The sequence below is a fragment of the Uloborus diversus genome, chromosome 2, assembly GCF_026930045.1.
Source record: "Uloborus diversus isolate 005 chromosome 2, Udiv.v.3.1, whole genome shotgun sequence".
NCBI lineage: Eukaryota > Metazoa > Arthropoda > Arachnida > Araneae > Uloboridae > Uloborus > Uloborus diversus.
Window position 1 is genome coordinate 46,078,481 of NC_072732.1, and position 72,089 is coordinate 46,150,569.

Sequence of the window (72,089 nt, forward strand, 5' to 3'; positions counted from 1 at the left end):
GGAGCATGATTCTGGATGCATAAATCTTTTCCCCTCGCACCCCAGTTATCGAAATATAAAATCTTTTTTAAAAAATCGCCAAATTTAGCGAGTTTTATTGAGTAATGGGAGACATCTTTGCAAATGTCTTCGAAGATGCAGAAGGTGGAATCGTCGCCGAGAAATTGGTATTCTACTATCTTCCAATTCCCGCCGTCTAAATAAGGCATTTTTCTTAAAAATTCGGCAGACTTTAAGCAATATCTCTGTAACGAGTACTCGAGGGCAAACATTTTTTTGTCAAAAGAAAAATGTCTCAATATGTTCTTTCAATTAAGGCAGTGAAAAGGAAAGCGATGTAAAAGGACATTTTCAAGTTTTGAGTAAAACGCGTTTGAAGATAAGATCCTTGGTAGGCTTTCATTGAATTTTCTTTTCTAAATCATGCTGTATAACAGAATCTACCAGGGCTGCTAGTACCGTCTCTTGCCCCAAGACAGATGAGAGGTCACCTACTATTCTTCATTCTTCACCTACTATTTGTACTGGTTATCTCCAAATTTTCAATTTTGCCACTTACATCCCTTTGCTTTTCACTTACTCAATTGTTACCTACTTCAACTTTTTTCATTTCTTCACTATGTGTGTTTACCAGGTGAGAAGATGATTTCCGATGGACGACGGATGTAAGGATTTCATTTATTGAATAGGTGTGAGGAATGCCTGTTTGCTTTAATAATAACAGGTACTAGCGTTGTGCTTATAAAACCTAAATTTAAAAGAACTCGTCCATCGTCAATCGTCTTGTTGTCAGTATCTTATAACGTTTCGGTTTTCAAGGTTAATTTAACATGTATTTCCTTTTATGTAGGAAGTATTGTCAAACATTCGGAGAAAGGGTTACTGTACATGTTTTGTAAATCATGAAGCTAATATATTTATTTGCGGTACCCGCACGGCTTTGCCCGTAGTCGAAAGTTAAAAGATCATTTGGTTCGCCTGTATATTTACAAATTATGGATGATGAATTTCTTGCCAATTTGCTATGTTGATTTGCATGCGCGTGTTATGACAATTTGACCTTCTACGTTATGGTAATTTGCTCGTCCATGTTATGGTAATTTGCTCGTCCACGTTATGGTAGTTTACTCGTTCATGTTATGATAATTTTCTCGGTAAAATATTCTCAAAACTGGAACAGAAAAATAACAAAATCGAATTTTTGAAAAATCGCTTCGAGTTGCACACCCTCATGCTACAAACTAGTTTCATGAAAATCGGCCGAACGATTTAGGCGCTCTGCTCGTCACAGAGATCCAGACAGAGATCCAGACAGAGATCCAGACAAACTTTGAGCTTTATTTTTAGTAAAGATAAAGATTAAGCAGATCTCTGAAGATAAAGCAACAACACGATTTAACAGCTAAAAGTATCGAATTCTGAATAAATAAACTATCTTGAAAAAATAACTGACGCTGTGATAGATTGCTGAAATCACACAAATTAATTCTCCTAATTATGTGGCCACTACTTTTCAACATAGTTTTTGCAATAGTGCAAAAAAATTATAAGAAGTGACATATAGTTATAAATTAATTACAAAAATTTTCATGGATCCAAAGTTTACAGCAATTTATTGCTCAGTTAAATAACATTATGTCATTATTTTCTCTTTCTTTTTGTGTGCTTAAAAATGATTTTTATATTACGATTTTAGAAATTTTATGTTAGAACTATTCGCATGTACTATAGCATTTATTCAAAAATTTATTTATATCATTAAAATATATTTTAGTAAAGTATGTAAATCTTAGATAGGAAGGAAATGTGTTGCATTACTTACATACTCCAGGGTGATGCTTCAGACTTTTTGACGCGTACAGTTTGATGACCCATTTTATATTTCCAATAAGAAAAACCGGCTTATCTCCAGGAAACTTAGTGAGCGGAGCAAGCCGAGTTCTCCGCTTGAAATACCACTGTAAATATGCAACTAAAATAAAGACAGCAGTTGTCCAAACTATGTATTCCATCAACATCTTTCCTCAAAATGCATTCACTTGAGAATGTGGTATCTATATTAACTTATTACAACGTGCACTTATTTTGGAGAATTTTAGTTAACTAACCAACATTTTCAATTGAAAATAAAAAAAAAACAGTGACATTATCCAGTCTTCAAATATAAAAATAAGACAAAACGAGACTTTCTCAAACAAAAATTTAGCCTTTATCCGGAATAACGTGTCATATGTCGTGAGATAACGTAGTTCTTTTAGAATTTCTTAAAAAAACTTGGAAGTTGTTGAACTATTATCTTATTTCTTTACGATAAGTAAAGATAACTGAGCGCAGAGCGAGAAATTAGAACTGACAGGGCATTCAAGGTCATATTTTATTCTTCCTAATGAATCGGAGCGGCTAAATTGAGTGGATATAATTTAACCTTCACTAGAGCAGGGTCATACATAATGTAGCTTTTGAAATTACAATAGTGAACAATCGTGAAGATCAAAGCAATTCCTTTCGCATAACGGAGGTAAGTATAAGAAAATAAATAGAGAATAAACGAGCTATATCAACTAGTCAGGGACGCCCCGTACTTAAAGTTTCGCAGGATGATGATAATTTTGCAGAATGGAATTTCAAATTCTGGCGCATGATAATAATTTTGCCGAATCGTCAGACAAAGTCTGACGAATAAAGACATTTTTTGGGAGGTCACAGTGACCTCCCATCAGTGTGCCCTTGCAACGAGTACTAATGATCGCTATTCTGGTTTATATTTGAAATTTTATTGTATGTTGATTTTGGAACTCATTATATTTCGGAATCAGAAGAGTTTTTTTTTTTTTTTTTTTTTTGCAATATTAAACTTTAGCAACAGAGTAGTAATTGAAAAAAAAAAGTGTTCATGAATTCAATTAAATAATTAAATTACAGTATTCTTTTAAAGTAAATGAAGGGGAAGAAAATCATAAAACTTCTTTAATTTTCTGTTTAAAACTGGTGTTGAAAATCAGTTATAAAAGAAACGGGTTCGCATTTTCGGAAAAGTTAGGACTGCTTCACACATGCTAAAAAATTGGGGGGGGGGGGGGGAGATTATATGTGGAAAAGAAGTCTTCAAAAAAAAGAGTCATTTTTTTTTAAAGCTGGACAAAGTGAATGGGGGCTTGATAGTTGACACCTTCAATTTTCCTGAAACTTTCAAGATATTTTACTAGTATTGTGATAAGAAAAAGTGAAGCTTTTTTCCTCTCTAATTTGACTTGTTGGCCCTCAAATGGAGGTCAAAGTTTAGGGTCGCGAGAAAAGGAGCTAAATATATGATTGCTTTGCTTCAAAAGCAATGAGTGAACCGAGCCAATTCTTTTAAATAAGGATACCAGTTGATACTAGGTACATTCTAGTATAAATATTTTGGTGCCTCACTCATGACTTTGAGGGCAAAGGTCAATTAAAAATGCAATAAAAAAAATTTTTTTTTGCCTTATTTGGGCGCGGATATATGCTAAAGTCGTGAGTAACCCTCGGAAATAAGTATATGATTAACTACTCAATTAAACGGTCTTAAAAATGATGATTTCAGTATAAAAGAGCATTTTTCCACGAGTTTATATGCGTACAACTCAAAATCTTATGAGCTCAAACTCTCATAAATACTAGAATGAATCAACAACCAAATGTACTTTAAACTTCCAAAATTTCATGCTTCCAGTGTAATAAAGTTTTCTGTAACCTTGACCACACAACATGGCAATTCTTCTCACAAAGCTGATCTGCCATTTTGGAGCATTATATTTTGGAGACCCTAGCTCCTCAGGATTCGGATCTCGGAAGCTAAAAATTTGCATAGGATAGTTTCAAAGACATCTCTATACCTCTATAAAATTTCATCACATTCGGGGATGATCGAGCAGGGACAATTTTAAAAAATTAGTCAGTTGACGAGAAATCACTCTGCTATAATATTGTGACAATTCACATGCATCTTTGGTTATTATCGACTTTATAATGATCATAATTCAGTAATTCAGTGTATATTTTGGGAAGAGTATTGCAATTGGGTAGGAGATTGAGTTCATAATTACAGTAGAATTTGCATATACACTACTTAGTTATAAACTTTTATAAATAAACAAATTTATTAAATTTGGCTCAAAAGTAAAAACATAAATACAAAGTCAAAAAAAAAAAAAAAAAAAAAAAAAAAAAACACACACACACACACTCACACACAGGTTTGTTAGACAAAAACAAAAAATGAGGGTGAAAAGTGCATAATGTTTATACAGTGCTGGTAAAAAAAAATTGCGTCACCCTCACATTTTCACAGCAATGGGATTATGCGAGAAGTTTTGGTTTTATCGATTAACGATGAATGTATGTGAAATTCTGCAAAAGTTATGAAATAAACATTTAACAGCAGGAATCCGATTATTGTTTACGTAGATCGGGGCTGTTTCCTGGTCAAGGCAAACTGTTGACCCCATGCTCATTTTTCCATTTCTGAACCTGCGTGTGAGCTTAGAGAGAAAAAAATTACTTAACCCCATGTCAATTTAAGTCTAATGGCAGGATAAAGGTTTTTAAATTGTTACTTACCAGTTTTGCCCTATGGCACAGAGCAGAATCATCCTGGGAAATGACGTTTGGAACTGAAGTAAAGTGATCCCGGATAGTAGGAAGCAATTTCTCCTCCAAAATGCCAATATACACTTGAGCGTTTACTGTTCCTTGCACAAAGTGAAGGCCACCAACTCCTTGAACAGAAATACATCCCCAAATCATCTGGGATACGGGATGCTTGACTGTGTGTTGAATGCAGTCGGGATGATATTCCTCTCCTTTGCGGCGCGGGTGATGCAGTTTTTTTTTAACACCACTGTATCAGAGTGATTCCACGTCAACTGACCTGATTTTTCAAACTGTCCCGGCTCGATCATCCCCGAATGGGATATAATTTTATAGAGACTTAGAGATGTCTTTGAAACTAACCTGATGCTAATTTTTAGCTTCCGAGATTTGAATCCTGAGGATCTAGGATCTCCAACACATAGTGCTCCAAAATGGAGGATCAACTTTGTGAGAAAAATTCCCATGTTGCGGACAAGGTTACAGAAATTCATATTACAGTGGAAGCATGTAATTTTGGGAGCTTAAAGTACATTTGGCTGTTGATTCGTTCTAGCATTTATGTGAGTTGTAGCTCATAAGATTTTGAGTAGTACGCATATAAACTCGCAAAAAAAACGCTCTTTTATACTGAAATTATCATTTTTGAGACCGTTTAATTAAGTAATATGATTAGATCTCATGGTTTTCTGACATGAAACTAAAACTACACCACGTAGAGCATAATTACAGCTCTTGCTCAAAGTTACTGACTCAGACGTTATAGAGTAATTGACCTAAAACTTTGATTCTTGTTGTTTCAAATTAACAACTTTGAGACCGCGTAATTAAAAAAGATGATTAATTGCCATGGGGTTCTAACCTGGACCTTAAACTGCAACACTCGGACTATAACTACAGCTGTGTCCCAAAGTTGTTAACATGCCGTGATCAAAGTTATTGACCTCTAAACTTGGCCCTTTTTAAAAAAAATCATCGACTTTGAGGCCGTTTAACTACTAAAGCTAAGTGAAACGAAAGCTATTTTACATTTTTTTGTACTATACTGTAGTGAGTAGTTAATCATATACTTACTTCCGAGGGTTACTAACGGCTTTAGCAGATATCCTGGCCCAAACAAGGCAAAAAAGTTTTAAAAAATGCATTTTCAACTGACCTTTGCCTCAAAACCATGAAGAAATCACCAAAATATTCATACTAGAATGTACCTAGTATCAAGTAGTATCCTTATTTAAAAGAATTGGCTTGGTTCACTCATTGCTTTTGAAGCAAAGCAAGCATATATTTAGCTCTTTTTTTTTCATGACCTTAAACTTTGACCCCTACTCAAGGACAAACAAATCAGTTTTTTAAAAAAAGAAACTTCACTTTTTCTTACCATAGTGCCACTAAGACATCCTGAAATTTTTACGAAAACAGAAGACATCAACTGTCAAAAGTATCCAGTTAAAAAAAAAAAAAGACTCTTAATACTAGCTCTCCATTCTGAAATAAATATTTTAGAAAGATAGATAATCCTTCATTTCCTGGAGATAATATTGATTTAAAAATGGGGTGGAACAATTTAAAATCAGTCACCGTCTTTTGCTTTTTAACTTCATTGAATTATTTCAACAAACGTAATCACTCAAACTTAGTTTTTCTATTAAGTTTCGTTTTTGATAGCAAAAATTTAAAGAACTTTCTGGATTTTTAAAAGCTAACCATCTTTGAATCTTTGATATAGGAAATTAGGCCATATCTACTTCACTATTATAAAAAAGATAAACTTTCACCCATAATATTTTTTCTTTTGTTAAGCATCAAAAATAAAAACCAGCGCGGAACATTTTTAAGGTTTTGATCTTGATCTATCATGACATCCATATTTGATGAACATATCTCCATTTATTCAGGAACTAGTGGTACCCACACGGCTTTGCCCGTAATAGAAAAATTAAAAGGTCTTTTGGTTCGCCTGTATACTTACAAATAATGTGTGGTGAATTTTCACGCCAATTGGCTTGTACCCATGTTATGGTTCCACGTTATGATGATTTCTTATCTCGCCAATTGGCTTGTGCCCATGTTACGGTTCCACGTTATGATAATTCCGTAATTTACTCGTTCATCTTATGATAGTTTTGTTCTTAAAATTGGAATAGAAAAAGAACCATATCGAATTTTCGAAAAATCGCTTCGAGGTGCACACCCCCATGCTACAAACTAACTTTGTGCCAAATTTCATTAAAATCGGCCATTAGGTCTAGGCGCTATGCGCGTCACAGAGATCCGGACAGAGAGAAATCCTGACAGACAGAGATCCTGACCGAGAGACTTTCTGCTTTATTATTAGTAACTAGTGGTACCCGCACGGCTTTGCCCGTAGTAGAAAAATTAAAAGGTCTTTTGGTTCGCCTGTATGTTTACAAATAATGTATGGTGGATTTTTCTCGCCAATTGGATTGTACCCATGTTACGGTTCCACGTTATGATAATATCGTATCTCGCCAATCGGCTTGTGCCCATGTTAAGGTTCCACGTTACGATAATTTCGTAATTTACTCGTCCATCTTATGATAGTTTTGTTCTTAAAATTTGAACAGAAAAAGAACATCAAATTTTCGAAAAATCGCTCCGAGGTGCACACCCCCATGCTACAAACTAACTTTGTGCCAAATTTCATGAAAATCGGCCGAACGGTCTAGGCGCTATGTGCGTCACAGAGATCCAGACATCCTACAGACATCCTCCGGACAGAGAGACTTTCAGCTTTATTATTAGTAATAAAGATAAAGATTACATAAAAAAATTTTGATTTTCACTAGTACGCCATTTTTACCTGCTGTTGACAAAAATTATATATTTTTCTTTGGCACGCTGGAAGAAAAAAAGACAAGTGGAAATTTAAACTTTTTCCGCTTTAACTTTCCTCTAGACCTAATTCAAGTTGTTGGATAGGTTTGAAAAAAATATTTTCATTTGTTCTGAACTTAAGATGTAGTTTCAACTGTTTCAAGGATTTTTGAATTTTTTCTCAATCACGTCTTTTTGAAGAAAAAACCAAACATAAGAGTCGTGTCTTTTTTGAACTTGAATAAGTATTCGGGAGTTGTAAAAATATTAACTAAAGTTTTGTAACACCTTAAAAAAAAAAACACTTATGTATTTTTCTCTTGGGGTAGAGGAGAAATTAGTTTGTGCGTCATGGGGATATTTCGTATAAACTGTAGTTTTTAAAGACAGTTATTAAACTGTGATGCATCATCTTTACAGTTTTCTTATTTCAGAAATACCCGCCTGCTTTAAAACAGATAAAGTATTTTCATCGGCGAAGTTTTCATCGACGTAGGTGATGGCGTGTAACGCTTCGCGCTTCCACATCGCAGGCGTAGGTTCGATTCCCGGGTCATGGTCTACACCTTCAGTGGGTCGATAAAATGAGTAGCAAGCGTCCTTTTGAAGTAAACCCTGGAGATTCCGCATTCGATTGACGGACTAATCGGAACATCTGCCTTGCACCCCACTGCTCTTGGTCAGGAAAACTGGGATGCGCACGGTAGGCCTTGGCCCTTATGGGCTGTTGCGCTACTAGGTTTGGTTTCTGTTTAGGTAATGGCATAATCTGCTAGTAATTAACATTAAATATAACGTCAAATCTTTAAAAAAAAAAAAAACTAGTTTTATACAAAATATTTTGTTTGCTAAATTTACGTTTCATTGCTTCATTTGACAGTTTAGAGCACCAAACTGTTTAGAAGAAGAAAAAAAACTGCTGTAAAACTTGTAATACTAGAAAATTGCAAGTAAACTGAACTTCTATAAAGGTTTCTACACTTAAAAATAACTGCAGTACTACTAGAAAATCTCCAGGAAACTGGAGCTCCATAAAGTTTTCTAGTAACGGTATCACTTCTTAAAATACGCTATCAATTTTACTTTAAAAAAAGCTGTATCATTACTGGAAAATTTTATGCAATCCCAATTTTCTAGAGATTTTCTAGTATTACTGGATTTTTTTACTGTAGAAACGATAGCTTTTTCTTAAGTAAAGTTTTAACGATGCAGCTTCTTCTTAAGTAATAATACTTAAAATTAGCTGTATCGCTACGAAAAAAGGCGATAGAATCGCAGTTTCCTGGAGACACTGTGTTTACATGTGAACACTGGAAACATTTTTGAAAGAGTGGATGAACTTGCAGATGAACTGAGGGTTTTTCATCTGGAGCAAAAGGCAACAATATCTTTAGCAGTTTTCAATGTTTTGCATGATGTCGGTTGATATAATCAGCCTATCTGTTGCCTATACATTTTTGGTAAACTGAACTAAGTCTCTATTTTCATTGAAGGAGAAATTTACCTCTTTTTATAAGACGACAAAAGCACTTGATGCACCTCCCTTCCTTGAGCAATCAGTTGATACCAAAGTCAACTCAAAACTAATCCACAAACGTTTCAGTTGAGATTCCCTCTTACCTCAGTTTTTGTTTGAATTTTCACACTATTTTTCGAGAAATATAAATATTTTTGTTCTGACACCCATTGGAATGAATGAAGGCAAAACCTTATCAGTTTCTCTCCCATTATGGTGCATATGAGCACCAATTTTTATGATAAATCTTTAATTACTGTTTCAAATAAAGCAGTCAGACTAATAGCGGAAATCACTCATATGTGCCACCTTCTGAAGAGATTGGTGCCGAAACTAATAATTACCACTTCACATGGCATATGTTAACCAAGTTTTGTTCTATTCCATGCATTACGTTTTGAATTAGAACGCTCACAATTAATCAGTCAAATACATGCAAACACAATCAGATAGACAGACAGTTTCCAAAAATGGTCAAAACATGTTCAGGGTTCAGTATACTTTAAAAGGCGTTAATCTTAAAATACGAAAATTTTCACATGATTAATTGTTCCTTCTATATAGAAGAAAGAATTCGAATGATATTTCATTATTGTGATTTAACTCTCAGATCGTTAACATTTTGTCTTTAAGTCATAAACAATGATGGGGTTCCTCAAGTGCCCTATCGTTTACTTTACAGCTAACTCGCAAAAATAAAGAATTTTTAATTTAATAAAAAAATTTAAACATTGTCCTAAATTTACTTATTATTTACCTAAATTTACAATGCTTCGTAATACTTAGATTTAGATTAGCAGTTAGTTTTTAAAATGTTATCACGTGAAGAAAACAGTGATAAAAATTTTTTCAACACCTGCTAAAACAAAGGAGTTGCCACCACAGAAACATATAATGGCGCATTGCTTTAAATGTTTGTCCAAGAATTACAACTAGTACTGTCCTTATTTGAGAATTTTTCCAGGTTTTTTGCCTGACGTGATCTTACGACCAAACGGCACGACCTTGAGGGTCACGGATTTGGACAAAATTCTAGATGTAGGTTCATTCCCACTAGATATGAGCCCAGGTACAGCGATTTGACTGCATAGGCTGCAACGAGGGTGTAAAGTTGCTAGCTTGGTCCCAGAAATGCAATGGCGTTTCCATTGGAATTTCAGACTTCGACACAATGTTCGTTCTCCCAACACATTTGGCTTTGTTTTTTTATGTGTCATATGCAATAAATCTGAGTTTTTTCTCCACTTTCATTTTTTGCTTATCATTGTGGAATATCTTTGACAGCAGACGATAAATATCCAGTGAAATTAAATTCATTTATTAGAAAAACGATAAATACTTTTTACTAGCAGACGATTAATATTCAACGAAAACAATTATAGTTTCATTTGCAAACGATAAATATCTTGTAACTATGTTATTTTGGCAATCACGTTTTTAAAATTAAAAGTAGTATCCAATTTAAATTTGAGAACTACTTATTAAAAATTAGTATGCAAAGTAATTATTTCAAAAATAAGTGCATGCAAATGATTCGTACTGCAGTACAATTGCGAAAAAAAGGGGTAAAAAGGGTCAATTCTAAAGGAAACTCCGTTGAAATTTTGGTCCAAATCATCAACTTTAAACCCCCGATGGCGCCGAACTAGGGCCTATGCAGTCAAATCGCTTTACCTAGGTTCATACCTAGCGGGAATTGACCTATATTTAAAATTTTGTCCAAATCCGTGACCCTCAAGTTCGTGCCGTTTGGTAGTTAGTAAAACATACCGTGTTTTCACATGTGCCCCCGTGCTGACATGAGCCTCATTTTCCCCTACGTACATTGAAGAAAAAAAAAAGCATTTTACAGTAGTAATAGTTATGAAATTTATGTTCAAAATTATTTTTATCCTAAGAATAGAATGTTAAAAAATTCTTAAGGCATCAGTTAGGCTTAAAGAAGAAAAAAAAAGTTTGATTGTACTGCAAAATTTGGAATGATTGGCGGTAAAATTCAATTTCTGGTACCAAGCGTACTATTTGTGTGCTAATTTTTGAAGGAATCATCGTACTGACATACAAGTGCAGCTTAACGAGAAAATTTATTGTCATTGGAAAAAAAAAACCAGCACCAAATCAGCATCCAATTAAAAAGTTCGAAATACAAATCAACAAACAAAAAACTACAACAATTATGTTTTATTACATTTTTATCATTCTGTATCAAATACAATTAATCAATTAGTTATTCAACAAATCCTTGATTGGTAGATTCGTACTTTTTCACATCATATTTTACGATATCAATGTTTGCGGATTCTTTCTTCTTGAACTTTTTGCATAAATCCCAAAAGGAAACTTCTTGAAATACCTAAGAGAAATTGTTTTAAGTTTTAAGTAAGTTATATACCGTGGTTGAGTTTTAGAATCTCTGAAAGTATTTCCATTGTTGGATTATTTTAGAAATAGGGTAACGACTCCAGTAATTGACACTTTAAGAGTTTGTCCTTAAACTTACCTCTGTTTTCATTACTTGGAAAAAAATATTCACTTGCAAATATTTTTGTATTAAAGAATGCACATATGTGCATCTATTTAGTTCACTAAAATCAAAAATTAATATTTTTATAAATAAATAAATAAATAAATAAATAAATAAATATATATATATATATATATATATATATATATATATATATATATATATATATATATATAAAAGTTACCAAAATCACTTTATTTTTCACTTTTAGATTACATAAGTTTTATCATCATAAGAAACATAATTAATGTTAATTTAAAGTAGGTAATTTACATAATGCTAAATCACACATCTTGACGTTAAAAATGTATTTTAGAGAAATAAAAATAAATTTGGAGTGTTGCATTCAAAAAAATATTGAAATTATTGCTATTTCATTAGTCGGTATGCAGTTTCGATATTACGAACTATAGCTATTTCCACAGAAAAAAGAACATTGACCCGATGATTCTAAGGGACCAAGAAAAATGAACCTTCTCTACAGTCGCAATATCTGACTGATTGCCAAACATATATTTGTTTTTTTTCTTTGTTTCTTTTAAAAATTTAACAGTGTATTCTAAAGGATTCAAATCAGTAGTAGAACCCACATAATATAGTTGCTGCAAAAGTATCAAAAAACAAACTAGTGACATATTGCACAACACATTGGTGTTTATAGGCACATGTTCCAATTACTGGAGACTAGCAAAACTTAAGCACCACTAAATGGCATCCATCATTATTTCAAAAATCTAAAAAGGGGCAAAAACATATTTCTACTCACTCAAAGTAACACCTCTTAACGAAACAAAACTTTTGACAACGAAAACTTAAAATATGGTTTAAGTCAGATTTTAATGGATTGATGCGCATGCTTTCCTTAAGCCATAGAAGAAGCTTTTGCAACAAAAATGGCTGATTTGACACAAGCCACAATTATTTCTCTTTCCTATGCACTGCTACCATTTAGTAACATTAATTGAAGTTATAATCTTTAAAGTAAATGTACATTCAGTTGGTATATAGCCTTCTACTTTCAAAAGATTGGATACGAATCTTATTTTATACATTTTTGTTGGAAGTGAGAATCACTGGTGACCTGCCAATTACTCGGGGTGTTACTACCAGAAATATTTTACTTATTTTTTATAGATGCAGGATGATATTGCTTTTGGCATTGTTATAATTATGTAACTCACTCTAACTGTTTGCAATGCAAACTCTTTGAAGCACAGTTAAAATAACAGAGTATCAAGCATCTTTTTTTGATAGTGAAAATTAATTAATAAAAACTACGTTCTATTACTCTCATTTTTCATTCATTTAGACATTGAAAATACTTAGTTTAAGATAGAAATTTCTTAGATTTAAATGAGAGAAATATTACTAACTAAGCAATAAAACCGATTTCAGTTTTAAACGTTGTGTCAGTTTCATCCGTCCTTAAATCTTATACTGATACTGCAGCTTTAAATAAATTAGTTGCATTGCTATAAAAAAATTGACTAGTTTTCAAGTACTTCAAATTTACTTATTTAACCTTTTCATTTGTTTAGAAACTGCGTCAAAAGCTAAACGAATTTCAATTATGACATTTAATCGAATTTTGTACACTCGTATTTAAATTTAATACTTACTGAAGACAAAGATACTGCTGATTCTTATACATGTTTATGGATCTTAGAATGAAAAAAATAAAGAAAACAAATGCATTTTTTAACATCACCCCCCCCTCCCTTGATGTATTTTGCACTACACGCATTTTATTGTTTTTTAATAAAAACGCTAATTATCATAAAGTAAGAAAAAATCATTAAAATAGCGATAATTCCCTCAATGATTAGCCAAACAGTGTAAAATTTTAATAGGTTGCCAAGCAAAAGTTGCTAAGTAACATCAATTTGTTCATTTTATACAAGGGCTAATTTCTATATTACTATAATTGACTGGTAGTTTATTTTAATGTTTTTTTTTCTTTATTATGGGGTGTTGTATATTGTGGGTAAGTTTTATAAAATTCCATATGGGTAAAGTTTTGAGTGATCGTCAGTTGTGTGATTTTTCCTTCATTTATGATAACCAGTGCATAAAAAGTTTTCTTATCTTCTAACAAATTCAAATTTATTTGATGTTGCTGAATAGAAAATTCATACTTACAAAAAACAGTGTAACGTAGTAAGATGTTAGAACTATACAAACAGCAAACAGAACTCGAAGGTCTTGAGATTGTTTCTGCAAAGCGAAGAAGCCAAATATCCAAGAGGCAACTACAAATCAGAAATACATTTCCTTTATTATACATACCTAATTGTTTCAAGTATTTTAATATTTAACATGAACCAAAATCATAATTTACTCTATAAGCATCAGTCAGAGTCGTTGACATGAGTTTTTCGTCATCGTTCTTCTTTTATTCATATGTACCTTCAAGGTAACGTTTGACCATTTCTGCTTTATTGAAATTATAGTCAATATTTCCACTTATATTCACTTTTTCCTTCTGTTGTGTAATAATTTCATTTTAATTACGATAACGTTTTCATTTACTCTATCGAATTGAAATTACAAAAGTCTATTTACAAAGCTTTTAAACCTTTTAAAGCTTTATTAACTAAGTGTACTGCATTGTATTGTCGATTTATCAGTTGAGAAAAATATTTTAAGATGCTAAATAAGTGAAGCAAGTGCGTTGACTCTCAATTTATTTTTAGCAGTTCAATTACAAAGTAAAAGTTATAATAGTTCACACAGATTTCCTTTAAAAAATCTGGTCTAGCTTTCTGAATTTAGTATTTACAGGTTCTTTTTTACTCAGCTTGAAAGAATGTTTTTATTGTGTTACTGTAATTTACTAATTTGTTGCATCATAAAAGTGACACATGAACTAATGTCTTAATATTGCTAATTTTCCTATTTAAACAAAAGTGTCAGTTTCTCAATCGTTATCTCCGTATTTGAATGATTTTTTTTTTTTTCAAAAGTCTTCATTTTTGACCGTTTTATTAGCTTTCCCTTGCGCAGATACGCATTTAAAACTAAGTAAAATAAACAACTTTACAGTCAAAGAAAGAGATTCCATCTACAACGGAGGACAGAAATTCCTCCTCCATTTGAAACCCGTTTCACCCCTGGTCGATGCACAAATAGGGGGGGGAGTCAAGTTGAATCTTGCTGCATTTAGGACCTATAGGGCTCTCGCATTTCTTTTATTAGAAATTTGGCCCTGCTGGAATAGGTTTTGTTTTTTCTGTTTGCAGAACATCCGTCGCTGGAGACGAGTAGTAACTTTTTTCTTTGCAGTTTGTGGATACTGGTTCGCTAATTTTTTCGGTACATTTGTTCGAACTAGCTCAAAACAGATAAAATACAATCGACAAAACCTTTTCATTTATATTTTGACATTATTCTTCAAGTGTTCTGATCGATTAAATTTTAACTCACAACGCCTGAGTCTAACACACAACTATACTCACCTACAATGGCAGGAATTACAATACTGCTTTGCTTTTGGATGTTCCGTCCGAAGGAGTAATGAAAAAAGGAAATTTTAATTTTCTGATTTTATCAATGCTTTTTATATAGTTCAAACACAGTATAAAACATTAGCATTGAATGAAAGTTGACGGAATATTGCTTTGAAAATTTGCATCTTTCAATGACTTAGGATCAATTTACATGATATGCTTGTGATGCGATTGCGTTGCGTTAAAAATGATCAATGGATAGAACTACCCGAGTTAATTAAATTTCAAGTTTCCTAGCATTAACGTATTGATGAACGTTGTTTTAACAGCAGCAACACAACTTCAATGCCGCAGTTTGGAATACCACTTACTAACGTGGCACAATAGCATCGTAAACGCATCATGAGAACATCCCTTTGCTTCAGCATGCGAAATTTCGTAGATCACTTTGTATTTATCTAACGCGTCTTAGTTCTAACCATTGATGGTTCTAACGTAGCGCAAAAGCATCGGAAACGCATTATTTGTATGATAGCTTAACTCGATGAAGGTGAGCATGAAACGCAGTCTAGAACGCTTCTATTTTTATTCTTTCACATATAGTCTGTTTTATTTTCAACAAACATCATAATAATACCAAAACTACAAAAATTGTATGATATTGCATAGCGCCATCTTCCATGGAAAATAAGATGGTGAACTAAGTCTACTCAGACCTATTCTAATTCTTATCAAAGCCTATTTTTGGTTCCATCATAAGAAATCGCTTCAAAGACTTTAAACGCTACATTTCATTGAAATTCGATACTATTGGGATATATATTTCATGATTTAAATCCGGTGTTTCTGCGCAATAATTATTCAGCATATACGCATAGGACAGGCTTTGTTAAGTTCGGATAAGTGTTTTTCTGCCGTTTTTTATAAATATTTTTCTCCATTTTTGTCATCCATTGAGATTTAACTTTATTGTACAAGCTTGCTTGTTTCTTTTCCGCTGAAAATAAAGTGCGAAAAGAACGTCAAATTCTGTTATTGCCTTATTGTTAGTATGAAATCCAAAACACGTTTCTTCAAACATCTCAAAAACTCATTTCGACAGATACTTTCTGTTACATCCCCACGGCAGTTTTCTATGAATGAATAACGAAAGATATTTGGAATTTTAAAACTTACTGAAACATAGATAAATAGTGAACGTGACTCGAAATTTGATGACCAATTCATTGCACTGTGTTTCTGCCATCAGAAAGTCTTTTCTGTGCTTGCAAGTCAACGCGTATGCTGCGCATGAATGCACGCATAATGTCACCAACATCAGACTGACGACGGGAATGACTGAAACGCGTGCTACATCTGAGACAATGAATAGACAGCTAAAATGAAAGAAAACAAACTGCATTAAAATAACGATTATAAAACTTACGTTAAAACAGTAAACAGCATCCCCCCCCCCAAACCATCAACCATAACCTCAACGGACTGCTTTAAAAATTTGCCTATTTTAAAGATCCAAGGTCAATACTTAATATTTTAAGACGTATAATATTTTATTTTTATCAAGAAGATGTTGAAATAGTTACTTTACAAAATTCTTTCTTTTAACTGTTCTATATTTTTGTGTGCATTTTACATTATATTTAGAAATTATGTATCCTTTAAAATTGTATTAAAAATGAACTTATATGTATTTAATGCTATGCAAATTCGGTATGGGTTCGGTTCGGTTTTTATAGAGCGTGAAAAAATTAAATATGGGATCCTTCTAGACATCATACGACAGAACTAGACATAAAGGTCAAAATAAAAAAACAATGAGCGCAAGCGTCTGTAACTATGCACAATTCTTGAATTTTTCAAAGGCTATCCTCTCTCAATTCGCTTCTATTTGCTTCTATTCAAGAGACAAAGGCTATTCTTTCGCTAATCAAAGACAAAATTAATTTTATCACAATGAATATGCTGTAGAAAGTCAAGCTTTAAACTTTGGAAACATTTTTCAGGTGAATACTGAATACGATTGAGTTATGTAGCGGACAGGACATCGAGTTTAAACATACAGCTAAGCCTAGATGTATTTAGGTGTTGCAAGAAAAAAAGAAAAATAATAACTTAAACTTTTTAAATTTAGAATTCCAGAAATAATAAATTTAACAAAAACAGGAATACGAGATTGTGAGTTTAAAAGGTGTTGAATATTTCGGCGATTTATTATTGTAAATAAATGTTTATATTCATGTTTTTAATTCTCCGGTTTAATATTTTTATCTATACAACCTTCTGATTAATTGCTTGATGTTCGATAATAATAATATTCCACGTCACCAACAAGTTACAGTGAATGCCAAGATTCCTTATTTTAACTAATGAATTGAATACAAAGAAAAGCCTACCTATCTTTCTGAGTGCCATAATCCTTAATAACCCATATTATAAACACTATAACAACAGGTGTGCCTGAAAAAAAAGCAATAATAATAATAATAATAATTTTAAAAAAGGTCAAAATAAAGGTCAAAATATACAAGTAAAGCCTTAGAGTAAGCCCGAAAACATTAATATGCCTACGTCTATCTTCATTACAAAACGTTTTAAAACATTCGTAATTGTTACATACTTGGAACATCAATCTATTACATTGAACGTCTATTTTATTGCTCTCTGGTGATGCACAAGTCCTCTTAGCCCACAAGATAAACGCAACATAATCATCTCTATGCAGTTTTTCTTCAATATTTTTTGAGTCTTATTCTCATCCGAAGAACTTCATGTCAATACCAATCACCCCTTTTCATGAGATAATTTTTCTTCTTTATTTTTAGACATAATTATCAGCTTGGTTCATTACTTATCTTTATTTCCTTCCTCTTTTACGAATTATTGTTGTTGTTGTTAATCTCAGACTAGTAGAGAAAATCTTCATGAACCTAAATACAGCTAAACGATTATCGGCGACCTTTTTTTAACGGTTATTAAATGTTTTTTTAACTTATGATTGTGTAATGGGGTCGTTTCCAAAATTTTAAAAGTTTTTTTTCTGAAAGAGCATGCTTAAAAACATAGGATACCATTTTTTAAATAATTTGTTTAAGTTTAATATTTTAAAAATAATACTTAAATCGGCGCGCTTTCAATGTTTATGCTTCTGTCCGATGACATCACAAATGACGAAATACCATTCTGTGTTGCCATTCACGCAACAAAATATTTAATTCGCATGTATGTGTAACACTCACGTGTATTGGCAACGATATGGCTGATAGCAAGCGTAGAGCGCAATTTTATTTCGCTTCTTGATTATCATAACGTGGAAATGTAGTAGAAAGATGCGGCAAAGTGCATCATTTGTGATGTCATCAAGGCCACGCCTTGTTTGAAAAATCGGACATTAAAAAAATAATAATAATGAAAAAAGAACTGTTGGGAAAATGAAAGTATTCTCTGGGTCCATGGGTTTTTTTTTTTTTTTTTGCTTGTTCTATCAATTTCAGTGACTAAAAGTAGTAATTTTGACTGAAGGAAACAACCCCATTGTTCGTTTCAGCTTTTACCTACGTATATTTTTTACATTCAATGTTAGGGATTGCAATGTAGCAATGCTTTTAGCTATAATTTTAATCTATGTATGAATGTTATTCATATTTTTTAGCTTTTGCATACAATAGCATCGTTTTTATCTATATTCGGACTATCCGCGTTTTTGCTTATTCGCAGTTACGAGCCACCCTATTCCGTGGATAATCGGGAGTTTACAGTATCTGAAGAAAGTTCAGGAACAGCATTGGCAAAGATATTTATTGGATCCTGGAGGACCTCGCCTTTTATGAAACACAAATAAGCTAAGATATAGACCGGAGAGGCTAAGGTCCGTTTCTTAAGTTATTAACCTGCGACAATGTGTCTCATTTTCAGACAGCATGACTTCTTGCATTATCACTCCAATGCATTCTCTATAATTAATCGCTTAAATATATCCATCGTTTTTAATAGCATTTAAAAATTACAAACTGACGACATCCTTTCCAAAATGAAGGAATTTTTCGACGAAATGCTCTTTTTGAAGAACCTGTAAGGGCAAGATGAACCAGACTACGTAGTAGGTTGACGGTTCCCAACCATCTAGAGCACATGCCCTCCCCCCCTTTAGGAGGTTGACTGACACCAATCGCCTCCCTTTTTTCCTTGAAAATTCATAAGTTGGCGCGAGTCAACATCTATATCATTGAAAATATAAATGTCTAATTTTAATTTGAAGCAAAATGTACCTAATCAAAAAAAGTTATCTAATCACTCATAAACTAAAAAAAAAAAATAATTACTTAAATTACTAAAAGTGCCTCTTTTTAACCTACTTTCCTAGTAAAATTCAGAGAAAGAAGAAAAACGCATAAAAGAAGGCTTAATGCATCTTAAAAATAATGTGAAAAAAAAAAGATCAAAAATGAATAAAATATTCAAATAAGTATCGAAACATTAAAAATTGGAAAGTACGGTATTAAGATGGGGGAAAATGTCTGTCGGTCTGTCTGTCTGTCTGCCCCCCCCCCCCCCAATAACTGTTGAGTGAATAATCCGATTCGAACAATATTTTTTTTTGTTCAAAAGATCTCGGCGAGAACACATCATTCTCATATTTCACCTTTTGATTTGAACAATTTTTCGTTCAATTTTGAACAGTTCAAAAAAACTTAACATTAGCGCTTGCGGAGAAAATCAAGGCAATCCCAAACTTAGAGACGAATTTGCTTCAAACAAACTTTGCAGGAAAAAGTTTTTGAAAAAAAGCATGTACAGAACATATCTTTTTGATTTGAACGGTGCAAACCCTTTAATATTAGTGCCTACGGCAAAACTCAAAGTCAATGTAGATCCCGAACTTTTACTTCAAACAAATTTTGTTGGAAATTGCTCTTGATGGCAAACTTCCGACTCGAACTCCTAGAATTTTAAAACTGTCGACTCCGAATCCGACACCTGTACCCGAAAATTAGTCGGACTCTGACTCTGACTCCGTAGCTTTGACAAAAATGTAGACCCAGAGAGAAATGACTCCGATTCTCGGAAATTTAAAGTCTTTGACTCCGACTCCTTTATCGCAAAATAAGTCTGACTCCGACTCCGCAAACATTGGCAGAGAGTTTATTTTCACTCTAAAGTTTTAATTTATGTATTCAGTTTTTGACGGAGAAATTCGGAGTCCTTTATGTTTTAACATAAAGATAAGTGCAGACGATTTTTTTTTTTTTAATTTTGAAAATTATTTGCTTTGTTGACATTTTATTGTTTATTTGTTTTTGAAAGTCATTTCTTCTTTTTTAAAAATTATTTTTTGGCTACAGAGGAAACACAAACATTTTTTTTCTTTTTTTTTTTTTGATATGCTGTATTTAATTTAATATTTTTAATGGAATTGTTTTCTTCAGTCAAAAGTAATACTTTTAGTTGGTAAAATAGATAGAAGAAGCAAAAAAATAAGATGGATCCAGAAAATACTTTTATTTTCTCAACAGTTATTTTTTAATTAACTTTTTAAACTGTCCGATTTTTCAAACAAGGCTTGATCTTGATGACGTCACAAATAATGCTCTTTGGCGCATCTTTCCACCGCATTTCCACGTTATGATAATCAAGATGCGAATTAAATTGCGCTCTACGCTTGCTATCAACCATATCTTTGCCAATACACACGAGTAAAGATGCGAATTAAATATTTTGCTCTGTGAATGGCAACACGAAATAGCATTTCATCATTTGTGATGTCATCGGCAGATGCTTAAACAATGAAAGCGCACCGAATTAAGTATTTTTTTTTTAATATTAAACTTAAACAAATTATTCTAAAAATGGTCAGATCCTATGTTTTAAGCATGCTCTTTCAGAAGGATATACTTTTAAAGTTTTGGAAACGACCCCATTCTGTTTGAAAGAGATTTAAGTTTTTTTTAAAATGGAAAATTATATATTAGTTGCTTTTTTTAAATGGTGCTGGAACTTCATTTATGAGTTTTTTTATTTTAAAGCACCTATTTCTTTAGCTGGGCGAGACATACCTTATTTCTAGAAATGCAGCTTTAAATGGTAGGAAGTTATGTTCCAAATAATTTGCCATTTTAGCTAATTTTGAGAATTTTGATCAGATACTAGACAGTCGATATTGGTATACGGGAAAGTAGGCTCGTTTAGTTCTGGTCAGAAATTCTTGTTACGTGTTGTATTTCTTTCTCCTACGAAATGAATCCGAGATCTTTGAAGCGAAATTCTTAGCTAAGATCATTGACGTACTTTTCAAAACCCGAGGTACATTCATTACGAAATTATCTTCTTTTCAAATTGGAATCTGGAATAATTGAAAACGATATGACAATTTAAATGAGAAAACAATTCAAAATTGAAAAACTCATAAACGAATAAATGAACTAATGCATCGATTATAAAATGCTCTTATGAATGTCTGTTGGTGAAACAATTAATTTTTAGGATGAATTTGTGAATCTAAAACATGGTACAAATGCTGCCCAGAGAATATTTGTGAGGGTTTAATGGAACTGTATTTCGAACTAATGATAATTTTTTGAGCCTACACACGTAGTTTTTTACCAAAATTTTTTGTAGCTTTTTTACCAAACTGTGTATATTCAACTTACCCCAGACAGCAAGGCTTGCTTTTAGAGCAAAGTAAGGAATTTCTGATACATCTGATTTCTTTGCGAATCTAAGCTTGTAGATGACAGCATGAACCAAAAGCCAACCAATGATGGCAAATATTGTGTAATGGAGTGCCATTGCTAAAATCATGCATCGGGTATGCCATATGTCACTAAATATTATTAGTACCAAGCAGCACAGGAAGCTGACAGCCAAGCAGAAAAGAACAATGTGATCGATGGTCATCCGCCAATGTCTGAAAGAAGAAAGAAAGTTTTGAAATGTGGATCCCAGGGCCTGATTACCGCACAAGCCAACTAGGCCTGGGCCTGGCGCCCCATCTTCCTAGGGGGCCCAAATTAATTAAAAGAATTATGCATAGCATTACAACTATACGAAAAATACATTAAAAAATAAATAATAATAATGTAATGACTTGTTAATAGGAAAAAAACCCGTCCTTAATGAAGAACTTTTATGCATTCTGCCGGTAGTGAACTTACCATTTCAAAATTATGAGGCACACCGGAATTCATAAATGCACATGATAGACAAAGAGGTCCCCAAAAAATGCATTCCGACGAGCCTCAAACTTGTAAATCAGCCACTGCATTACACTATAAAGTCCTCAGGGGGCCTCCAAATTATTGTGGGTCTAGGACCTCAATTTTAGTCAGTTAGGCTGAAGGAGGATAGAAGAAAGGGGAGACGCCCAAAGCCGTAAACTTACTACGCGCACTTGAAGCCGTGGACAGAGCGGGTAAGGGAGAGGGGAAGGGGAAAACTCTACCCAAGAAAGCAATGGTATTCAATGTAGAGTAATAGGGAAAACGTTCAGAAAGAGAAATAAATGTGCGGCACTTTTATAATTTTTATTGTCGGAGCAAAAAAAAAATGCTTCATTTATCACATACAACAATGAAAAAATCTATTTCCTTCGAAATTTTTTTTTCTTATTTTTATTCATTTTTGTTGTTAGTGAATGCATTTTTGGAATGTAGAGTAGTTATTTATTTCCCACCGATTACCACACAATTTCAGAAGCTTAAACGCACTTAATTAATGAAACTGTGTGTGTAAAATCTAAAACTGTGCTTAGTTAGAATTCGAGTATACACACATAAGAAATTAATTATCTAAAAAATGTGGATGCCTTTAATCTTAAATTTTGAACATTGTTTGAAAGAACTACAGAATGTACCAAGTACAGAAAATATCTTTATTATACACAACAAATATTGACACATTAAAAGTAAAACACAAGTGTATAACAAAATTTTAAATTTCTTAAAAAATACCCTTAAAAAGGCCAAAAATTTAAATATTTTTTCTATTATATTTTCTTCTGTCAAGAGCTCTCTTTAATAAGTTTAGTTTAAAAAAAAATCTGCCTTGTAGTTCAAACTGTATGTATTGCTTAAGCCATTTTCACATATGAGACATTTTCACTAACTGTATTTCTGGAATATTAAACTTGTTTTTAATTGTGGCAATTAAAATATGGTGAATCATTATATATCATAATATGATGTAGCAAATTTATAGTTTTCTTGCATTAAAAAAAATATGTGCCCTATCCTCTTTTTTCTATGGTTCTAGTAGAGATATTTCGAACAAGAAATGAGTTATTCAAGTTGTGCTGCCAGGATTGGCAAGTATTTTGCCACGGGTGGAAAAAAACACGGTTTTCCCCTTCCAGCAAAAATAGATTTTTTGCCAGTATTTAAAAGGGAACAAAAACTGGAATTTTTACAGACAACTTATGTAGTTTTTTAAATTTTGCCCTCAGTAAATTAATAAAAGATATTAATCATGCTTTAATTAAATTCTAGTTTTGGTTTTCTTTGACATCTAGCTTAAAATAAATGTAATATTAAACTTGCTTAAACGAATGCTTCCAAAGATTTTTTTTTAAATAAAAATTGAATTTACAATTTGTATTTAAGATAGGAAAATAATGCAAACATGATTGTCTAAAATGACTAGACATTTACAGTTCTCAACTACTTTTCCTCAGGTGTCAATTTCCCCAGTCAGGAGACAAAACGTATTATTTCTTTAGAGAAAAAAGATAATTTTCTACATTATTTGACTATTTTATGTCAAAATTAAATGGCTTGAAAATCTAAATGAAATCTGGAAAAAGAATAATAATTTAAATATTTGATGAGGTTGGTCGTCCTGCCAGCAAAAAGGGTTATTTTTGCCAGGATAGTGGCAAAAACCGGGAAAACAAGTACAACAATTGTGCAATTTTAATACTCCAATTGAAACTTCAATTAAAGCAGACCAAGACTAGGTTCTTCAGAAATATAAATGTTTAATAAAAACAATTTAAAGTAAACTAGGGGAAATACATAATGATTTAAAACTTGCATATTGCGATGCAATGTTTAAAAAAATGTCCTGATATACCGGATTCAACTGAATTTTTATTACTCTGTTGGTATTGCAAAATTTGCACTATTTTCCTGCTAAAAATTAAAAGCTGAGAATTTCTTATTTAATAGTTAGGACAGTTTAATATTTTATACCAAAGTCAGGGAGTTGATTTTTATTGCTTTTTACTCTCCACTTTCTGCATTCATAAAATAAAAAAGAAAAGCATTTCACTAAAACAATGGATTACTGTTCCACTGAGGCAATTTAATATTTTAGGCACAAAAACATGAAAATTATTAGAATGCATTTAAAATTACTGTGATATTAAATACGTTATATCCAATCCCCATAAATGAAGCAAATCTAGTTTTGCCACTTTGGCAAATATGGGCAAAAACAGTGGCGTACTGGGCCGCCGGGATACCGGGAAAATTCCCGGTGCGCCGGTGCCATACTCTTTTTTTTTTTTAAGGACTTTGTACTGGATATTGCGGCGCCAGAATAAGACGACTTGACATCATAAAACTACGTAATAGGATTTTTTAAAATCAAAGTAACCCCCATTTATTGGTTTATTCAAAAACATTAATGTAAAATGTTTTTCTCGTTAACATCCAAATCTACTTCCTTCACCCCCCCCAAAAAAATGGTGTCGGAATTTTCCCCTCTTTTTTCAAAATAAAAGTGATATACTTCATAGGATTTTTTTTTTAACTATCAATTCACGAATCGTCAAAACAACAATAAGTAAACATTCAGCGCCGACTTGAATTCATTAGAAACTAATAAACCTTTAGATTAAAATTTTTGGGTAATTCCCGTGGTTCCAATATTTTTTAGAATCAAGGCGCCTACATCACATTTTGGACATCTAACCCTCCTACGGCGCCCTTCTCTCTATAACTCAGTAGCAAAGTAAATGTTTTAGTCCGGGGAGGGGGGATGGGCTGAGGTCGAAACTTTTTTTATTTCATCTTGATATCGCTTCCAGCGAAGCAAAAGAAAAGCAAAAACTTCGGTTTCACTATAGTTTGCGGGCGGGGAGTGCGGCTGCAGCCTTATACACACACACACACACACACATATATCTCCTTCCCTATATTTGCCATTAATGAAACTAATCATACCTAACAGGAAAAAAATGAACAAATTTGGTAAACAGCATTGCATAGTCCTTTAGTGTTATTCATGATTCAGGAGCTCTGCGGAATATTACAACAGTTTCATATTTCGTTAATTATTGTGAAGTAATTAAAAATTTCGTGGCGCCGGCGCTGTGCTCCCATGAAGACTTGATTTACCCCCCCCCCCCAAACAGTTTGGGAATCGAAATTACAGGTCTAATACTTGTGTTATAGAAGATAGTATATATACAGCGCCGATCCGAGTTTGGCATGCGACTGTGTAGGGCGCCGAGCACGAGGGGGGGGGGGAGTGCCAAAGAAGGGCGAAATGAAATTTTTTAAATGTTCTTGAAACAATTTTTTTTCGAAGCTTGTTCGCATTGCACTTCCCTTCCCCCCAAAAAAATCTGGAAATATTAAAATATGCTTCATATTCTGAATTCAGGAACCGTACGTGATTAAAATGTGCTTTGTTTGAGGATTGTATTGAGTAGCTTAAGTTGGTGGTGCTACCAGAATTTTCTTCTGGGCAGGATTTTTTTATCATACAGTCATCCGTTAAGCATTGGTAGTAATAAGATGGTTATCGATCGCCTCGGGCCCCAAGATATGAAGGGCTTGCTGAATTGTATTTCATTTTTTTTTCTTTAAATATTATTCTTTTTTTTTAACCAACACAATTGATTTAATTTCTTACTATTATGACAGACATAAATTTCAAACTACATATTCAACTTTGTAAAAATTAATATAAAATATTAGGTAATTTTCCATTATACGCTCCTTATTCTGTTAGAGTCTGGGAGGGTTGGGGCGACAGAAAATATTCGCCCTGGGCGCCGTCACCATGCATTATTACCATTGTCTAAAAATGTCCAAGAATGCCTGAGCACAAATCCACTACCGCATCTTTAAAGTTTCTCATTAGGGTCGCAAACGCTTGCATTTCAAACAAATAAAAATTATCAGGCTGGTAAATTAAAATTTCCTCATTGAAAAACCAAAGCGCTGAAATGGTTTGAGTGTAAAAAAGGAAAACTGGGGGGAGCGTTTTCAACACTACCGTCATCAAAGATGGCCTAAAATTACGAACGTACTTAGGATTTAAATTTTAAAAAGCTTCCAGAAGAGCGCCCCCACTCAAACATTCGAGAAATGCCCCCACTCCATCATTGAAGATCGCCTAAAATTTCGGTTTTAGGACTTGAATTTCTAAAAGTTCCAGAGGTTCCCGACCCTCCCTTCCCTCTAATACACCAATGGTGGTCGTCCTTTGGATTTCTGATTTTTTTTGAGACTTCTGAAGCTTTCTGAGAGGAGCCTCCGAACTGCCTAATATCATCGTCAGAGATAATCTACAATTCTTTTCTGGAATTTCAATTTTGGAAAATTTCCGAAGGAGAGCCTTCAAACGTCGTCGCCTGCTAACACTTCCAATGATCGTCTAAAAGCTGCGGTCTAGGAGCTAATCTCGAAAATTTTCTTGGAACAATCCTCTCCCTCGCTCCAACATAATTAACGATTGTCTTAAATTTTGTTTTAAGGATTTGAATTTCAAAACGTTTCAGGGTAGAGCTTCAAAGAACTCCTCTCCCTAACATCATTGAAAGTCAACTAAAATTGCGTTTTTAGAGCTTCCAATTCGGACAAAAATGCCCGTCCTCTTAACGTTACCAAAGACAACCTACAATCGTGTTTTTAAGATTTCAATGTCAAAACATTGCCGGTCCTTCTAATGTTACCAAAGATAGACTACAGTTACGTTTTTACGAAAAATACGTGTTACGTTTAAAAAGTCCCGAGGGGTGACCCCCGAAACTGTCCTCCCATAACATCACCGCAGATAGTCTAACTGCGTTTTTACAGATACAATTTCGGGGGAGAGCTCAACCCCCTCTTTCTAATCCCCCGTCCGCAACGGTGGTAGGTCTATACCCACCACCCGGCGGCCCGGCGGGGAAAATTGTTTGGTTTCATCGTAGGTAAACCCCTTGACTGGGGCGTAGTGTCGGCTCTGTAGCCGGGACTCGGCCTGCGAAACTAGAGAGTAGAGACTCACCTTCCTGTCCCGCGAGAAGCACTTGCATGCATTCGCATGGTTGGTGAGGACTTCTGTCCCCCTCTTTCTAAAAAAATCACATATAATCAACAATTGCGTTTTTAAAGTTTCAATTTCGAAATATGGTCATGGAGCATCAACGAACATCTTCAGCCCGTAATATTACCAAAGCTAATCTAGAATGCACTTTTAAAACCCCAAATTAGAAAATTTTCCGGGGTGGACCCTCGAATATCTCCTTTCCATAATACAACCAAAATCGTCTAAAACTGTGTTTCAAGAGCCAAAGTTTCGAAAAAAATTCCCCGGGAGAGCCTCAGAACCCCCTTTTTTTTAATTTTAACGTTTCAATCCCGAAAATGGACGAGGGAGCCCCGCCTTTCCTCTTCTCCTCCTAACATGACCAAAAATCGTTTAAAATGCATTTTGAAAACTACAAAATCATAAAAGTTCCGGGGGACAAGCCCTCACACCTCACACCTATTTTTGAGTGAATATTATTCTCATGATTAGGTTCATATTGTCAATATTTAGATGTAGTAATGACCAGACTCTTAAACCAGAAGCTGAAGACATTCTCTTTCTCTTAATTTTAAATACGTTTGAAACAATTAATGGGTCATCAATTTCATAGGGGGGGGGGAGGCTTTTTACTATCGTTGACCCCTGAAAAAGGTAGCTACAGTAACAGTCCCACATTTAATAACATCTAAAACAGCGTTTCATGTCATCAATTTAAAAAAAAACTTTGTGGGAAAGCTTCCCCCTCCCACGTCCACGAGAATCCTGTCACAAATTTAGAGAACTTCGTCTAAAGTTTAATTTTTAGATGTTCGAACTTTTGATTTCGAAAAATTGCCGGAGAGGAGTAACCCGATCTCCATTTTTTCATTTTCAGGTTTTATCAAAGATAGCCAAAAGTCTGGAAATTCCGTATTTAAGACTTCAATATCAAAAAATTTTCGGGGACAACCCCTCAAACGCACCGTTTTCCCTTATTAAAGATCGTCTAAAATTTCGTATTTAAGACCTCAATTTTGAAAAAAATTCCCAGGGAAAGTCCCCAAAACCCATGTTTTCACCTGAAGTTATCAAAGATGACAGACGTAAGCATATTTAGGATTTCAATTTTGAATAATTTCAGTGAGTGTGTCCCCGACTCTATCCCTCCCCAAAATTATTAAAAAATAGTCATTCTTAATTTTTTTTAGGACTCGAACTTCTAAATATTTTCATAGGAGAATGCCCAATCTTCATCCTTGAAGTCAACAAAGATAGTCTACAGTTACGTTAGGGCTTTAATTTAAAAAAAATGCGGAGGAAAAGATCTGAACAATTCACCTTCCCACATCATTAATTTCGTTTTTAGAACCTAGTATTCAAAAACACTCCGATGGAGAACCTCAGACATCAGCATTGCTACAAAATTCTTAAAAACAGTCTGAATTTCGTTTTTAGGACTGCAATATCGGAAAACTTCCGAGGAGTTTTTCCGAACCCCAACCCTCCTAACTTCACCTACGATGGCTTACTATATTGCGCATTTGAGACTTATTTCGAAAAATTTCCATGAAGAGTCCCAAATCTCATTCCTTCTACGTTCACTAACGTTATCTAAGATTTTCCCGCAATCGCGTTTTGGACTTCAGTTTCGAAAAGCTTCGGGTTGAGCATACCCCCTCCCCCACAAATACCCAGAACACCCCTTTTTCTAATATCACCCAAGGAAGATAAAAAAGAAAAGAAATCTCTCATTTCGACGAACTGGAGGGGGCGCAAAAGCTTCAGTCCTCATAAAGGGCTGAGGATTATATACTCCTCTAATAGGAAGTTCGTCAAGTTTAATTTGTTAGTTGAGCTTGGCGGATCGGGGGGGGGGGGGGGGTTACGAAAATAGGAGAAGGCGCCGGTCAAGTGTTTTTTCCCGGCACACATTATCGACCCAGTACGCCACTGGGCAAAAAATAGTTTTGTCAGGACACTTTTAGAATTTTTTTTTCTACCTTTGGCAGAACTGTGCCAAACCTAATTTTTAAAAAAATTTACTTATCTGAAATTTTATGTTTAAAAGAATTAGGCTCATAGAAAAATTTTACTGCATTATATTGCAACATGTTGCGGTGAAGGTTTAAAAGGATTACGTTGTTACTAAACGCAAATTATAAATAAATGTAACCAATAATAAAATTGATAGCTAAAAAATTTCATTCCTATATCTTTGTTAACAGAACTCAATTCAACTTTCTCTAATTCTGTTCTTACCATTTTTTCTACTGTCCTGGCATAAATGACTTCTTGCCTGCAAAATGTCTAACCCTTTGTGTTGCCCACTATTGCCCTTTAAAGTGCAATAATTTTAAATATAATTGTCTACGTGAATTGCTTTTTTTTTCAATATTTTTTCCCCAATACCTAAACCTTACATTTAAATGTCGTTTATAATGGCACGAAAGATATCCCTGGAATCTTGTTTCCCGGTCTGTTTGTACACCTGTACGCAACACAAGCAGGCATTTTAGTTAAATCAACAGAAAATATTCACTATTAAACACAGCATTCTAGGTAACATAGCACTGATAAAGCCCTTCAAAGCCGAATGTTTTGGGTATACTTTTCCCCTAGTCAGTTAAAACCGGTTACGGTTTTAGCATCAGGTTTTGTCGTGTTGAGCGTCTCCCCTTTCTCCTATCCTCCTTGGTTAGGCCTCGGTGGCTCCTGCAAGTCAGTGGAGCCCAACCTACGATTCGCGGGCTACATGTAGCACGCGTAGTTGATTCGTTTGGCCCGATGTTCTATTTATTATTGTAAATCGAAAATAATGTTATGGAAACTTCGAAAAACAGCGAGTCATCTCCATTCGATATTAAGAATGATCGCTGCAAAGTTCAAACCGATTGATCAGAAATTGGTTTATAAAAGACAAATGGAAATTTTATATTGGTAAAATAAGCATATAGGAATGATGACAACAATTTTTGGGTTGGTAATTGTCTTTCCTTTTCCGTTCTTTCATATGTTATCTAGAGAAAGCAAAAATCAAATATATGTAAATTTTTTTTTGCGTTCTGGCGTACGAGAGAAATCTTAATACAAAGTGCGGCCCTCAGGTAAGAAAAGGTTGAGCATCACTGCTATAGATCATAAAGAAACCAAATGAGACATTATTTATGTGAAAAACTGACTGTTTCAAATTAAGAAAATTTTATGGCTGTGGCAACCAAGCAAAACTCATATTTTTTGAAAATAAGTAATCTAATAAATAAACAAATCTCGAATAAAGAAAAAATCTAAATGAGTAGTATTTCAATGTTAATAATTGTAAATTGTTTAAGATCCATACAATTCGCTTATAACCTTTAAATTAACTGAATTCTGTCTATGAAAAGAAATCAGAATCAATTTTTTGGATTTTTACATTGCCCAGAGAATTCTTTGCTCGATTCCTGTTACGACTGCAATAACAGTAGAAAAGGTATGTAGTCAGCTTGGAATCCAACTAAAGTCATAGCAACGTTCATCCACTTCAGATCTTATCTGGTACATACATTTATTTAGTGTCTAGTAATAAAATTTTTTGAAAACCTCAAAAAAAAAAAAAAAAAAAAAAATCGTTACTTACTTTGAAAGGATGAATAATACTACTGTAAAGCTTAGAGCTAGAATAGATACGCTGCATCCAACGTAAACAGCAAGCCCCAAAATGTAAATTGAATGGCTGTGAGGATTTCGTGACTGCAAAAGGATTAATAAATTAACCAAATATGTAAATAAATTAATATGCAAGTAAATACGAAGAGTTCAATGAGTTCCCTTTAAAATAAATTGTCAAAAATGTTGCCGATAGATCAAATATGTTGCAACAGGTATTTCGATTGCAACTGAATAATGTTCTCTTATTTCATTATTCGGTGTTAAACTATCAAAACTTGTTTTTGAGAATTTGTTGATTGTTTTAGTTTACAGATGAAACTTGCACACTTAATCCCTGACACCACGAGGAAAACATCTGCCAGGAAAAGACATAACTGCAACTGATTTCTGGAACATATCAATTAGTAAAACAGTAGCCTCTAGGACTAGCAATTTCACAGAGTGGCATATACAGGGGGGTTTGGGATTTACCCCTCTGAAACCCAGAAAGTTTCCTTTTTTTTGGACCATAGAAAAGAATTTAAAGTAACCACATCCTCCTCGGAAATGTTTTTCCTGGTAACGCTATTGGTTTCACATTCATCAAAACAGTGATACATTATATACTATGTTATGTTATTTAAATTGTTCGTGCAACCTTGGCTCAACATGAAATAAAACATTATACTTATTCCCAAGCGTCCGAAAAACAATACTTTACCAAAATAACTGAAAATATCGAAAGATGATGGCACTGGCAGTTATAAAATCCTTTCTTTAAACCTTTGTATTCGCAACCTTCAGTGCTCCAACGTCCTTCGCCATCTCTCCACTGAGGGTCATAATAAGCACAAATGGGCTTCTTAATTCTTTTCTTCTCCTGTATTTGAAGAAAAAAAAAGGCAAAAGTTTGAGACTTATAAGCATATTTTTTCTATAAGGAACAGAAAGCAAATATTTTCCAATTGAAACAATAATCTTTATACAATCGTATTTCTCTTATTCATTTGGGCATGTTACGTATTTGAAAGTGTCACAGTCACAAAAGTTCAGGATCACATTCACCAGCTTATTCGAGCCTCCGTCAGACAGCTAAAACACCGAATGAATCCTCCTTATTGATTGAAGAGGTTTTTCATCAGTGTTTTCGGTGTTGGATGGAGGCCTGAATCGACTGGTGGATACGACCGTCATTGACTAAGACTCCGGCGGCAATTCGTGTGTCTGATGGAGATTCAAATCCGCAGGAAAGTACGACCGTATTTATGACGACCATCTGTGCAGCACTTGTTATATTATTATTAGTTATTAAATTGGGGTAGATATTCATTCATTTTCCGTGAAGTTCATAATGCTTCAGAATATTTATGCGTTGCATTTTTTTTTTCTTCCGAATTCCGGTAGTTTTAAAGAAACTTTCAGACGAGTGATACTTTTGGCAGTTGTAACTACAAACTTTTGCCATAAGAATTTCAGCAAATTTTAACTTTCTTAAAATTTCGAGTTAAACAGTTGTGCTTTAACATATGAAGTTAATTTTTTTGGAACTTTATTGAAGTAAGAAAATCTACACTTTACTTTATTAGATTCGAATATGAACAATCATTTAATTTTCTCGGAAGAGAGAAGTTTTCCTTTCAAGAATTTTCAAGCACTAAAACATGTGCTGCAGGCTGTTGCAAATACCAGCAGCAGGTGTTTGCGACAGATCCATTTTCTAGAGCTTCTATCTTTGTTGTGTAAATTTTAAAATTTTTAAAACGGTGGCTCGATGTAATCAAGTGTTTGACATATTCAAAAAAAAACTACTTTTAATTTTTTTCTTATAAATGGGTGAGTTCCAGCGGTAACGGAAGGAGTTTTCCAAAAAAAATCGATGCATTTTTGTGTGATCATATCAAAATACATATTTTTTCAAAAACTGATGCATAGACTTTCATACACATCGTCGTAAGTTGCTATAAAAGCCAAAGTCGAGAATTTTTGTTAGTAACTTTTTTTTAAAAATCAAATTCAAAAAACGATAACGGAAGGACATTTTTGCGACATGATTTTTACGCTTTCATGTTCTCCCCCAAAAGTTCAGTTAAACTATAAAAGGGAAAATTCTATATAAATTAGAGCACACACAGGAGAGTTCAGTCACTACAGTTCCAGCTCTAGTTTTAAAAAATAATTATTTAAAGCATATAAATTATGTATTTGTTAAGGGTAACGGAAGGACAAGAAGTCCAAAACAATTAAACTTGGAAAATTTCAGCTTACAAACATTTATTTAGCTAATACAGCAGTCTGAAACAATATCTAATGCCTGAGCAATCTGTTAACAATTCTGAATTCTTTAAATACTTAATAATTTTATCATAATCCATAGAACATTTATCTTCATTCTCAGCAAACACGAAGACCATTTCCACATTATTATGCATTCTCAAACAAGTTATTTCTATTCCTTCATCTTCTAGATGAAGTACCTGTCCAACATTGCTCTTTCCCTTCCATCCAGCTAACAAAACTTGTCCAAACATTAATGAATCCTTTGGCATATTCTCATAATTTGGTGTTTTTGATTTAGTAGTATCTTCATATTATCTAATTGAGAATCTGTTGACTTTGAAGTGAAATCTCCTTCGATTTGTTGAAGTACTTTCTATATTCAATAACATAACTTGTTACAGGATTTAAATAGTGCATCTTTTGTGTGTCAGGATAAGAATGGATCTTTTGGATCCTTTTTTTCTCCATCTTTTTGAAAGTTGTTTTATGAACTTACTGATCTCTTCGCATTACGTTTAACGGTTAAATCAATGGTCTCAACAGTCCTTTCCTGTGACTAGTGGCAACAAATCTGAAAGCAGTTTCAATATTGCATTGTTCCAATATAAATTTCAAGTTTTTAAGCATCTGTTTCCGCTTGAATTGGCTTTTCATATCACAAACGTGTCATAGCAAAATGATTTTCACATGCTTAGAAATTTTTAAGTGCAGTTTTCATGAATTTCATCACATACACAATAGAAGAAATAAAATCACGAAACATTAAAAACAAAAATTTAAATATATATTTTTTTAAGCACACATAATTTTTGCACAAATATTACGTATATATATTTTTTAAATGTGACTACTACCTTTAAACAATAGTTTGTTTTGTACTAACATTCTGAAATTTTACCCTGTATCAGCTTATAGGTGATGAAATGAAGTATCTGTCCAACATTGCTCTTTCCCTTCCATCCAGCTAACAAAACTTGTCCTAACATTAATGAATCCTAGGCATATTCTTATAATTTGGTGTTTTTGATTCAGCAGTATCTTTATACATTATCTAAATGTCCTTCCGTTACCGTATTTTTTGTCCTTCCGTTAGCATTACAAACCATATAAATTTAATATCCATAAAATTATAACTATGCCTCCTTGACGAGGGGCATAATTCTGCTTAACATAAAAAAACATTAGTTTCTATACTCAATAGGTTCTTGATGAACTAACTGAGATGTAGTATTTTAGTAACGGAAGGACAACAAATTGTCGCCGTAGTAATGGACTTACTTCATGGTTAAAAAAAAATTTAAATTACTTACCAAAAAGTTTAACTAGACATTCAAAAGATAAAAGTTAACCTAAATATTATGTGCTGATAAAAGGTTTATTGAAATTACTCTGTGTGACAAAATAGAATAATAACAATAATAATAATAATAATAATTTTTTGCACTGTAAAAATACAAAGAGAAAACTTGATTTTGCCGTTGATTTTCCAGATGTCACCAAACTATTTGGGAAAAACATGTTAAGATTCAAGAAGTTCATTTATTTCTGAAGATAATGGTATATGGCAAGTGACAGCATATTAAGTTTGAAAATTCAAGTGTCATGTCGCCTTTTTCCTGGAATTCACCAATGACTTGCGTTGACTGACGAAGAAAAAAAAATCGAAACAGCTGCTAACTTCTAAAAATGATTTGTATGAAGAAGTCTTAAAGAGAATAAAAATATGAAACTAGTAATCTTAACACAATAGGAAGAGATATTTTAATTTCATCAATTTTAACTACATACTCAAATAATAATAATAATAATAATAATAATTAAATTTAAAAAATAATTAAAAAAATAATAATTACAAATACAGCTTCACCAAATTTTTTCTGAAGATAAAGAATAAAGCATGGGATTACACGCATATTTGTTTTCTGTTTTCTGAAAACACTGAAGCTGTTTGAAACCACTCAAGAAAATTGTAAAGCCACTAAGTTACAGCTTTCCATTCAAAAAACAATGTTCAAAACTTGATGTGAAAATTTTTGCCTAAATATACCTTTAAACTTTTTTATTTAACTCTGGTTTAAAAATTCAGAACTAATTTCAAATTAAAAAAACAAAATAACTTTCAATGCCTAAATTACGTTTAAACCAACATAAGTTTACGCTTGAAACGAAGTAAATGGTGAAACCTTAAGTTTTGTGAGAGCCAAATGAATCTTAATAAAATATCATTACATGCACACACTTACATTGGATTAAATTATGAAGTAAAGCGGCAATATTAAGATAATACATAATTCAAAGATATACTTTCTGATACCATATTTTTGAAGAAGAGTTGAACGGGATTGGTTAGATTCCATGCTGGGCCTCCAGTGAGAGAAACATACATGACGGGAGTTGACAGTACTTTATAGTTTCTTTTCGACAAAATATTCTCCGGGTGGGGGAAGAGGTGCCAGTCTCGGAAGAAAACCATGCTGATTTGGCAAACTTTTGAATGATCTCTCTCTCTGCTTTCCACCAAATCTGACGGAAGCAAGAAATAGGCAATGCTTTTACGATTGGCAGATTCTTCTTCACCTTGGAATAGGAATTCAATGGAGCTGTTTGACAGTTTTGCCTCCTTGCTTGTTGGTGACACTGCAACACCAATGATATGGTCCTTCCCATCCGCTGTTTTTGTGTTCTTGGCTTCTGCTAGTATATTTGCATTGGAAACGAAAAAATCTTTGTCTTCTTCTGTGGCAGCTTTCATGATGTTGTCCATTATTTCAATGATTCTAAAACAGCAAATATATACTTTTTTGAATGCATTAAGATAGTAGTGATGGGCCATTCCATGAAAATGTCAACCGCTTGTCCCGCACGGGACGCTGTATATATTTCATTAAAAAGTAATAATTTAAGCGAAAAAGTTCGTCATTACAAAGGGTAATGACGAACTTTTTCGCTTAAGGTATCACACATAAGTTTGCAATTTGTTAAGCAGAAAACAATAGTTCAGTAATAATTTAAAGTATTGAATGACATACATGAGACGTCACCTGCGGGAAAAATGGCCTTTTTCGGTGGAATGGCCCTGATGCATTTTCAATCTGTACTTACTCTCGAATAGATTCTTCAGCATGACGAAAAGTCAAACTGTCAAATCGATAAACCTGTCTAAACGTAATCTCTTATGTGTAAACGAGAGGGTATTTACCATGAATGAAGAGTTAAGGATTTTTTCAAGATGTGAAAATACTCCTTGACAATGTTTTCAACGCGTGAAGTAATTCATTTGTATTTTTCAAGGCTTGAAAATACTCCTTGACATTTTTTTCAATACGTGAAATTACTCATTGGTATTTTTTCATGGCATGGAAATGCTCTTTGATCTTGTTTTCAATGGGTAAAATTACTCATTGGTATTTTTTCAAGGTGTGAAAAGACTCCTTGCCATTTTTTACAGGAGGGAAATTCAATTTGGAGTTGCAAAACTCCTTTTGAAGAAGTGAATTTCATTTTTGAGGAGTGTACGAAAAGAGCGAAGGCAGTTATAGTGATCTACGTCATTAGAAAATTAATTTTATAAGGTTACTAGTGGTACCCGCACGGCTTTGCCGGTAATAGAAAATTAAAAGGTCTTTTGGTTCACCTATATATTTACAAATAATGTATGATGAATTTTCTCGCCGATTGGCTTGTGCCCATGTTACGGTTCCACGTTATGATAATTTCGTAATTTACTTGTCCATCTTATGATATTTTTGTTCTTGAAATTGGATTGGAAAAAGAACCACATCGAATTTTCTAAAAATCGCTTTGAGGTGCACACCCCCATGGTACAAACTAACTTTGTGCCAAATTTCATGAAAATCGGCCGAACGGTCTAGGCGATATGCGCGTACAGAGATCCTGACAGACAGAGGGACATTCAGCTTTATTATTAGTAATAAAGAAGATCTTCGCTATAACGCTATCCGGCCCATTTTTTACGTTTTGATAAGTTTCTCGTGCAGTTTCGACGATTTAAAAAATTTTTTGGCTCTAAGCAAAAATTTGAACTCTACATAAAGCCAAATTTGACTGGTAAATTTGTCCTTGATACACTTTATGGGGAAGATTAAAATCAGGAATAAAATCTCTGAGAAATCGAAGAAACTTCCAGAGAGTTTTAATAGATTTTAGTTTTTTATATGAAAAAAAAAGAAAAAGAGTAAAAAAATACGTATGGAACAGTTGACATTTATCTAAGGTAATTGATTGACTGTACAATGTGGATCAATATAGGGATTCTAAAAATTCAAAAAACTTCTCTTTTCAAGCAAAGAAAAGCCCCACAAGCCCTTTTATAACATCCATAGTTTTTATTTTCATCTTCAAACTTTAATATTAATGCTTTTTCTTTTTTAAGAAGGGGTTATTAGTAAAAAACAAACAACTTTTTTGAAAAATGTGGTGCCCTTTTGAAATACCTGTTCGTGAGGTGAATTCTCTTCTTCGCTGACACGAGTTCGCTCACGTTGGTTTGCATCAGGCTATTCATGATAGAGAAAATTCCATCAAAATCCTGTGAAGATTTTAAAGGATATGCAAAAAGTATCAACATTGTTCTCTTAAAAATATATAATGAACAAGTTTGACTCTAATTCCTGTTATTTATAAAGCTTTATTTTTAAACAAAATATTCTCACTCAAGTTTTATGTTCATAACTATTAGTCTGCATTTTCTCTGTACTTTTAACTGTACCATTTATATTTTAACAGAGTTGCTAAATCTATTGGTGCAAAGGCAAACGAAAAACGTAATGTATCCCCGATGGTGGGAAAATTTATATTTTTAATATTTATTTTTATTTAAAAAAATCACAAAGCAACGCTAACTAAATAATGCGAGAAAACAAAATGATATAAAAACTCTGTTGAAGATTAGATAGGCAAAATTATTATTATTATTATATTATTATTATTATTCTTATTATTATTATTATTTATTCATTTATTTATTTATTTATTTATTTTCTTTTTTGAAAAAGAGCAAAAAACACATTTATTTTGTTCAGCTTTTTCTTTTTGCAGAAAATGAGACTTTTTATTCATTATTAACCTAATTTAAACCAAAAAAAGTAATAAATCAGATCGTTTTAGTGTGTAAAAATTATAAATATGTTTGTAGTATTTAAAGTTTTACTCCGTCGTTGGGTTTGGAAAAGTGTGATGCGTATCATCTAAATTGAGTTCGAGTGTCAATTATTGCTCAGACCATCCTTGGTCAATCAATAGCCTTTAAATGGGAATGTTTTGACATATTTTCTAGAATTACATTACATTTTTGTATAAATACTTTGAAAAATAGCTCAATCCAGACACACCTTAAAAAAATGGAGATTTTTCTGTATGTTTAAAAAAAGAATGTTTCTCCTCATCACAGGTCCTTTATGCAAAACGCTATTTTCGGAGGTGCATTAGGGATTTAAACTCTTTCAAGTTGAAGTAGATAAATTAACTGCAAACAAATGATAAAAAGATGGAAGGCGGAAGAGTGACTAAGAAAAATTCAAAGCCCCACTAGCAGCTTCATTGTACTAGGAGTGAGACATATTGTAGATCGTGTTAAAAAAAATTCAAAAAGAAGGAAAAAGAAGAATCTAAAAAGTAGAAACAGCTTTTATCCTTTAAATTTATTTATTGTAACATGATATTTTAATCCTTAACGCTTTGGTTACGAGAAACATGAATCAGGTTTCTTTTTAACCAAAAACTTTTTTTTGCATTCTAATGATATGGATAAACAAAACATAATATTATATACGTTGAATAAACATAAAAATAGCAAAAAAGCTGTGTTTTTTTTTTTTTTTTTTTACCTAATATACTCAGAACACTACTTACATTCTCATCTAAATTTTCAGCTTCAGAAATTTTTTTCAGGATCTTGGTGGTGATATGAATGTCTGTGACTGTTAGCTCTTTGGGAGACGAAGTGAAGTTTTTCAGTGTTTCAATGTACTCGAGTTTTGTATGACTTTCAAATGCCTAGAAAGTTGAGAGAGTTAATATAGAAAAAGAAACAATGATCGAAATTGAATGCAACAGCAGTTAACATGACGAAGCCACTATTATGCTGATTTCACATCAACTGCAATGGTATACCTGCTGCAGAGGATTGTTGCTATTCGCACAAAACAGATTTATATCTACTCTATAATTCGTGACAGTAGAATCAACCAATTGTGGTCCTCAAAGTAAAAATAGTAGAGTGGGGGACAGGGCCGACAAGAGGCCATGTCAACCTAGTCGGAAACTAGGAGCCCACCCTTTAATGGACCCCGGCTTGGAATCGGAGTAGTATATTCTTGGCAAGTTTTAGAGGTAGAGGGGGGCCCTGTGACGAAACTGAAAAGGGGCCCACATGTGCTCTCGGCGGCCCTGGGGGGAGGAAGGCTGCTTCAGGCTCAACTTGCTTCGTTCAGCTTAATTAATATTAAACATACTGCTTATAAAGATTTGAAAAAAAAAAAATCATGTAGATCATACTAGTGTATCCGTTAAAAAAGTGTGTTTTCCCAAATGTCTGATCAGTGGCGAAAGCGGGACTGCCAAAAATGATTCATTAGTTTTGAAAACGCTATATCCTCACCTCAGAGCAATAGTAAAATATCTAATCTGAGAAATAATACTAAGATATCTTACTGTTGCACTGAGGCGACGATATATTCAAAAGTATTGCTCGTATAACGATGAGGAATGAAGGAAAATAATGTCTCAAACTCTGCAAGATTTGTGCATGTGTGCTACATTCTGATCGCGTCCAGTGTCGTCCTGGTAAAGCCATCAATGACGCCTGGATTTTATCTTTGAGTTCTTGTACGCTTTTGGTCGTGAGGGTACATGAAGCAAGTCATTAATGTGCCCAAAAGCACTGAAAGCACAGATGAACTGAACATCACGCACATTGTAACACAGGGGAAAAAACTGTTTCGTTTGTTTTTTCGCCATTTGAAAAATACTACATTCGTATTACCAACTGGTTAACACAAAGACGATAATCGCTTTTCGTCTCTTTAGCCAGATAACAAAGCACTATCCAAAGCAGAACAGCGGATATTGGTCAGTATAACTTGCAACCATCTCGCATAGAAAATTCCATCCTATTTCTTTGACATGCAACATCGAAACAATTTTTTAAATACACAAAAATCTTGCTAAAACCAGAGAAGACTTACATCATACAAACTGTAAAGATCAGAAGTGAGTTCGCTCGGAGGGCTGTCACATGTGCCAGAAGACATTCCCCATTTTGCTCCCGTATAAAAATCTCCTGTACAAGTTCTAGTCACAGCAAGTCCATCTAAAAATCCAAAAGCATATTCGTGAGTTTTTGCGGATGCCGTTAGAATACTCTTTAACTCATTTAAAACAGCAATTCTGCTTTAAAAAAAATATTACCAGTGAAAATTTTGTGCAAATTTGTACCATATGACAAGGTTGGGCAGTATAACTATTTACAATTGCCGCCGAAAACGCAGTCGGTGTGTACCACAGTATTTGCATCGTTGCTGCATACATTGTACAGCAACTCAGGAATCCCTAGTTTCATGCTATATTGCCAATCCTAACATTTAATACTGACGAGTACACAATACATACATGCCGGTACTGCAAGATACAACACCCTCAGGTGAAAATTCAGAATTATTATGACACCCCCTCACTTTCAGGAAAACTCTGGCTGCACTTGTGCATTAAGCTATCACAATTTTCAACAGATATGACGAGGTTGACGATTTGAAACAATCAGTAACGATTGAGGTTAAATCAATTCAATTCCTTAAAAAACACTAAGCAAAGTATTGGCTTGTTCAAGCAACTTGCCGAGACTTGCTTGATGCACCTTGACGCACATCTTAGTCATATTTGTTTTTAAAACTTCACTTTTTTCTGTTCAATAGTAATAAATTATTTGTAAAATAATGAGACAACGTACATAAAAGTATAAATAAAAGCTTTAAAAAGGCGGGAAAAACAGCTGTTTTGAGACTAAAATCAAGCCAGTGCATTAAAGGTTCACGATAACCAAAAACCCAAGTCAACAGAGAAAATTTTTATCGTCCAGTTCCTCAACGGATTTAACATGGATATCTCAGCATCCCTCACTGAAGCATAACATCCTTACCTAAAACAGTATAGTGTGTCTCTGGTAACTTGATGTTTGGCTTTGGAAAATCTAATTTATCTTTGGATTGAAACAGAAGAAATTCTTACATTGATACAGTTCGAATAAGAGTTATTGGCAAGGAAAACCGGCTTTTCCCACCCCTATTTTAACAAACGAAATCGTTATAACTTTATGCAAGCCAGGCTATAGCTAAAATATTCGCTCGTTGTACAAATATTTCTGCCCTTAAATTACATTTTTTCCACAGCGTTTTCTGTTAATAATACTTTTTCTTGAAACTATCACATATACATCTAATATTATACATGCAAGGTTTGCATCAGTGTTGCAAATCATTGAATTAATACCTACTTCTTGATGAGCAGGCCTCTTCGGGAATGACTATCTCCCCGATTCTTGCTTCAGGCCATTCAATAACTCTGGTTCCATCAGTTCCATTAATGAATTGGGTTTCATTATAACAAGCCACTGAAAAAATACAAGATTCAGTAACGTTACAGATCCAAATCTGTTAGGCATAAATAGTTGTTTGAAAAAATAACACTGAAAACGATTGTGGAAAATTATTTGATTTGGAATGGCAACAGCCATTCCTAGCATGAACTCGAATCAAGCGTTCAGTCGCCACTGAATTACCGTCGATGAATCTAGGATTTCGATGTGAAGAAAGTCGCCCTTTTTGATGGGACTTGTGCTCCCAATCTTCAATATGTATAATTTATGTGCACTGTATATACGTTTCAACTAACAGTTCTTAAATTAAAATGTTTTTCTAACCTTCAATAAGCGTTTGTCGATTTTTGAATTCGATGTGGCAAGTTTACCCACTGAACCATTTTAGAACACGATATTTTAAATGTAAGGCCTCCTACACACGAGGCGGCTAGTTGAATCTACTTTTTGAAAAAGTTGCCTATTTGCTAGTTGACTGGTGTTTTTCGTTGTGTTCACACGAGGCAACTTAATTGAATCAACTTTTAGAAAAAGTTGCCTGTCTGCTAGTTGACTGGAGTTTTTCATTGTGTTCACAGGAGGCAACTTAGTTGAATCATCTTCCCTAATAAGCTGAATCTAGTTGACTCAACTAGTTTACTCGTGCGTTGAGTGAGCGCTTGCTTGTGTCCCGATGAGTTGAAGAAACCAAAAAGTCCATGCAACTCATTGGGATAAGAATGGTAGTGGCATATGAGCTTGTGTGCCTAATGAGTTGACTGTCGAGTGAAGAATGCTGGTCGATTCCTTCAGTTTTTTACCTGGTTGCACGTACTGATAACCGTCCGATCGAAGGGTGATTAAACTAAGTTGCCTCTTGTGACGGAAGACTAAAATGCATAACCAGTCACATACATAGGAAGATTACTTTCATAAAGTAATCTATTCTGTTTTGATCGATGGAAAAAAAAAACCCTCTTAATGCGTACATAATTTTATACGATTGGTACTAAAAACTAATCCTTTTTTCCCTCCAGGATGTATTTTTGCTCTAATTTAATTAGAACCATTTAAATGTTAATTTTCCCAGACTAATTTACATTTCACAATAATACGTGTCGCGTAACTCGAGATGAAAGTCATATTTCTCTTTACTTGGATCCGTTATAGATCAACATCACACTAGAAACAGAGTATCTAGTGTGATGTTGTATGTATGAAGATCGAAATACTACTAGACCAGAGCAATGATACAAAATGAATTTCCAGTTTGCTTCAGAGAAGTCTTTATTCAAAATTTGCGATATGACTACCACTGATTAATACAGGCCCGATATTTAAATATCACTCCTCCCTCCAAAGACCCTAGAAGACTCCCCCAAAGCAAAAGCTTCTCTAAAAAAGGAAAATACCCCTCAACCCCCAGCCTCTAGGTATGCACCACTGATTGATATTAATGTTTCATGGTACGTTCTTTAACACTGAGTAAAGAAAGTATACCTTTGTTTTATGGCACTTTCTTTAACAATGGGTTTCATATTTTATCGTTTAATTAGGAAATTATATGAAGTTTATTGTTTTTTGCTCATAACTTTTTTCTAAAGAACAAATATGGTGAAGCAAAGGTTTGGGACCTAAGTTAGACCACCCTTATCTATTTCAAAAAAAAAAAAAAAAAAAGACCAATAAAAATCGTTTCACTAAGTGAGACGCTATAAATTTACAAACAACAAAGCGCGAGTATGAAATTTGAAGAGTTCCCTCGATTTCTCCAGGATCCCTCATAAGCGGACTTGATGACTATTAGACGACGGGAAGAAGTATACCGTTTCAATCAGAAAAATAATTTTCCTAATCGGTCCAGACGTCTTCTAGTAATCGGGGAGCATAGTTCATAAAAAAATTCGAAGTCTGTTAAGTAGTATTGCCATAGCGGTTCCTTTATGAAGGTCACGAACAAAGTGAAAACGTCGCCATGACTCCGTTGGGAAGTTGCCTTGTAGTCATTTCTCGTCACTCTGCGACCTGTAAATTAAACTGATGGTGTCATGAAATATTTAATCTAGAATACTTGTAAAACTTCAGAAATAGGACACCAAATACGATATATTTATTAAGGAATGTAAATTTAATAGTCGGAAGAGGCGAGGGGATTTTTATCTTTAAATCCCCTTGAATTAAACACTAAATATATTTAAAAACTGAAATATTTTTTAAAAAAATTAAAAAAACTTTAATGACTAAAATTAAGTTGACTAAAAAAACATATATATTAAATTAAATAATTCAACTATTTTCGTAGCAAAATACATTTACTGATTTGCTACATGAGTAATAAATACATTAGTTAGACAATAATTAAAATTAACAGGGAGCGCCGTGAAAATCAAACATCCCGATGGTGCGAGAATTAAATTAATATTATTTAAGACAAGAACCCTCCGTCCAGAAAATGCACCGTTCACGGCAAAATCACGTAACCTGTGACGTATCGCTCGACTGACGCAAGTTGGATTACGTAGCCACAACGCGCATGAAACAGTTTCTTAGATTTCTCCGGGACCCCTCATCAGATCCAGAAAAAATTACCATGGGACCATCTGGAAAGTATACCCTTTCAAACAAACAAAAAAAAAAAAAAAAAAGAATTTTTCAAATCGGTTCAGGCGTCTTAAAGAAATCAGAGAACAAGCATAAATAGCCGCAGACGAATACATAACCTCCTTTGAAGTCGGTTAAAAAGTTTAAACAGGTAGCAAATCAAAAGCACACTTTGAGACATATTTTTGACGAAAAATTCTTCGCATTGCCCTCGTTCGTCCGTTATCCAGATATAATGTCCTAAAGTCGTCCGAAATTTCAAGAAAAGCACCAAATTTTAAACTCTTGGTGAGAAAATATCACGCAATTTCACCGTCTGCAGCCATCAACTATAATATGTGTGAAAGATATATATCCGTCTGTTCTCACTAAACTCGCTAAATTAAACACGAGGGTAAAAAACTTATGCGGGCAGAATCATCTTTCTCGATGCTCTTCGATTACTACTAATCTAATTTTTTTCATTATTACACTGTCGAGTGGTTCCCTGATCATATTAAAAACCACTAATTTCATTCGTAACTCAAGATCATTAAAATAAATTAAGCTTAATTTACATTTCTAATGCAGCAAGAGACAATAATCTCTTGAAATGTTCAAAATTACGGTGGGCTCGGGTATGAAAGTCAGATAGAACCAGAAAAAAAGTGCTCGATTTTGCTGTTATGATTTGTATCTCAAGCTGGTTGGTTCTCAAACTGGGAACGCGGCACCCTGGGGTGCCATAAGTAAAGGCGAGGGGTGCCGCGTGGTGTCCACGATATGAATATATGTGTATATAAACAAATTGGTTAGAGTGTCACGAGAAAATTCTAATCCTTCAAAGGGTGCCGCGAATCAAAAAAGTTTGTGAACCCCTGGTTCATATATTCAACTAAGGAAAGTAAGTACAAATTTAAAAGATATTTTCTTACGGGTGCTCTTCAGCTTAATGTCTTGAATGAAGATGCCTCTGAAGTCAGCCCAATCTACCATCTTTTGATAGAGGTCTGGGTCTACGTCAGTTTCACCTCGCAGGTATTCCTGAATGTATTCTAAATGGTGACAGTCTGTCAATATTTCATAGTCGGTAGGTACACGAGGCATTAGAAGCTCCCGGTAGTATAAGTAGAACTTAACACTGAGTCCGTCTCTGAAAGTGTACAAAGATTATGTGTACGATAAAAAAAAATTGCAGTCTTAACTCATTTCCAAATCTTATTTTTTTCGTGGAACAAAGTATTTAACGATTTATTCATTTATTTACTTATTGGAAACTAATTAAATCATGAAATCGATATAGTTACATAAAGCTGTAAGGTAAACACACCAATAATGGCCAGTGCTTCAGGGTGCTTCAGTAGTGGCTATTTTAAGGTTGAGTGATAAAAATAGGATTCCAGGTTTACCAATGGATTCAAACGTGCAGGAGGTAATACTATTGGTGTGTTTACCTTGCACTAATTAGTTGAGACAGCAAAAAAAAAAAACTGATTCATTATTAGCCTGATTCTTATAATCACTTATTCAAGCCGAAATAGCATTGAAAGCTCAAAAGAAAAGAGAGAGAGAGAAAACCCAATATACGCTCACTATAGAGGTGACCTTTTTGTTTCAAAATGGCTTGTCTAAAATCTACTCCCCTCCCAAATTCCCAAATGCTTTAGGTGTACTTCCGCCTCAATATTAGCATAGGTATTCCAATAACTTTCTACACCCTCAAGAAAATTGGTATCTGATTGATACACCTGTAGGTATTGATCGTATTTTCTTGACTCAATCACAAGAGCACTGGAAGATGAAGATCATCTCTTCATCTCCCTTCATCAAATTTTCTACATGTAAAAAATTGTCCAAAGATAGTTTAGGAGTCAGATTTAAATAAAACAGTATTTGCTAATTTGCTTTGTGAAAATCAGATGCAAAGGAAGGTTTTAGTATTAGTCAAGTCTAAAATAATAGGGGCTGTGCCTGAAATTTGATTTAAAGGAGATGTTCACTATAATGAGTATTCTTATACGATGTCGTTAGCAGTCATATTCTTTACAAATAAAACAAAAAAACTTACTCTGTTTCTTTTATATCTGTCACATATGTGTTAGGTGGTGGCAGAAATCCGAAAAAAAAATCTGATAGTTCTCTCTCATAAATTTCTTTCTTTATTAGAATTTTTTCCATTGTAGTCAGAGATGTGTCGTCTCCAAGCGAATCGTGCTTTGATAGAAGGGTGCCCACGTAAGTGTTGACATCTGCAAATCAATTTTTTGGAAGAAAAAACGTAGATTATACAAATTAATAAAATAAAAACGCGTGTTAGAATAGAATAAAATACAATGTTTTATTATTATTGCGACTACTAATGATTTTGCTATCATTACTGTGACTACTACTGATTTGCTATCATTACTGTGACTATTACTGATTTTGCAATTACTACTGTGACTTCCCTCCTAGACCTGTTTTCATGAATGGACAAAATGAGTATGAACTCAAGGGTGAAATCTGTTCCATATGAATATCTCTCTCAATAGGCTTCGACTGCGAATTACTCCAAATATACCCTTTTCACCATCAGAAAATTTTTCTGAAAACAAAATGTGTCCCCTTCATGTAAAAATATACTATTGTTTAGTATAAAAACAGCATGAAAATAATTTGTTCAAAAATTAATTCGTTATGTTTTGTGAATTCCAACTGGTACGAGCTAAGAGGTTGTAAATGATGAGATACTAAGCGAAAACAAATAAATAGCAATTTATTTATAGATTATTCTGTAAAAATCCTAATGAGCAAAATAAAATTTTTTACCTTTCTTATAACTAAATTAATCTTTAACTGAGTGGGAACTTTTAATGGCCAACCAGAAACGCTAAACCAATCAATTTGCAATTACTAAGCCTTTTTCGCTTAGTCATTGTAAATTTTTCTTTACTCACTAGGATTTTTTGCTGCATCAACAAAATATTTTGTACGTCATTGTGTTCCCAGCCTCTACTTCTTTTATTCACAAAGATTATTTACTTGATTTTTGGAGTTTCCCTCCTTCCTATTTTTTTGAGCAATCACGATTGCTTATTGTTCTCATTTGACTGTTTTGGCGTCCTATCATTTTATTTTCCCACCGCCACCCTCCGCACCCTGTCACCGTCGACCGGCTCCTCACGATGCTGCTCCTATAGCGAAAGCCGTCTCCAGGTTGCATCCATGTCCTACACACACGCGCATACATACGCAGCTACACACACACGCGCACACACACACATACACGCAACTACCCACACATTCATGCCTGCACACTGACACAAAAACATATGCCTACACACACATACACATACACCCCCACACACACATACACACATTCATATACACAACTACCCACACATTTATGCCAGCACACAGACAAACACACATGCCTACATACACATACCCCTACACACAAACACACATACCCCCACACACAAACACACACGCCTACATACACACACTTGTGATTGCGAAAAACATAATTTGAATTCAAGATGTCAAAATTCAAATTAATTTTTTTTTTTTTTTGAGCAATCACGATTGCTTATTGCTTTCATTTGACTGTTTTTGGCGTCCTATCATTTTTCCCACCAGCGCGGCGCCACCATCTGCCAGCACCACCCGTCGCGTCGGCCGGCCTCACGATACTGCTCCTCTAGCGAAAACCGTCTCCAGGTTGCATCCATGTCCTACACACACGCACATACATACACAACTACACACACACACACACACAAACACATACACACACATGCACAAACACCACCATACACACACATACACAAACACATACACACACGCATGCATACAGACACCTACACATACACACAAATACACACAACTGCCCACACATTCATGCCTGCACACAGACACAAACACATATGCTTACACACACATACACATACCCCGCCCCCACGCACACAAACAATCATACACACAACTACCCACACACTCATGACTGCACACAGACACAAACACACATGCCTACACACACATACACATACCCCCCCCCACACACATACCCCCCCACACACATACTCCCCCACACACACATACACATACCCCCCACACACATACCCCCCCACACACACATACTCCCCCCCACACACATACAAACACACACTCGTGATTGCGAAAAACATAATTTCAATTCAAGATGACAAAATTCAAATTAATTTTTCTTTTTTTTCTCTTTACATTGAAATTTGTTTCACTTACTCATTAGGATTTCCATTTTTGTTTAAATTACTTTCAGTCACGAAGAATGTTTTCATTTTGTGGTTTAGAGTTTCCGACTGGTCACTAAAATTTTCATCTTAGTCATAAGGATGTTTTTTTTTTTTTTTTTGGTTATACTAAATTATTAAGATTTCGCTCTTATTCATTAGGACTTTCCTGTTCGTTGTTCGGATTTTATCCTCTTGTCATTAAAATTTTCCTTCATAGTGAGAATTTTCCCCTGAGTCATAGAAATCATAGTTATTCTTTAGGATTTGTCCTCGATAAATTGGGATTTCATTTTTACTCATTAGGATATCAATATTATCCTCATATATACATATATATATATAATAGCCAATAATCGAGTAACGCTCCTGGCGTCATCAACTAAGAAACTCGCGCCACGACATGATGATTTGATTATTGGTTTTGGTAATATTTAACCTGCGGGGAAAGACTTTATTGTAACAAGGCTGAACTGGATCCGGTAACTTAACTGTTTTACTGGCAAGACTGTCAGTTCAGGGGAATGAAGAAACGGAAAAGTGGTCAACAATGAACACTGTTCTGGAGTTTAGGGTTAATCCACTGGAGTGATGGTAAAAATGTGAACTATCCAAATATCACCAAACAGGCAACTGCTTCATTCAAATGTAGAAGCAATTTTCACCCGTCATACCCTGACGAGCGACTTTCTAGTTTTATGTTTCCCACAACCGAAGTCTCATACAGAAGTTGAGATTTTTAATGAAAACGAGGATGGTACAAGATAAAAGTTAATTAGATTTTAAAGTTAAAAAGGTAAAAGTTAAAAAGATAATTTAGATTCTGTACCTTATTCCACAGTGTCCTTCATAATTATCTGAAAAGATTTAGGAATCGTTTGACTCTACTGTTGCATTAGTTTAACTTTCAAACTATCTGCTGCGGTTACTCCACTGAATACTAACAGTTGAGAGTTGAGTGAATAAATTTTTTAACAATATATTGGAAAGTCATCCGTTCTTCTCTTTTGTTGCACAGTGTCACATTTAGCACGGGAAAAAGCACGATTTACCCTACTTTTCGCCGACATTTTAAATTTCCTCCTCCTAAAATATATTAAAAGATAAGGTTGGAACTGAAAAACAGGTAAAGGAAATTTCACGTCTGCGAAAAGTAAGGGGAAACCAAAAATTGGATTTCTTTCAAACTCTGTTATAGGGATTATTTGCATAAACTGCAATACAGATAAACCACTGAAGAAATTTGTTCCGAAATGCCACTTAATCCTTGAAGAAAATCTGAAATTTTTACGTTGTCGGGAATACGCCTAGCGCAGATTCTTCACACGTTCTGGATGGGCATTATTTTACACTTTAGGTTTCCCCAAAGTGATAAATGCCACACAGTTGTTCCAAGCTTGCATAGTTTCTTAATCGTAATTTCAACCTCTTTCATTAAGGGTCTACCATATATATTCCGTTACATTTCTTTCGAAACTAAATGCTCATTTATGGTGTTTAAATTTCCACCAATACGAATAAAATATAATATTAGTATATTAATAAAAAGTAACGCCTAAGAAATTGTGAAAGGATGTCTGTGGCGGGCCTGCGTCCAGGAGACCTCATAACAGCTATAGTTTTGAAATTTTGTGCAAAATTACTTCGAGCCCCGGAGGTTTGCACATAGGGGTTGTTTTTTATAATTTCGAAGTAGTTTTTCTGTAATTAATTTTTTAAGCTAAAATTTACGTTGCCCATTAAAAGGATGAATGATTTCCCTCAACCCTCAATATTCTATGTCATTTGAAAGAGTTTATTTTTCTGCATCAAATAAAACTTGTACCAATTTTAGAGCAGCTGATACAAGGGTTTCTATTTTAGCGAAAACTTCTAGGCTTAACTCAATTCAAGCCCGGAGCGAAAAAGCAAAACAGATTGCTAGAAACCATGAGCGACTTTTCAAACGTACAAAACTGCCGTTTTTCAGTGCACAAGAGCCCCTTTGCACCTATTCTGCGCAAGTTGGTACAAGTTAGCTTGGAACCGAGGAAAGGAATTCTCTTCAAAGCGGTTTTTTTTTTTTAATATCTTGGTTGTGCATAATTCTATCAAGTTCCTTTTGTCTTCGGGTGGGAGCGGGACTCTGTTCTAAATTAGCTCTTTACTTAAATTCAATTTTCTACAAGAGAGAGAGGGCGATTTTCATTTTATTCGAAACGGTACTGGTAACGCGTTTTTGAATCTGATTCTTTCTAATAGACTATTTAAATCGCTGAGAATTAAATAAGATTGAGAAGGAATCTTCGAGGGTTGGTGAGCGGGCAGGGGCGGAGTCCCCTAGTTAATTTGCAAAAAACTAAATAACAGAAATTATATGACAGTGAGAAATGCTAAACTGGAAAAGCAAATGAAACGTATTCCTAGTTTTAACCCTTAATCAAAATACTTAACCTTGTTTCTTACGTACCTGCTATTTTAAAAAGGTAACTATTCCTCGTTTTGTAAACCGGTGAGTCTGTTGCACACCAGTAATATCCTTGCAGTTTCAGTGGGTGTTCGAAGTCCGAGGAGTCCTTGTCTAGCGAGGAGTTTTTGTCCAACAACGTTCGAACGGACAACACGTGGTCAGGGAGTGATGCTCCTCCTTTCTTTACTAGAATATAATCCTTGAACCATCGCACTTCCTTGTATCCCACGTGCTTAACATGACATGTGAGGACAGGCAGGTAAATAGTGAAATTCAAGGAATAGTCAACAAGTTGAGATGACACCACAACTTCCGTGGCTGATGCTGGAAAATGAAATCATCAGAAAAGCACTTGAGGTTATAGTCATACATTGACAGTTTTTCAGCAGACAAAAAGCCTTTTTGCATGAAAATTCCTCAAGATTTGAATTTATTGCCTCTTACTTAGCCTAACTTAATTTGGTTCTGTTCCCGGTGCCTGAATTAGCGCGATTTTGCGACTTACATCGGATTCTTGAGACAGTCTGAAGACTATTTCTTGAGAAAGAATTTAGAAAAAAAACCCTAAATTTTTTTTTTAAATTTAAGATTTAAAACAAAAAAATCTTGAATTTTAGCGAACGAAGATTTGTACCATACTTTCGGAGTTATAACTCACAGGTACTTGTAGATTTTTAGTTTAGCATCTTATTTTAAAGTATTTCTTGCAGCATATTTAGATTTTACGATTAATCTAATGTCGGATTATCGCGCAGAAAATTTTGGATTTTTAAGCTGCATCGCAGACTGCTCAAGAAAGTTCTGCTGCCGGGGTTCCGATAAATGACACCTTTTCACATCGTCAGTTCTGCTGATTAGAATTATTCACCATATTAAGAGCCGTTTCGAGTGGCATGCTTGCCTTTAGGTCAGTTGCTTAACAAAAGTGGGATTTGGGACTATATCCCCCCTCCGATAAAGAACAGAAATTTTCCTTTATTGACCATAGGAAAGGACTAAACCTATAAACATATCCCCCTTCAAATTATTCTTTCTGGCTTCTCCACTGTTTTATACAATTTTCTATGATCTTTAATGCTTGTTCTTATGAGATGAGAGACAGACAAAAGTCTTTCGCAGGTATGATGATAACTCAATGAAAATACATAATCGTTTAGAATTTGGTTCAATTTTGTGCCCTTTTGTTTTCGTATATGACCTGAATGCCTGCCGTAAAATGGTCCAACTATGGGCCAGCTTTCGATGCTTTTAATCAAAATTCAGTTTACATCTTTGATTTAGAAGTTCGAGGACTTTAGTAATGGTAGCTATACATCTCGTCTTTCAAATGAAATGTTTAAAAAAAATCTTAGTTGGAAAGAAGAGGAAGGGGAAATTTTCCCCCGTGACCCACAGTTGTACCTCTACGGGGTACAACTATGGGCCACTTCATTTTAACCTAGAAAAATCATTCAAAACTTGATCTGGCCCACTGTTGTCTGAGGCTACAAGTTGCCCTCTGCTGGTAAATGCATGAAGAATTTTTTTAGTCCATCATTTACCTTTTTTCCCCTCCCCCAATTTTTTAAGGTTTAATCATCACTTGTTGTCTTGAGTGATTAATAAAGTTCAACATGGTAAATGTAGGGAACGTTCTTTATTATCTGCCTAGTTTTTGACTTTGAAACATTTGAAAACAAGAAAATTTCACCAACTAAAGGCTTGGTACCTATACTTAGGTCTCAGAAAATATGTAGGTCTGACAAGTTTTAAACGAGATCAACAATTTTGGAAACTGAAAGGTTAAATCACATTTCACATAACAAATTGCATCAAAAAAAAATAAAATAAAAATTATCTCAGTTCATATTTGGTCCGGAGTTTAGCCAGCACCTTCTGCAAAAACTCTTTATGAATATCGGGCGATAGGGCTACCCCCGAGTTTCTTCTGTATTTTCTTACCATTATTTATTACAAATAACACAAAATATGTCGAAAACATCCCTATAGAACAACGGTTCCCAACCTTTTTCCCCTTGCGAGTCCCTTCTAATCTCCAAAAGAAGTTAGCGAATCCCTTGGATGCTAGGTAATAAGTAACAAGCAAAAAAAAAAACCTTGCACACACACACATACATAGACAATAAAATTTGGGAGATTTTTTTTTAGTTTGATGCTGCTCCATAGTGAACAGCAAGAACGAAAACATAATTGCAAAATATAGAATTAAAAATATTGTTAAGAACCAAAATGATCGCTAAAAATGAATGCAAAACAAATTCACCAAAAAATAAACAGTGATTATTTTGCGTTGAGCTTCTATCAACTTTGAAAAAAATGGAATTTTTGTGGAACAAAGAGGTTTAAAGTTCGGCTGAAATTTTTCTTACACAAGGTTATATTTATCTCTATCACTAAATCTGAAGTCAATTAAAGAATCATCTTAAAAATACCTTTCAGGGAACTGCCTCAGTTGAATGGACTTTTTTCTTCGAGTAAAATGAGAAAGATATCTAGGTTTAAGTCTTCTTGAAAAAGACTAGGTATGAGCCTAGCTGTTTGATAAGCATATACTGCTCACATTAATCGTTTGATTGCTGAAGAATTTTCCTGTAATTATGCTATAAGTGCAGAGTAAAATGCGTATATTGAAAAATAACAGAAGCGTCTTTTTTTCAATAAACGCATTTACTCTAATTTTTACAAAAAAAAAGGCGATTTTTAACAAAACAAATATTTTTAATCTCACTTACTGCAAGAGAAATTTTTTACACAAATTTTATAAATTCCTTATTTACATGTAGCACAAATTAAATTGCATGGTTTAAATCCGTTGATTTTTTTTTTTTTAGTGCGCAAACCTCACACTGTCATACTTTCACCGAAAAAAATTTACTAAAGTAATTAATTTTCCATACTTCCTGTGGTATTTTTGGGTTGCTAGCTATTCTTTCTCTTTTTCGACAATAAAGCTTGTAGTAACTTGTAGTCTATGTAGTGTGAAAAGTATAGCAACAAACAACAGCGCGATCTCACTTCTATGCATTTTTGACTCAACACACGAGAAAAGCGACAGCTCTTCGTCGGACTCAAATGGTAAAGAAACTAAGCATGAAAATATTGGTGACGCTCGCATATGCTACATGTTTTCATCAAGTTTAATCAACTTTTCAGATTAAATGCTTCTGAGGAAACGAATGCTTTCCAATTATTTCATCTGAGGACATTGTATTCATAAGTAGAACTTTTTCAGCATGGCTTCAGGACTCTCATTCTCAATGAAAGCGCTAAAACCGGCGCTTTGCAATAACAGACTAAAGTCTTTAAATGTAAAATGTGTCAGCAAGTATACAAATATTTTCATGCTATGAAAATCGAATGTGCGAGAGAGAAATGAATAAAAAAGGAGCAAAATTTGCTTAAAACTGCTTGAATATGAGACTTTATTAGAAACAAACATGTTAAAACTCCGCCATTACAATATCTTTTTCGCGAACCCCCTGAAAACCTCTCGCGAAACCCCAGGGGTTCGTGAACCACCGGTTGGGAACCGCTGCTATAGAGAATAAAATGAAGCTCGAAGCTACTAAAAACCGTGAAAAATAGGTGACCCATTGTTGTACCCCAACATTCCAAGTTTCGATAAATGTTGAGTGCTTGTGAAAACTATGAAACATTTTAAGTCAACAAGCTGCTTAATTCATAACTGACAAAATAGTAAAGCAAATCTGAACTTACCAGATTCTGGAAAACAGTATAAGTGGTCTGCCCAAAGGAGACTTTTGGTTCTTCCGGTGAGTCTAATCACGCACCAAGAACGACTTAGTTATGTAAGATATACAACAATGGCAATCTCTGAAAAAGCGTCTTTAGCTACCTAAATAGTTGTACTACCTGGTAAATGTTTTTGGAGCTCGTAAGCTTGAAAAAGAGGCTACTAGAGAGTAAAATCATTACCATGGCAATAGTGGCCCATTGTTGCCCCCTTGGCACAAAGTTGTACCATTTTACGGTACTAGTGGAATAAAGATTTAGAATATTCTCATGAGTTAAAGCCTTTGAGAGCTTATTAGCGAGAGAAAGTTTTTTTTTTTTTCTAACAACTTCGTTTCTTTTTCTCTGTTTTCAATTCCTGCAGCAATCCTTCTTTTGGTGAGATGAATGTAAAGTTTAATCGTAACACGAAAGTAATGAAACGGAATGCAAGCGAACGTGACGCCGTAAATAAATTGATGAGTTTTCTTTGGATGGAAACTGATTTATCGAACATTGCGAGCAGAATTTCGTTCTTTTTCCTTTTACAAAAAAGGAAGTATTGTATTCGCAAAAAAATTTCCACTCAAAAATTGGCCTTAATTTCCATTTTGCTCGCCCCCGAAGGAATATTAAGTTTTTTTTTTCAACCCGACCACACGTAGATACATGCCTAAGAACTTATAGACACCCGAAAGTATCCATTTTGATGATCCCCGAGTTAATTACAACGAGTTTTCTCGTGACGTCAATATGTACGTATGTATGTGCGTATGTGTGTATGTACGTATATGCGTATGCATCTCGCATAACTCAAAAACGGTACGTCCTAGAAAGTTGAAATTTGGTACGTAGACTCCTAATGGGGTTTAGTTGTGCACCTCCCCTTTTGGTTGCATTCGGATGTTCCAAAGGGGGTCTGAACCCCCTTTGGAAACAGCTTTTTGGGATAAAATCATTGTTAATTTCAATGCAAACAAAAGTGGTGTTATAATTTGGCAAACACCTGGCGATATATCGGCAAGCATTTGGTCACCAAGTTTTGTCGTCAACTTGGCGACAAATTTGGCGTTTTTTTTAATTTTATTATTATTATTTTTTTAAATCTGGTTTTAATTTGGCCATATTTAGAGTTAACCATTGAATCACATTAAAACTGCCAATATAGGGAAAATTTATCTGTGTAAAACGTTTTCTTTGCTTCAGTTCGCAACAAACTTGGGGTGAAAATATTTAAAGTGTTTCTTTGCTTACTCCGAGGCATTATTATCATTAAATTGCAGAGAAAAGAAGTTATGTGATGCCCACATCAGCTCGTTTTATGTTGGAATTCCACCCTCATCTTAACTAAAAACTTATAGAAAGAATACGTATGTAACAAGTAAACTTCTAACGTCCATCACATGTTTAAAACATGACATGATTTATTACAGATATTACATGATTTATTTGCATGCACGGAAAATTATTTTAATCACATATTAATACAGTACCTAATATTCGGTCTGTATAAATATTGAATCCTTTTAACAATTCTCGGTTAAGCTTAAGCTAAAATATGAAATAAAATGATAATACTTGCCATATTTTGTAACAAATGCCAAGAAGATGCAAAGTGTGGTAACTTTTACTGAAGAGAAAATTACTCGTTTGAATTTGCACATTTAAACAGAGTATGCCAAAATTGGATGCCTTTTCTGAAACAAAATATTTTTCCATGAATATTTTATTAAAAGATTTTTTCCCAGAAAGTAAACATAAAAATTTTAAATGATTTTTCGCAGTTTCTTTTTGCACCATGAAACATACTATCAGTTTACAAATTAGGGGCTGTCCACAAACGATGTCATGCTTTTTTTTTTCAAGATTTCGAATCCCTTTACCTCATTTGTCACAGAATATGATACTTCACCTTACCCCTCACCTTTGTCACGCTTTTTTTCACAAACGCATTCTTATAAAACAATACTTGGTGTCGGACTTTTAATAACACCTTCCCTTCGGATTTTATAAACCGTCAATTTCACGAACCCCCCCCCCCCCCCTTCCCTTCCAAAGCGAGACTTCATTTGTGCACAGTTCCTTACAAGTTTCTTTACATTCTCGAATGCCTTAATGTCTTCAATAATGACCTATGTGAAATTAATCTTCCTATAACATCAATATATTTATTAGTTTCACACTAGAAAGACGTGATTGAAATTCTTCAACAAAGCTTTAACGAGAGCATAGACGGCTGGTGCACGAAAAAAGAGGAGGGTCGGGCGGAAAGAAATGCATATGGGTAAGGGGGCGTGACCCCGGAGGCTGTTTTTTTTTTTTTTTTTTTTTTTGAAAAATTGGGCTGTTTTAGTTACTGGCTTTTAATATTATTGATTTAATAACTTCTAAAAATTTGGAATACGGCATCAAAAATCGGGTCGGATGGCACCATTTTATAGTTCCGTTCTTATGAAATAAGATTCTTTTAAGATTTAATATTTAGTTTAAATAAGATTCTCTTCTTTTCTTGGCTCATGGTGAAAAAATATGGAAACTAATGTGCTGAATCCAAATATGTAAAAAGTTTTTCTCCTCATTATTGTGACATTATGCAACTGAAGTAGGAAAGAAATACATAATAAAATTTTTAAAGGGGTCCGGGATACATTTTGAAAAAAAAAATCAACAATTTAGAGTTTGAAATATTTTGCACTGATTCACCATATATTTGACAAGCAAAATCATGACAAAAATATTTAATTTTTTTTTTAATTTCAATTTAATTTGATTTAAGAAAATAAGGTTGCTTTAAACAGCTAAAATTTGAAATATTCTTGGTCAACTTTCAATTTTTTTTTTCAAAAAATTATGCACAAATATATAACTTTCAGTTTTTATTCGGCGATTTAAAAAATATTAATTCCATAAAAAATAGAAAATATATGAAGAAAAATTTCTAAAAATGCGAAGATACTTTTTTTTAATTTGCAGAATAAAAATTAAAGTAAACTGTTTGAAAAAGATGTGCTCCAAATTTCATTTCTTTACCAGTTTTTGACTTATGAGAGTTTGAATGCAAAAAATCGGGAAAAATTGCATCATGGAGAAAAGCGTGTTTGAAGTTTTAATGTTAAGTAGAGGATTAGTAAAATGCAAGAAACGAAAATAATTATATCTTTCGATCTAATTAAGATAGGAACAGGATTCAAACGTGCTTTTAAGAAGAAAAAAAAACGGAGAAGTTTTTTTAAATGATAAAAAAAATTTCAAAATTTGACGATTTAAGTGTTAATTTTAATAATAAATTTAACTGTACAGCACATATAGTTGCAAAATAACTACGTAAAACGTCAGCCTAACTCATAAAAAGTGAGTAAATCATTTTATTGTTTATTGATACTCAAATTACTCGGCCTGATCGGATTTTGTATTGGAACTCTTATTTCATGTCAGAAATTTTCATCTCTGTGTTACTACGTTTCAGTGCTGCATCTACTATTTTTCGGAATCAGGGCAAAATCAAGAAACTGCCGCCCTTACCCGTCTTCCTTCAAGTTTTTATACCGTATTTCAAAACACACACACACGCGCGGAAAAAGCGCGAATTTGCTCCCCCAGTGGCGCCCCCCCCCTCCCCACTTTTTATGGTTCACTTACTTATTTTGTTTTCCAATTTAGAAACCAAAACTAGAAATTATAAAAAAAGCAGAAGCGTCAAAACTTTCAGATCGTAATTGTTTGTTTCACTTTGTATATCTGTTTACGAAATATTATTGAGCACAAGCAGTAACTTTCAGTTTATATATTCATTTTTTTAGATATTAGTGAATCAATTGTTTAACTAAAATAAGCTATACTTGCTTAATGAAATTATTACCAAATGTTTGGGTCTTCTCAAAATACTTTGGGGTAAATAATGTAAGTCTAATTCATATCTCAGTGTTTCTTTGTGAAAAGTTATTACGCACATAATTCATCAAAATCTTAAAAAAAATGTGAGTAAAGCTGTTAAATGTGCATCAATTACCACTCATATATTCTGAAAACCAGTCTTAGCAAAATTTTGTACTTTTCACTCTCTTTTTCTTTCTTTCATTTTTTTTACTGCCAGTAAAGATTTTACGGCATTTAGGTTTTTTTTTTTTTGAGCAATCACGATTGCTTATTGCTTTCATTTGACCGTCCTTGATGTCCGGTTCCTTTTTCAGGGTCCTCTGCATCACCGCCGTCCACCGGAGGACGGAGCTGCTCCTCTGGTCCTAGCCTCCACTAGCAGCACTGTCCACCGGAATCTCCTCCTCCTAGGCGGTGGCGTCCATGTCCTGCATACACACTCCTACATACACACACGTCTACACACAAACAAGTCCTTACACACATACACAAACGTAACTGCCCAGGAGGAGGGGCAGGCTTGGGAGGACATGAGCCGTTTCTAGAAACAATAGCCTCCGATGAGTAGGGTCCTGTCGCAACTCGTGATTGCGAAAAACATAATTCGAATTCACAATGTCAGAATTCAAATTCGATATATATACACACATATATATGTATATATTAATATCTTTTTCAATTTTAAACCATTTTCTGGTCTTGTGCCCCATCCAGCATGTTTCATGACTGGACCAAATAGAACAATAATCTGGAAAATAACCATATATATTTTTTTGCTCCCCCCCCCTCTCCCCACTTTTCAGTCCAAATCACCGCTTCTGCCCCCATCTACGTTTGTTGCCATGGGTACAATTCGAATGCTAGGCACTTCGCACACTGCCTGTTTTCAATATATTATCGTACTGGGGTTGGATAGTCGAGATTTGCTTTATAATCAAAAACTTAATATTTAAAGAGAAAAATAAACTATTAAATGAAAAGAAAACAAAAATGCCAATTGTACTCACCAATTCGACATAGAATTCGAAACTGAATGAAAAATATCGCTTCTGTCAAATAAAATTTCACAAAAATATTACTGGCAACTTAATAGGGAAATAAGTACTTCATATTCTGCCAAACTAGAGTCCAGAAAAATGGAGCACAGTTTATTTCCTGTAACGCTAAAAGAAGTTTCTCAAAATTTGTCACAACTACAAATTTGGATGACACTTGCTTCCGCAGAACTGTTTACCGCAGGAAACAAGATACAGGATATCCACATTACCACTTATGTAGCAGTAGGTGAGAATTCGTCACATCCATAAGAATAAGCTTCAATGAAGATGATTTTGGTGCCATTCCACGGAAAAAGGTCATTTTTGTCCCGCACGTGGCGCCTCATATATTTCATTAAAAATAATACTTTAAAATATTAATGAACAAATTTTTTCTGCGTAACATTACAAACTTATAAGTGATTTCTCAAGCAAAAAATGTCGTTATTACCCTTTAAAATTATTACTTTTTAAGGAAATATATGAACCGTCACGTACGAGACAAAAGGTTGACTTTTTCGTGGAATGGTCATAACATTAAGTTATCAATTCAGTTAAAGTTCATATAAAGGAATTTAAATTACGAAAATAACATTTAAAATTCAGTCTCTAAAATTATCTACAGTCAATCCATAATAAAACTCAGGGACGGACTGGGACCCCTAAAAGGACGGTGGACAGGCAACCCAAAGGCGCACAGTTTCTAAAAAAGAGCAAAAAAAAAAAAAAAAAAGGGGGGGGGGGGGTATATATATTTTTAAAAATAAAACTTTATTAAAAAAAAGAAAAAGCTTTTTCATATGCATTTTTGGGATGGTTTCCGCCTGAAGCATAAGGTGTTAATGCCCCTCATGTAGAACTCTGGGGCCCCTTTCTGCCGCAGAAGAACAAGCACCGTAACTTGGTACTTGTATTATTTGAAATGCTTACTCCAAAATCTCACTTTAAAAACGTTTTTTTTGAATGGAGGAAAGAAAAGAATCATCTATTATAATTTATCCTGTTAACTTCTAGTTGAATCTTGAACATGAATTTAAAATGAATTTGAAGCATGCAGACCAGTACAAAAAAGCGCGATTTATCCGAAAACGAGATGTAAAATCGATGTCATATAAGAAAGAGAAACCAGAAGCAGAAAAAAGAAAAAAAGTAACTAATTGTTTTTCAAGTTAAAAAGGAATTTTAAGCATTTGTCTTATTTGTTAGCGAAATAAAAACTCAACAAGTGCATCAACTGCAGTAAAATCAGAGCATTAAAAAAAGTGTCTTGTTCAGTTTTCAAAAAAAAAAAAAAAAAAAAGAAAAGAAAGAAGAAGAAGTAGCAATTCTCCTATATGCCTGGCGGAAATTTTTAACGTTTGTTAACCCTCTTCCACCTGCCACTAGCGTTGGAGCTGCTAGAGGTGATGATTGAAAGCAGTTGTTTCGTCGTTTTTTTTCACTAATTCGTCAATTCATCAGTCCTAAGTATGCCAGTTTCCTACATTGTCCGACAGTGGCAGAACCAATTTTTTTGTCTGTGTGTGTGGGGGGGGGGATGATTAAAATCTTCCCTCCCTGCTAGGAAGTTCCTGGGGTCCTTCCCCGGAAAAGTTTTCGAAATTTCAGTCCTAAGAACGCAGTTTTAGACGGTCTCAGACGGTGTAGACGTTAGAGAAAGGGATGAAACTTAGGCGCTGTCTTCGATCGATTTTTTTTTTTTTTTGAAAATTGAGTTAAATCACCCTCACCCTAATTTTTCGACATTGAAGTTCAAAAATTCAGTTACTGACAAACTTTAATGATTACGTTAAAGGGGGCTCTGGGGCTCTTCCCAAAAAACTTTTCGAAATTGAAATCCTAAAAAGCGAAGCCTTTTAAGCGATATTCAGTGATACTAGGATGTGTGTTTAAAGATCTCCACCTTATTTTCTTTGAAATTATAGTTTTTTTTCATTTTCAGACTTTATACGGGAACGGCTGAATCTATTTAAAGAGGACTGCGTGCTAAGCACCTCAACAAATCGTTTTTAAAAATCCAATTTTTGACGATTTGGATAATATTAGAGGAAGGGGTTCAAGACGCGAGGCTTTGCTCGGAAGTTTTCCGAAATCGAAGTCTTAGGACGTGACTGTACACCATATTTGGCAACGTTCGGGGCTTTGCAATTTTTCAAAATTGCAGCTCCAAAAAAAGTCTTAAACGATTTTTGATGTTGTTAGAAGGCGATGTGTTTGGTAGTTCTTCCCCTGGAAACGTTGCAAAATTGAACCCCTGGAAACGAAATTTGAGACGCCCTTTAATGATTTCGGCTAAGGGAGGTGGGCGTCCGAAGCGTAGCATTTTGAGGATGTTTTTTTTTTTTTTGGACTGCCCAGGAAAAAGAAAAAGATAAAGAGAGAGAGAGGTGGGAGGAGAGGGAATGAAAAAAAATAGAGGTGTGGGACGTGATTAACTGAGCAATAATCTGTAACTATATCGAAAAATTTAATTTTAAGGTTCTTTTCGGTTTTTTTTTAATATATATATATTTTTAACAACATTCTATATTTTTCCTATTAAAATTACCTTGTTTCCCCCTAGAAGCGTTCGTTTCTTCTCCTTAATAATATGGAATGTTTTTGGAAAAATATTATATTCAGTCCTGGGCTGGTGGGGGGCACTGTGCGCGACCCAAGTCCAGACTGCAGAAGGTCAAAAACGGGACCGCTAAAACTATAATTCTTTAAAGTGTCGTTAATAATAATTACTTGCTACGCCATAGCAATATCCCGCGGCGCCCTGTAGTTATTTTTTGGCTCTCCAGAACAAACATTTTGGGGAAGATTGCCTGCTGGGTCTCACTAAATTAATTTTAATTCAATTTGACAAAATTAGTTTGAGACAAAGGTTAAACTTCAAAATCCGGACCTTATGCCCAGCGTGCTCTGAAAACTTGACCTAATGTCCTAGCCGGCCGAAATCGGGACCTTCTAGTTCAATGATCAGGACCTTCTATCTGTGGAACTTATGTCCGCTGGATCTTAAGTCCACTGAAACTTCTGTCCGTTGGAACTTTTGGACGTACCTGGATATTCTATCCGCGGACCTTTTAGTTTTGAACCTTCTGTCCGGATCCCTACTGAATCACGCCCCTAAATGCATGATATATCCCAAAACACTCACAGATGTAGGCTGAGGTTTTGCCAGGGAAGTTCTGCAACATTCTTTTAAATACAATGGACAGAGCCGATTTTTTATTGCAAGATTTTGCCACCTTGTTGCGTAGCAAAATACAGTAAAACCTGTCAACAACGATGCTGTTGGGACCCAAAAAAAAAAAAAAAAATATATCGTAATAGATAGGTTATCGTTATAGACAGTTTGATTATTCATGCTGACATTTCGCTGGGGCCAAAAAAAAAAAAAAAATGTATTGTTCTAGACAGGTTATCGTTATACACAGGTTTCACTGTATTGAAAAGTTTCATTATTAATAAGTCCCTTGTTATTTGCGACGTTATTGTAAAATTTAACGGCGCCCCTGTAGAGACTTCCTAGCTCCTCTAGGAGGTGCACATTTTGGGAATCTTTACCTGAAGTCAGTAAGACTTCAGTAGGTGTATCTTAGTAATACACCTCTAATGCATAATACGCCAAAAGTGCTCACAGCTGTTGTTTCGCCTTGGAACAGTCTCTTTCAGCGATAGAGAGCCTAAGCATCTAAAGCACGATTTCACCATCTTTTGCAACGTTATCGCAAAATTTCGCGGCGCTTCTGTAGAGGCTTCATATGACTCCTGTAAGAGGCGCATTACCTGAAACCTTACTAAAATACGCCCCTAATACTTTTAATGCGTCCAAAAGCGCTAAAAGCAGTAGTTTTGCCTGGAAACATTCTTTTAAATACAGTGATATAGAGAGAGCCGATTCTCTAGTGCAGGATTTAGCCATCTAGGGGCGCCGCGAAATATTGAAAGGTTTCATTATTAAAGTACTCAACTATTTGTGACGTTATTGCAAAATTTTGGCGGCGCCCTTGTAGAGGTTTTATGGCTACCGAGGAGGCGCTTTTTTATATTTTCATAAATTACTAAAAAAAAAAAACTCCCCCCCCCCTTTTCTGGTAGGGGCGTTTTGGTGAAGGGCGCGCCCGGACACGTCTCGGAGGAACAGGCTATTCCTGGGCTGTCTGTGTCTAATGCGCTATAATATGAATTTGAATTGTAGAATACTGCAGCCAGCAGAGGTATTTGTGCAAAGCACTCCATTAAACTTAAAGTTATGAATTCATTGATCATCTCAAAGAATTCATAACTTTAAGTTTAATGGGTGCGTTCCCCCATGACTTTAAGTTTAATGGGAGAACATCTTGAATCATTTTATAAGATAATTTATAGGCCCAACAATGCGATGTCGAAACACTTGGCGAAGTTCAATTTGGATCCAGGTCCCGATGGAGGGGCATTTTCCTCGGGCAGACGCACCTCTAGGGAGTGGTAAAATGACTCATATTCATTTATTTTGTTTTCATCTAGATCAAAAATTTTAAATAAATTACGAAACACCACCAAAGATTGACTTAAATTGAGCTTTTTAGACTTCGATTTCAACAATTTTCCGGGAGACGCCTCTGAACCTTCTCTCCTGCTAACATCATCAAAGATATCATCTAAACTTGCCTTTTTTGATCTACAAATTCCAAAATTCTCGTTAATCCCATCTTTTCTTCTATCGTCATCAAAGGCTTTTAATTGCTCGTTTAGGACTTCCATTTCGTAGAACTTCTAGGGCAGGGTCCCAGACCATCCCTTCTCTGATATCATTAAAGATCGTGTCTAAAATTGTGTTTTTAAAACTACAATTTCAGAAATAGCCTGGAAAAATTCTCTGAACACCATCGCTTCCCTTTCATTACCAAGATAGTCTACAATAACTTATTTAGGACTTAAATTTCGAAACTGTTCGGGGGAGTGCTCCGAACTTCCATTACTTTTTCCTAGCATCACCATAAATCGTCTATATATGCGTTTTGAAAGATACAATACGGACAAACTGCCAATGGTGGTTTTCTGAATTCCATTTCTTCCTCTAGTGTAACTAAAGATTACCCAATCCCATTTTCAAAGCCTCAATATCAAAAATTGCGTGGTGGTGGGCTCCCAAACTCCCGCGTACCTAACGTCTCCAAAGATCGTCTTTAAGACTACAATTCTAAAAAATAGTCAAGAGGGACTCCTCGAACCGTAACCCTTCCTTTATGTTACCAAAATTTCCCAGGAGTAGGTCCCCGAAACTCTTTTGCTCATAACATCAACAAAGACCTTCCAAAAGTGCGTTTTCAGCTACAATTTTAAAAAAATTATTCCTTCCCCTAATGCAATCAAAGATGGCCCAATCGCATCTTCAGGCTTCAATTTAAAAAAATGCTCTGGTGGCGAAGTCAATCATTTGCAAAACTCGTTTAAAAGAGCGCTTTTAAGGAGATCTGCTCACGTTCGGAGTTCGTGGGTTACTATATTAAATACCTGTGTTCTAAACTAAAAATTTTATAAAAGTCCGAAAAAAAAAAGTATGGAAGAAAGAAAGAAAAAAAAGGCAATTTTATTGAAATTCAGATTATTCACCGAAAAATCCTCAATATTGCAGTGCAGCTAAATACCTGTGAAATTTTTAAATACAGTAGTAGAACCCGGTTACTCACCATAAACGGGCATATGATGATATCACTTCCGGTCCGGCGTACTTAATTGGATATAACTTCGTTTCTAATCATCATAGAAACAAAAATTAGAAATGGTGTCCTAAAAATCTATTCTAAAAAAATATAAATAAATAAATAACAAAAAGCGATTATTTTTGCAAAATGGCTCATTTTCCATCAGGCCCCTCAAAGGCTACAATTTTGAAAAATTGGCAGAAGTGATTCCTTGAAGTCAATCCCTTCCCCAAATGTAACCATAGGGAGCCCACAATGCACAATCTCGCTAAGACTTCCATTTTTAAACATTTCCCCCCCCGGAGGAGGATCCCCCCCCCTCCCCCAATCCTACCTCATCAACAAAGATGGATGCAAATGCGGTTTTAAAGCTACAATTTTTAAAAATTGCGAGGGGTCATTCCTTGACCCAGTTCCTTTCCTAAATGTAATCAAAGACGGTCTTAAATCAAGTTTTTAATATTTCATTGAAAACTTTTCCGAGGGTGAGCCCCAGATACTGATTTTCCTCCCATAACACCAAAAGTCATTTAAAATTGCATCTTCTGTAACTATAATTTATAAAATTTCCGGGGAGAACCCTCGACCCCCTTCCCCCTCTTTTTTGTACGATTATATTATATTAACAACGTGTTCTTGTCTTCGTAACGGAAAATATATTTTTTAAAGTTTTTAATTATTCATTCACAAAAGGATAATTTGTATATTTATGGTTTTGAAATTGAGCTTTTGTGTAAAGGGCGGCAAAAGTTGTTTTTGCCGCCCCCCCCCCAAATGTCAAGATTCAGTCCATGCAGTACAAGATTTAAAAGCACCTGTCTGTGTGAACGCGCAGAACTCTAGCACTACCCGAAATATTTCATTTTGTTTCTTTTAGTACTGGAAAGGTTATGAGTTAGATTCGATTGGTGTATCTTTCTTCATTTCGATTAAAGACAAAAAAAAAAAAGAAAAATCGTAAATTCTAATACGCTAGCGAAAAATTCATTACACAATAATAATTAAAAAAAACTAATTTAAGGAGAACACGATTAAATGCATCTCGTATTATTACTGGTCTCGGCAATCGCTGTCAAAATGTTATTTTTCTGGCGGACCTTCAACCCTTGTCCCGAAGAAGAGAATCGGCATTTGCGAAGTAAATTACCAAGCTCAAGAGCGTTGAGCTACATAACAGAACATCACAAACTGTTTACGGAACTGGCGGATCAGAGGTTTGATATTGGAAATTTTCAAAATTTTTTATACTAGAATTTTTTTTTAATTTCATTGATCATTTTTAAAAAATAAGTTTTAGAAATTTACTATACGGGGTTCCTTGTGTAATGAAAATATTTTACTGATTTTTTTTTCCACTTCAGGTTCACTTTTGTATTGACATTTATAGCTATAGTAGTAAATGAAAAAAAATGGAAATATCCTCATAATATTATTCTGATTAGAGTAACTCAAATTTAATTTTGAATTTTTATTTACTACACTTATTATACACACATTTACTGCATGTAACAAAAATACAAACTTTAAACTCACACAAATGATTTCTTTAGTGTTGAAAATGATTTAGTAGCTTCATATCAAATCAGAAGATTTGTCGTACAAAACTCTTTTGTATCCAATATTAAGCTAAAAATCCATTTTTTCTAACTTCAAAGGGCGTTGTTTTTTTTTCTGTATAAAAGAATAGCAATTGTGCTTAGACTAACATAAAACAGATTTTACCACCACATTTTTCCAGGGTTTTTTCAAATTTAGTGGTAGCAAGATGTGACTTGTATAAAAGTTGAGCCCTGTCCTATTGACGAGGAGTCCTATAGCTCGAGTCCCTGCCATATTGATTCTTACAATATCTATTGATACTGTAACTTTTAATGAAAACTTGCTAATTAGTTTCACGAAGTACGATGCACACTTTGAGTTATTGCGCCAATTGGCTCTTGAAGTAATTAATCCCCTACTCGATCCCTGATCATCTAGAACAGCAGTTCCCAACCGGTGGTTCGCAAGAGGTTTTCAGAGGGTTTGCAGAAAAAATATTGTAATGGCGGAGTTTTAACATTAACATGCCTGTTTCTGATGAAGTCTGATATTCAAGCAGTTTCAAGCAAATTTTGCTCCTGTTTTATTCCTTTGTTTCTCGCAGATTCGATGCTCTTAGCATGAAAACATTTGCATACTTGCTGACATATTTTGCATTTGAAGAATTTAGTCTTTCTTTGCGAAGTGCGGGTTTTAGAGCTTTCATTGAGAAGAAAGCCCTGAAGCCGTGGGGAAAAAGCTCTACTTATGAATACAATGTCATCAGATGAAAGAATTTGAAAGCGCTCATTTCCTCAGAAGCATTTGATCGGAAAGATCGATTAAACTTGATGAAAACATTACATGGAGCATATGCGAGCATTTCAAATATTTTGATGTTTAGCTTCTTTACCATTTGAGTTCGACGAAGAGCTATAGCTCTCCTCTTGTGTTGAGTAAAACATACATAGAAGTGAGATCATGCTGTTTGTTGCTATATTTTTCACACTACATGAGACTACAATGTACTTCAAGATTCATTGTTTAAAATGAGGAAAAATGGCCTAGCAACCCAGAAGTACCCACAGGAAGTATGAAAAATTGATTACATTAGAAAAGTTTTGTGGGTGAAAATTTGGCAGTGTGAGGTTTACGCAGTTAAAAAAAAAAAAAAAAAAAAATCAATGAAATTTAACCATGTAACTTAATTTGTGCTACATGAAAAAAGGAATTGATGAAATTTGTGTACAAAATTTCTTTTCTAGTAAGTGAGCTTAGAAATATTTGTTCACTTAAAAATTACCTTTTGTGTAAAAATTAAGAGTAAATGCATACATTGAAAAATAGACGCTTCAATTATTTTTTAATATACGCATCTTACTTCTCACTTATTGCATAATTACAAGGAAATTCTTCAGCAATCAAACGATTAATGCACGCAGTATATCTTTACCAAACAGCTAGGCTTGCAGTCCTTATTAAGAAGGCTTAAACCTAGAGATCTTTCTCATTTGACTGGAAGAAAAAAGTTCATTTAGTTAATCTAAGACAGTTCCCTGAAAGGTATTTTAAAGATGATTCTTTAATTGACTTTTGATTTAGAGATAGTATGTGTCATCAATGTACCATTGTGTCAGAAAAATTTCAGCCAAACTTTTTAAGCCTCCTTGTTCCACACATATCCCATTTTCAAAATTTTTTCAAGGTTGATTGAAGCTCAACACAGAATAATCAGTGTTTAATTTTTTGGTGAATTTGTTTTGCATTCATTTTTTAGCGATCATTTTATTTCATTAATTAAGTATTAGTAATAATTTTGTACAATTTGCTGCATTGTACCATTTCTTACAAGAGTGTTTATTCCTAAATAAATCTAAATTTTTAGAAAGAGGCAACAATTTCTAACCCCTGAGTCCTTGAACAAAGGGTTGGGGGAGCCAGAGGTCAATCTTGGCTGCATAGCACAATAGTGTCAACTTTTCATATTTTTTTGGGAAAAATACATTTTTTTCATTAAAAACATTTGAGTTTATGGTGTTAAACGAGTGAGAACATAAATTTTAAAATTTGGTCCATTTGTAAAGTAAAAATTTACAACAAGGAGAAAAATCTAAAATTTTCTTATGTGGTAGAACATACTTTTCATACTAAGAATTGAAAATAAATATATACAGTCGACTCCCGTTACAATGCGATCTGCCAAAAGCTTGCCAAGTTTCAATAAAATTCAAGACTGTGGGTGCTAAGTCACATTTTTTGATTGACTTTTGCATTGTATCTAAAATAAATTTAAAAATAAAAATATTATTGAAATGATGAATAAAATAAGCAGATATAACATAGCATATAGTAAAAAACCACTCCAACACTTAAAATAATTGAAATACTTGCAGTATGCAGAAAGATTGAAATATCAAATGAGGCATGCAACTTTCGGCACAGCACGTGTTTGACGTCGTTGGCATGATTCCAAAACATACGTTTTTGGCAGATATCAAGGAGGATGAAGATTCAAGGAGAAAAAAAAAAGAATACAAAATCGGGGACCAAAAATTTTAATAAATTGTATTTTTTTTCCGATTTTGGAGAAAAAATAAGGCATGAAAGAGGCAAAAAAAGGAGGAAAGGTTTTAAAAGCCAGCAGATAAAGCCGGAATTCCGGCAAAATCCATCCCTCTATAATTACAATAGCTGCAGGATTGGCCACTCATACTGGGTAAGTTATGGCAGGATATTGTTTTTAAATTGGATTCTTTGGCCCAGGTTGACTCTGTGTGCTTGCAGTAGAGTCCCTCCTATGTAGGGGTGTTTGGAAACGAAATTGCTGAACTACTTGCTACTTTGTGACCCATGTTTCAACAAAACCCTTTTATTTTAACAAAGTTTATTCAATTAACTATAGTTAAAACATTTTCACAAAATGGTGCATCTTGAGATGTACTTTCCATGTAATTTACTTGAGACGTAATTTATTAAAATTTGATTAATATTCTTCTCAAACAATATTTAATTCAATGTAAGTGATTTCTGTATCATATGACATTTGTAGCACTAGGCTTTATTTAAAAAGTCATGAGTTATATACTAAAAATTTATTACATAAATAATATGATATTTCTTAGAAATGGAACTAAATATCAATGATATGTACAAAATGTTGAATTCAGCTGCCATTCTTTGATAGGTCTTCAGAAGTTCTTTTTTCCCAAATCTGTAAAAAAAAAAAAGAGTTTTTATTTGCGTGCTATTTTGATTAAATAAATAAAGCCTGCGATTTTTTGCATGATCTGTGTTTTTGTTACGGATTGGCGGTTAGGTTAGGTAGATACAGAGATAGAGAGGCCAAAAAATGTTCTTTTTTTTCGAATTAATACTTATATAAATAAAAAAAAATTGTTAATTACTGTCAAAGGTAGATATGCATAGATCGTATGGATATATAGCCAAATATAGAGGCCAATATAGTAGATGGACAGCAAGAAAGAGACATGCATTTAAAAAACTTCAACGGGGTGTCAATGTCCCCCCCTCCCACACACACCATGACTTTGAAAAAACAATGCTTTCACACAGTGGCGGAGCTAGACCCGACTTTCGGGGGGGGGGGGGGGTTACTTCTTATATATATATATATATATATATATATATATATATATATATTATCGCTTAGAATTTTTTCCTTTTCTTCTTTTTTTTTCTTTCTCTTCTCTCTTCTTTTTCTCTTTTTTTTTGAGACTAACTTTTCGGGGGGGGGGGGTTGTCCCCAAATCCCCCCCTTAGCTACGCCCCTGCATTCACATAAAAGTGGGAGTGCTTTTTGTTATTTTTCGACAAAATTTGCATGAAGAGTACGCCGTTTGTGTCTCCCCTCCCCTCCTTTAAAAGTATTCCAAACGACGGAACTGGAGAGAGGTCTAGAAAATATTTTATTCAAACTACTAATGATATAGATAGATATAAATTGATTGATAGGGCCACGAAATTAATTTAAGTTGCCGCTGAAGGCGGCAACATTGGCGTAAAAAGGCAAATGGTAATATTGATACACAAAGAAAAACATTAATACTGTCGCTAAATTGTCTTTGCAGCCGCTGAAGGCGGCAACCTTGGCGCAAAAAGGCGAATGGCATAAAAAGGCGGACCAGCTGGTCGCCGAAGACGGCTAGTGCATAATAAAAGGTGGCTAGTTAGTTAGCAATAATCAAAATAAATGTTATATAAGTTCTCATTGGTTAGTTCAAAACGCATGCGGAAAATCAAACTGAATTCATTTTTAATAACACAAAACACATCAAATATTGAGCACATTAAGAAGCTACAGAAAAAGTAATCATGAAAAATAAATAAGTAAATTACCTGAATATATGCTTCAGACAATGTAATCATTGGTGGAAGAATTTCTGTCACATGAAGATCCTGCATTTCATACCACTTCCCTGATCCCTTATTAAAACAAAAGAATTTTTAGAAATTAGTTGTGTGTTTCCATTATTAACAACAGGCCAATAGTATTGTTAAACATTCATCTGGTGTTTCACAAAAAGAAAAAGGGGGGAAAATACAGATGCTGCAACAAAATGTCTGTAGAAATTTCTAAGTATGAGTGTTTACTACTATGAGTGTTACTATGAGTGAATTTTAATCATAACAAATTGTTTACATTTTATTTATTTCAATATGAGTTTTTAATGTTTTCAATATCAATATTCAATTCAAAAGTGAGTTAAGTTCATGAGCTTTTTAAAAATGAAAGGGTGTTTACGATTTTTATATAAGAGGAATACTTATTTTGCACACTAAATAAAAATTCTCTGTCTCTGATTTTTTTTTAAAATCACTTTAAAAGCTGACTTTTTAGGTGTTTTGAAGAATTTCACATTAGATTCATTCACTTAATATTAAATATGCATCAAAATATTTATATATAGCACCAACTTAATTTTACATGCTACTTCAAATGAGCCAAATAATGAAAAATTGCAAATTTTTGGCAAAATTAAATTTTGTTTAAAACACTTTTCCACTTAGAAGATATTAGAATTTTCCCTGGCTCACAGAAAGATTTGTTTTTGAAGTTATATGCATAAGATGAATTGACACATGTCTTTAACAGTAATTACTGTTCTAAGTTTTTTGAGTTATTCCTCATAAATTTAATACTTCATTTAAAAACTATTTTATACTATTTAAACAATTATTAGTATTTCTGTTCCAATAATGCACAATATGGTGATTAATGCTTACATAGACATGCTGTGTTATCCAAAACTAAAAGTCCTATACACTACTATAAGTTTTGAAACATTCTGTAAAAAGAATATTTT

The 72,089-nt window shown here is 34.1% G+C and overlaps 3 protein-coding genes across 3 annotated transcripts in view; all 3 read right to left on the reverse strand.

The window, feature by feature from the left end:
* LOC129235108 (cytochrome P450 4c3-like) overlaps positions 1 to 2,229 on the reverse strand; it is a 30,684-nt gene extending 28,455 nt beyond the window's left edge. Inside the window, exon 1 of the mRNA XM_054868796.1 lies at positions 1,823 to 2,229. Coding sequence (XP_054724771.1) covers positions 1,823 to 2,018 — 196 coding nt within the window. The 5' untranslated portion in view covers positions 2,019 to 2,229. The remainder of the gene's footprint in view (positions 1 to 1,822) is intronic.
* Positions 2,230 to 11,147: 8,918 nt separating this feature from the next.
* On the reverse strand, positions 11,148 to 54,879 carry LOC129216294 (adhesion G-protein coupled receptor G6-like). Its single transcript, XM_054850504.1, has 16 exons — positions 54,861 to 54,879; positions 50,925 to 51,248; positions 46,294 to 46,474; positions 45,161 to 45,378; positions 41,565 to 41,681; positions 40,261 to 40,385; positions 38,927 to 39,070; positions 37,510 to 37,604; positions 35,370 to 35,832; positions 31,500 to 31,658; positions 30,768 to 30,880; positions 21,583 to 21,839; positions 17,332 to 17,395; positions 16,115 to 16,314; positions 13,632 to 13,741; positions 11,148 to 11,321 (listed from the first exon to the last, which is right to left on the reverse strand). Exons 1-16 carry the CDS (start codon positions 54,877 to 54,879, stop codon positions 11,196 to 11,198), a joined length of 2,715 nt encoding a protein of 904 aa, XP_054706479.1. The 3' UTR covers positions 11,148 to 11,195.
* Positions 54,880 to 69,700: 14,821 nt separating this feature from the next.
* Positions 69,701 to 72,089, reverse strand: part of LOC129217010 (U4/U6.U5 tri-snRNP-associated protein 2-like) — a gene marked incomplete in the record, with an annotated part of 19,427 nt that continues 17,038 nt past the window's right edge. The window contains 2 exon segments of the mRNA XM_054851237.1: positions 69,701 to 69,976; positions 71,122 to 71,208. Coding sequence (XP_054707212.1) covers positions 69,929 to 69,976; positions 71,122 to 71,208 — 135 coding nt within the window.

Excerpts from the sequence above, each read along its gene's own strand:
- LOC129216294 (XM_054850504.1), bottom strand. Across the intron at positions 39,071-40,260 it reads ATCTTTACAGTTTGTATGAT|GCATTTGAAAGTCATACAAA; the intron begins GTAAGTCTTCTC and ends TCAACTTTCTAG. Across the intron at positions 17,396-21,582 it reads AGCAAGCCTTGCTGTCTGGG|GCACACCTGTTGTTATAGTG; the intron begins GTAAGTTGAATA and ends CTTTTTTTTCAG.